At 36.7% G+C, this 72,089-nt stretch overlaps 3 protein-coding genes and 1 pseudogene across 4 annotated transcripts; 3 read left to right on the top strand and 1 right to left on the bottom strand.

Moving 5' to 3' along the window:
* The first annotated feature begins 28,807 nt into the window (after positions 1-28,807).
* Positions 28,808-29,895, top strand: LOC145131018 (uncharacterized). Its single transcript, XM_079065757.1, has 5 exons — positions 28,808-28,957; positions 29,043-29,113; positions 29,260-29,341; positions 29,608-29,715; positions 29,797-29,895. Exons 1-5 carry the CDS (start codon positions 28,808-28,810, stop codon positions 29,893-29,895), a joined length of 510 nt encoding a protein of 169 aa, XP_078921883.1.
* An 11,882-nt stretch (positions 29,896-41,777) lies between these two features.
* Positions 41,778-47,404, top strand: LOC145167824 (RNA pseudouridine synthase 6, chloroplastic-like). 2 transcript variants are annotated; one of them, XM_079087087.1, is made up of 10 exons: positions 41,778-42,092; positions 42,624-42,752; positions 42,878-43,132; positions 43,533-43,614; positions 44,020-44,135; positions 44,224-44,278; positions 44,446-44,557; positions 44,819-44,988; positions 45,125-45,430; positions 46,015-47,404. In XM_079087087.1, exons 1-9 carry the CDS (start codon positions 41,839-41,841, stop codon positions 45,380-45,382), a joined length of 1,431 nt encoding a protein of 476 aa, XP_078943213.1. In that variant the 5' UTR covers positions 41,778-41,838; the 3' UTR covers positions 45,383-45,430; positions 46,015-47,404. The 2 variants fall into 2 exon arrangements, with proteins under 2 accessions (XP_078943213.1, XP_078943206.1); XM_079087080.1 differs by lacking the exon at positions 46,015-47,404 and adding an exon at positions 45,578-45,957.
* Positions 47,405-54,229: 6,825 nt separating this feature from the next.
* Positions 54,230-61,417, top strand: LOC145131011 (UDP-sugar pyrophosphorylase-like; annotated as a pseudogene).
* A 1,062-nt stretch (positions 61,418-62,479) lies between these two features.
* Positions 62,480-66,139, bottom strand: LOC145131006 (uncharacterized). Its single transcript, XM_079065748.1, has 7 exons — positions 66,036-66,139; positions 63,320-63,418; positions 63,125-63,233; positions 62,956-63,027; positions 62,820-62,825; positions 62,624-62,689; positions 62,480-62,512 (listed from the first exon to the last, which is right to left on the bottom strand). The coding sequence occupies exons 1-7, from the start codon at positions 66,137-66,139 to the stop codon at positions 62,480-62,482; spliced, it is 489 nt and encodes a 162-aa protein (XP_078921874.1).
* Positions 66,140-72,089: the final 5,950 nt, after the last annotated feature.

Genomic DNA, 72,089 nt, shown 5'->3' with positions numbered 1-72,089 from the left:
TTATTTGATTTTGTGATATGTTAGAACAGCATGCTAGTACTAGGCTAAGGATCTTCAGGAATTACATGATAGAATTTCCTGATTACATGATGCCTAATAGCTTAGAGTTTTCCTTATATGAAATCGACCTCATTACTGTAGTTGCTTAGTGTGTGCATCACAGCTGTACGTAATTAAGATCTTATAGCCTGAGAATGTTTGGTTTGGCCTTATTTCCTGTTCTTGTATGATGAAGGGCTTAGGTTAGAATCAGGTATTTGAAAGTCTATAGGGTCCAACATTATGTATGGCTAGCATACACTAGTGTTGCAGGGTTGGTGGAAGTTTCATGAATGGGTGGGTAGTGAGAGGTCGGGAGGTCAATTACGAGATATTTAGCATTCCTCTAGGAGTGACGCTTGAGCGCTCGCTATGATTATGTATATTGTTAGGGCGTTGTGATGATACTTGAGACAAATATGGGTAAGTGTGGAAGGTAGTATGGGCCCGTGCTACTGAAAGCACGAGACCCATACGCGTAGCAAGGAAGTCACAACCTAAGGGTGGGTTGGGAGTTGGTCCTCTGTCAATATATGGATTATCAGAGATCTTTCTGGTGTCTTACCAGAGTGGTGGTTACAAGACGTCTTGAGACCAGATCTAGGTTAGGATTGGGAGCTGGCAGCCAGGATAGGCCAGCATTTTCAGAGGATCGTGTTAGTGAGATCATCCGGGAGGAGGTGATCAAGATTGTTCGGGGACAGTTGCCAAAGATGTTCGGGTCTATTAAGAACTCCATGGTTGAGTATTTCTATGAACGGTATGCATCCCTTGCTGAGACGGCTGCCGCAACAGCTGTATCGACGACAGGGGGAGGAGCTAGTTGAGCTTTCCAGTGTTGGGACATATTCTGATGAGCAGAGGACTGCAGTTACTTGAGATCAGGGAGATATTCTATACTCATTACATTCTGCAGGCTGCAAGGGAGTGGCTATCACAGGAGTGTCTGGATTTGAAGCTTCGGGGGTTTTGCTCGAGGCCAGAATGCGAGTCGCGGGGAGTCCGGAAAGGAATGATGATTATGTTCAGCTGGAGTTTGCAACTGGAAGTAGAATGGTTAATTGAAGGATTGGACTGTCGTTATATCGGAAAAGGATTGTGCCCTTTCAGTTTTCGAGCTCAAAGGAGTGAGCAGGCTTGTGACCCAAGGATCAGGTTGTATTCCAGCTCGGGGTCAATTGGTTGCAGGGATTGGCGACACTATTTCAGCGTCGGTGAGCGTAGGTGGGTCGAGGTGGCATAAGTATTTTGTGAGGTCCGGTTTGCCTTGGATCTCTTGTATCAGGTAGTAAGGATTGATTATGCGACCTATTACATTGTTGGGATTGTAGACTATGTCTTGGGAATATTTTGTAGCCCGGTTTAGGGAAAAGGTTGCTTCAGCTACTGCAGTTCAGCTGTGGACGTCTGAGCGGGTGAGTGATTCAGGGTGCGAACCCTGAATGAAATGATTTCTAGAACCCCGAGAGCGGGACACTTGTTTGGAGTACATTTGGAAAAAGGGGTATCATGTGGGAAGTCTGCGGACAGGGTTCCACAGGATGGTTATTCAGCATTTTCAGGAATCAGTGGGTTAGCAACCGTTATTGATTGACAGATGAAGGCGCCAAAGGAAGTAGCTCGTTGCTGAGGTATTAGTTGGAGTATATGTCTTTTAGTCTTCAAGATTTGAGTGTGGGATCATTCAAGCATTAGGGACTGTCGACTTCACTGGGATTCAGGAAGTGTTCATCTGGTTCTTAGAAGTGTGTGGTCAATTGGGATTGGCTAGTAATGGAGCGCTAATTAGGAGAGTTGGTTGTTATCGGATCGATCATTGGAAAGTGAGAAAGATTCGGAATTCTCCAATTTGCATGTATTGTGAAGACTTAGTCAAATCAAAGTGGGGGAGAATCGTCCCGGGATACAGAAGCAAGAGTAGTGTTGAAAATGGTTAAGTTTCGCATCGTGGTCAGGAAGGAAGACAACCCAAGTGATTGTTTGGTTTGAGGGTTGTGTGAGTTGGGAGTTCGGTAAAACTCCCTAGCATGTGTATCACGTCTTCTTGGTGCTTGATAGCAGAATTTGGGGAACCAGGTTGGAGTTCTAGTCATGAATTGAGTTCGGTTCGAGTATTCGGTCGAGGGATTGCTCGACTCTGAGGGTTTTTGGATTGATAGATTGAGGGTTTTGTTAGCTGCCAGGGCTCGGCAGTACTTTTAGCACGGGTGTGCGGGTATTTCGCGTATGTTGTAGACACGCGGGTCAGGGATCAGACCACGGATTTCCGAGAGGGTGGACGATCGACATGTGGCTTAGGGTTAGGCTGGGGTTAGAGTCAACGAAATGGATCAGGAGTTCGGAACCCCAAGTGGGTGAGAACAGTCTGCATGGGAAAGATCATCAGGAGGGGTGGTCCAAGGAGATACTCAACAGTTTAGAGCGATCCGGATAGACTGAAGGCCTGGTGAGGCGGTCCAGTCATGCTGAAGACTCTGTATGTGTTTGTGGATCTATGTGCGGTAATTGAGTATGCTGCTATGCTATAGCAATCAATAGGTCCGTCCCCAAGTATTGAACATGCTGATGGAGTATGTTGAAGACTTTGTATGGGTTTTGATAGTTATATGATCAGGTTCTGAGTATATATGTGATATGGGGTAGCAACTTGTTCTGCAAGTGGATAGTATAAGGTGGGGTTTCAGCACTGTGACACTTGTTAGTGTTGTGAAGGACATTGATTAGGCCTTCTTGGGCAATGGAGGAGGTGAGTACCTCCAGGATGGAGTGTTAGACATCTGAAGTGACGACAGCGGTGTCGATAGGTTATCGGGAGAATTCCAGTCATGATTTGAGGGCCGGGAGGGCATACCAGACTCATGTTGTGGGCTCAGAGGCAATCCACACCTATACTAAGGACCATGTGAGGGTATTCCAGTCATAGGCTGTGGGCATAGAGATTGTGTTGGTTATGTCTCTGGTAGGAGCGCGTTCGGATTGGATGTATTGTTGAGATTCGGGGGAATTATACTCGGTTGTGTCGAATCAGAGGATTGTGGATGAGCCGCAAGGATAGATCCTTGGATCTCATGTTATGAGTCGATCCGCGTTATGTATCCAGTGGTATTCCAATCTAGGGTATTCCATCCTGAGGATGATTGGGCCCTATGATTGATTGGACCTTATATGTTTGGTATTCCAACCCGAGGGTTGATTGGGCCAAACATGTGTGGGGATACGAGGGTCTTCCATCCTAAGGATGATTGGAACCGTCGTAGGCATGCCTGGTATTCCATCCCGAGGCTGATTGGGCCAGGCATGAGTGTTCGTGTTTATTAGTGGATTGGTTTTGTATGATATTTTGGGAGCTGAAGGACGCATTATCCTGTCAGCACAAAGGGGTTCGCTTCAGGAAGAGGGAAATTTGGGTTTCCGATACTTTGAATCATCAGGATTTTGTCAGGTTGGCAAAGTGGCATGTAGGATAGACCTTTCGAAAGGTTCGGTTGGAGTCACATCGCTTTTCACGTTTGGCAGCTGCAAAGGCGCATATTAGATGAGTAGGCGGTTGTATCGTTGGGTGATGTTCAAGTCGGAGAGCACTTGAATTATGTAGGGAAACCAGTGGCAGCATCGGAAAGGATCCGAGTAGACTTGGGAGCCAGAGTCCAAGATGCGGGAGCATTATCATGAATGGTTCGCCGCAGCAGGCTTCGAGGACGAATCCTAGTTTAAGTGGGGGAGAGTTGTAACATCCCATTTTTTCCAGTAGCTTCAAACTCATCCCTCGGATTTTAATTAGGGCATTTTGGCCCTTGGTTTATAAGGAAGTGGCAAAAGGAGACCCTAGTGGCAAAATGGTAAGTTTGGAAGTTTAAGTAGTACGTTGAGCGTACATGTGGTACGCTAAGCGTACTAGCGCGCGCCCTAGTATGCTGGGCGTACGCATGTGTACGTTGGGCGTACGTATGCCAGAATGGAACCCTAACTTTTAGGGTTTGTGGAGTATTTAAGCACCTTATGGACCATTCCCTCTCATCTCTTTCAGCCTCCACATCTCCCTTAGCCGTCTTAAGAGAACCCTAGCCTCTAAGTGATCATTCTTGAGCTTATAAGTGTGTTTTTGGTACCTTCAAGAATAAGCTAGTGCATCAAGGAGCCAAGGAGGGAAGGTTGGCTTGTAGATCTTGGTTCATCATCTGTTTTGGGAGCTCCAGAAGGTATAAAGTTGTTACCTTTATACCTATTTCTTCTAGATCTATCATTGGTAGTTTATTTACACTTTTTGTCTCATAAAGTCCCATTATGATGCATGCTTCGTTTTGGACGATTTGAGCTGTCCTTTCAGACCCTAGACTGGGTCCTAAGGCATAAAAAGGAGGTCCCTTGAACTAGATGGGTCCCTAGTTCTTGGTAGGAGGTCTTAATGGATTAAGACCATGTATTGAGCCCTATTCAGTCGACCAAAGTCCTAAATTTTGAGACTTTATGGTCCAAGAACACATTTGAGTAGTAGATCTGAAGTTTGAGATTAAGTGCTTAATCTATTAAGCACTTATGGAAGTTTTAAGATCTGCGAGGTTACGCCCCGCGTAAATCTAGTACGCCCAGCGTACTGGGTCAACCACCCCGATGGTGGTCAACATCAGGGCGAGGACGCTCTGCGTACCAGAGGAGTACGCCCCGTCTACATCCTCTGTTGGGACTTTGGCAATTGGGCCTCGGGTTTTGGGTTGTTTATGGACTAAATGGATTTGGACCTTTGCTGTACTTAATGAACATTATGTTTTGGGCCAATTTTTTATAATGGTTCTTGGAATTAGGCCCAATTAGGGAGTTGGGACCAATTTGGTAAATTGGGACAATAGTGGGCTTTGCATAAGGACTTTCAAGGTTATTGGCTTGGCATTGGACCTTGGCCCAATAAAGAGAATGGACATGATGGATTGTGTGGATCCTTAGTCAAGATTGTTATGTTGTGTAATGACTTGGTATTTATTATTTGGATAGTTCCGGATTTTTGGTGACGCGACGATTCGGGAGTTCGATTCTTCAGTTTAGATCGGCATTTGCGAGGTGAGTTATCCTCATTGTACTCAAGGGTCTAAGGCACCAAGGTCGGCCCTTTGATTTGTTATTCGGGGATTGTTACTATTATGATCTGTTAGATCGGTACCCTGGTAGATAGGATGGTTGTATGCTGGTATGATATGTTAGCTTGGTATCTTGGTAGATAGGATGGTTATATGCTGGTATGATCTGTTAGATCGGTATCTTGGTAGATAGGATGGGTATATGCTGGTATGATATGTTAGCTCGGTATCCTGGTAGATAGGATGGTTATATGTTGGTATGATCTGTTAGATCGGTATCCTGGTAGATAGGATAGTTATATGCTTATATGATATGTTAGATCAGTATCCTGGTAGATAGGATGGTTATATGTTAGTATGATATGTTAGATCGGTATCCTGGTAGATCGGATGTGGTTATGCTTAGTGACATATAGTTTGGTCTGAATGTTTGTATGCTGGTAGGAGATTACCTGTTATATGTACACATGATTGATTGGTAGTTCAGGGTATTCCATCCCGAGGATGATAGGACCCTAGTATGTTGTCTTTATAGACTGTTATATGATTATCTGATATATGTGCACATGTTTGATTGGTTATGTTTGCATTCCAACCCGATGGTTGATTGGACCCATAGTACGTTGGCATTCCAACCCGATGGTTGAGGGTCTGGGGTATTCCATCCCGATGGATGATTGGACCCATAGTATATGTTATATATGTATTGTGTATGGGCATTCCAGCCCGATGGTTGTGGGCCGAGAGTATCCCATCCCGAGGATGATTGGACTCGTAGTATGTGGGCATTCCAACCTGATGGTTAAGGGCCTGGGGTATTCCATCCCGATGGATGATTGGACCCATAGTATGCTGTTTGTTATTGTATGTGTATCGTTGTGTGTATGGGTATTTTGGGGATAACTCACTATGCCTTCGAGTTTACAATTTCAGTTTATTGTTTCAGGTGCAGCGGATGACCGTGGGAAGGTGAAGGCGTGACCGTACACTTCCTCGATTGATGATTATGATTTCTGGAAACTCGGATGTTTAAACTATTTTGAAAATAAATTGCAATAACTGAATGGTTTTAAATAATTTAAAAAGTTTTAAATTGGCTCGAATTTTATGGGTGTTACAAGTTGGTATCAGAGCCTTGGTTTGAGTGAATTGGAGGAACACTCGTGTGAATCCAGTCTCAAATCAAGGAAAGATTTTCAAAATGATTTTTTAATGGTTTTCAAAATAAGTAAAAGAGGATGCGAAGTCTATGATCAGCCGTAGCCAGTAAGTAGACCCCAAAATACCATGCAGTTATTGTATTATGTGATATGTTAGAACATCATGCTAGTACTAGGCTAGGGATCTTCAGGAATTGCATGATAGAATTGTCTGATTACATGATACCTAATAGCCTAGAGTTTTCCTTATATGAAATTGACCTCATTACTGTAGTTGCTTAGTGTATGCATCACGGTTGTACATAATTAAGATCTCATAGCCTGAGAATGTTTGGTTTGGCCTTATTTCCTGTTCTTGTATGATGAAGGGCTTAGGGTAGGATCAGGTATTTGAAAGTCTATAGGGTCCAGCGTTATGTTTGGCTAGGATACACTAGTGCTGCAGGGTTGGTGGAAGTTTCATTGATGGGTGGGTAGTGAGAGGTCGAGAGGTCAGTTACGAGATATTTAACATTCCTCTAGGAGTGAGGATTGAGCGCTCGCTATGATTATGTATATTGTTAGGGCGTTGTGATGATACTTGTGACAAATATGGGTAGGTGTGGAAGGTAGTATGGGCCCGTACTACTGAAAGCACAGGACCCATACGCGTAGCAAGGAAGTCACAACCCCTAGGGATGGGTTGGGAGTTGGTCCCCTGTCATTATATGGATTATCAGAGATCTTTATGGTGTCTTACCAGAGTGGTGGTTACGAGACTTCTTGAGACTAGATCCAGGTTAGGATCGGGAGTTGTCAGCCAGGATAGGCCAGCATTTTCAGAGGTTCGTATTAGTGAGATCATCTGGGAGGAGGTGATCAAGATTGTCCGGGGACAGTTGCCAAAGATGCTCGGGTCTATTAAGACCTCCATGGTTGAGTATTTTTACGAGCGCTATGCATCCCTTGCTCAGATGGCTGCCGCATCAGCTGTATCGACGACAGGAGGAGGAGCTGGTCAAGCTTTCCAGTGCTGGGACATATTCTGATGAGCAGAGGACTGCAGTTACTTGAGATCAGGGAGATATTCTATACTTGTTACATTTAGCGGGCTGAGCGGGAGTGGCTATCACAGGAGTGTCAGGATTTGAGGCTTTGGGTGTTTTGCTCGAGGCCAGAATACGAGTCGCGGGGACTTCGGAAAGGAGTGATGATTATGTTCAGCTGGAGTTTTGCAACTGGAAGTAGAATGGTTAATTGAAGGATTGGACTGTCGTTGTATCGAGCAAGGATTGTGCCCTTTCAGTTTTCAAGCATGAAGGATTGAGCAGGCTTGTGACCCCAGGATCAGGTTGTATTCCAGCTTGGGGTCAATTGGTTGCAGAGATTGGCGACACTATTTCAGCGTCGGTGAGCGCAGGTGGGTCGAGGTGGCATAAGTATTTTGTGAGGTCTAGTTTGCCTTGGATCTCTTGTATCAGGCGGTAAGGATTGATTATGCGACATATTACACTGTTGGGATTATAGACTATGTCTTGGAAATATTTTGTAGCCCGGTTTAAGGCAAAGGTTGCTTCAACAACTGCAGTTCAGTGGTAGACGTTTGAGCGGGTGAGTGATTTAGGGTGCGAACCCTGAATGAAATGATTTCTAGAACCCCGAGAGCGGGAGACTTGTTTGGAGTGCCTTTGGAAAAAGGGGTATCATGTGGGAGGTCTGCGGACAAGGTTCCACGGGATGGTTATTCATCATTGTCAGGAATCAGTGGGTTAGCAACCGTTATTGATTGACGGATGAAGGCGCCAAAGGAAGTAGCTCGTTCTTGAGGTATTAGTTGGAGTATCTGTCTTTTGGTTTTCAAGATTTGAGTGTGGGATCATTCAAGCATTAGGGACTGTCGACTTCACTGAGATTCAGGAAGTGTTCATCTAGTTCTTAGAAATGTGTGGTCAATTGGGATTGGCTAGTAATGGAGCGCTAATTAGGAGAGTTGGTTGTTATCGGATCGATCGTTGGAAAGTGAGAAAGATTGGGAATTCTCCAATTTTCATGTATTGTGAAGACTTAGTCGAATCTAAGTGGGGGAGAATCGTCACGGGATACAGAAGCAAGAGCGGTGTTGAAAATGGGTTAAGTTTCGCATCGTGGTCAGGAAGGAAGACAACCCAAGTGGCTGTTTGGTTTGAGGGTTGTGTGAGTTGGGAGTTCGGTAAAACTCCCTAGCATGTGTATCACGTCTTCTTGGTGCTTGATAGCAGAAGTTGTGGAACCAGGTTGGAGTTCTAGTCATGAATTGAGTTTGGTTCGAGTATTCGGTCGAGGGTGTGCTCGACTCTGAGGGTTTTTGGATTGATAGATTGAGGGTTTTGTTAGCTGCCAGGACTCGACAGTACTTTTAGAAAGGGTGTGCGGGTATTTCGTGTATGTGGTAGACACGCTGGTCAGGGATCAGACCACTGATTTCTGAGAGGGTGACATGAGGCCTAGGGTTAGTCTGGGGTTAGAGTCAACGGAATGGATCAGGTGTTCGGAACCCCAAGTGGGTGAGAACAGTCTACATGGGAAAGATCACCAGGAGGGGTGGTCCAAGGAGATACTCAACAATTTAGAGCGGTCCTGATAGACTGAAGGCCTGGTGAGGCGGTCCAGTCATGATGAAGACTCTGTATGTGTTTGTGGATCTATGTGCGGGTATTGAGTATGTTTCTATGCTATAGCAATCAGTAGGTCCGTCCCCAAGTATTGAACATGCTGATGGAGTATGCTGAAGACTTTGTATGGGTTTTGTTAGTTATATGATCAGGTTTTGAGTATATATGTGATATGGGGTAGCAACTTGTTCTGCAAGTGGATAGTGTAGGGTGGGTTTCAGCACTGTGACACTTGTTAGTGTTGTGAAGGACATTGATTAGGCCTTCTTGGGCAATAGAGGAGGTGAGTACCTCCAGGATGGAGTGCTAGACATCTGAACTGGCGACAACGGTGTCGATAGGTTATCGGGAGCATTCCAGTCATGAGCTGAGGGCCGGGAGGGCATACCAGACTCATGCTGTGGGCTAAGAGGCAATTCGTACCTATACTAAGGACCATGTGAGGGAATTCCAGTCATAGGCTGTGGGCATAGAGATTGTGTTGGTTATGTCTCTGGTAGGAGCGCGTTCGGATTGGATGTATTGTTGAGATTCGGGGGAATTGTACTCGGTTGTTTCGAATCAGAGGACTGTGGATGAGCCGCAAGGATAGAACCTTGGATCTCAAGTTATGAGTCGATTCGGGTTATGTATCCAGTGGTATTCCAATCTAGGGTATTCCATCCTGAGGATGACTGGGCTTATAAGTGTGTTTTTAGTACCTTCAAGAAGAAGCTTGTGCATCAAGGAGCCAAGGAGGGAAGGTTGGCTTGTAGATCTTGGTTCTGTTGGATAAGATGTCTAAGTCCATAACTTATTTGGTATATACTTGACCCGACCCGGCATGGTCCATTTGGGTTGCACTTCACCCAAACTAGTTATGGATAATTTTATGAGAGTTGTATACTTACGATTTATTAATATATTATAAGTTATAATATATTAATATAAAGTCATGTTACTTAATTAGTTTTAATCTTGAATTAATTATGAATTAATTTAGTGATTAAAAGGAAGACTAATTAAATCATGGGCTATTATATTTATATGGTGTGGGCTAACACTCATTTGGGAATGGGCTAAGCTTATATGGAAGTCCATGGATGATCCATGGAGCTTTTACCCATGGATCCTTGGAAGAGGAAAAGACATGGGTTATTAGGGTCTCACCCTAACCATGTACACTATATAAACAAGCTTATGTTGCATGAAAAACACCCTTATGTGTGTGTAAGTGTGGTGGCCAAAATCAAGAGTTAGTATACTCTCTCATACATTTTCCAAGTTTGTGGTGATTTGTGATTTCCATTTGAGGCATTCACATTATTGGTGCTTGGCTCTCAAACTCCAAGGAATCAACAATCAACAAAAGGTATGTAATTCATCTAGTTCTTTTATGGTTAAAAGTACCCCATGCCATGCTAGATAGGTTATAAACCTTGGAAAATAATATTTTGCATGTATCTTAGACAAACATAGATCCAAGGTTTAATAGGGTTGCATGTACACTTAGGAAGTGTTAGAATGCTCAAAAACCAACAGTGGTATCAGAGCCTAGGCTTGTTTGTTTGATACTTGATGCAAAATAGTGAAAAAAGTCGAATTTTTTGCTGTCTGCCTGATGAACTCGCCGAGTCCATGGGGGGACTCGCCGAGTTCATGAGTAAACTCATCCTACTCGGCGAGTAGGTTCGTGCACTCGGCGAGTAGGAGCCTCAGAATGCAGATTTTCAACTTTTGCTGCTGGAAATGGACTAGAAACATTACCCTAAACTGTTTTGGTGTTTTAAAACTTGTTTTTGGTTGGTGTAATGGTTGTTCTAATCCATTTACAATAGCATATATCAAAATTTCATGCTTTGTATGTGTTCATATAATTTTTGAAACTTTGATAATCATGTTCATGTTCTTATGAATTAAGAAGATGATAGGAATTATTTGCTGAATTGTTTAGGATTAATTCTTGATCATTTATGTGTTTTAATGGAGTCCATAATTTGTCCTCAAGTTATGGATATCCAAAGGACACTTCTTTTAAACACACACTTAAAACACATAAGTTACATGGAAATGAAGAGTCTTCATTTTTTTGAACCTTTAATTCATAAGTTATGAAATGAAAGGTTTTGAATAGTTTCAAAACTTGTCCTCAAGTTTTGGAATTTGTAAAGTTACACACACTTTAATATACTTTAATTCCAAACCCTTAGAGTTTTAAAAGTTAAAATTCAACCCTTATACTATTTATAACATTAATGGTTAATTATTATCTATATGTATAAGATCAAAGTCGTCTTACCGCTAGTACGCCTCATTCACGAAGCCAGTCTATAAGGTGGGTATAAGGTTGTTGCCTATAAAATGGCGACTTAATGGGTGTCCACTCTCACCCACCGCTTGCTTGACTGGTGGAGGGTCGTTAGCCGAACGGGTAGGACAAGGACTTATAAATTCTCATTAAAAGTATGATGAATATTATAAAGTAACTAAACCTTATATAAATTCCCAATCTTAGTTACTTTAGGAAAATGTGAATATGGTGCTAACCCATGAAATTCACACTTTGTACCTTACCAAGTCGTTGGTGGAGCGTGTGTGGTTAACCGGCACACTAACTTGGACTAGTAAGGATCACGAAGGGTGACTTAATGTTTATCATAGATCGTTGGAGCGTGTGTGGTTAACCGGCACATTGATTAGGTGATAATATTAAGGGTACCAAGTGAATTTGCATGGTTATTCACACCTTGTTTTGTGATCCTCGGCATCCCAGTCACAAAACTAGAAGGGCACAATCGAGATTGAAACATGCCATTGAAAAGTTCAATGAATCTCAAAAGAATCTAGGAATTTCAAAAAAAACCAATTAAACCTAATAATTCATTTCGTTTTCATGGTGGAAATTGGTGAATCGTCATTCACCTACCTTCAAATATATTATAGCTTAGATTACGGTATCCCTCTTCTAAGTTATAATATATTGTGTTGGATCCTAGCCTTAATATTACATTTGGGTGTATTATTAAGGATTTGATATATCTAATCTAAACTTGTTTTCTTCTTTTCAGATGTCTTCCAACAACAAAGCTTCGGGCTCTAACCCTACTGGCTCCTTTTCCCTCATGAACCTTTGTGGGAGGGTCATCTTTGATGGTTCCAACTTCATGGATTGGATCCTGAACATCAGGATGGTTACTCGTTACGAGGACAAGGAATATGTCCTCGATAAGGAGCTAAAGGAGCTTGATGAGTCCACTGCTACTCCTGAGGAGGCCGCTGAGTATCAGGCACATGAAAGAGATGCCACCAAGGTGGCATGCATCATGATGGCCACCATGACAGCTGAACTCCAAAAGTCCTATGAGGACTATTACCCTTTTGAGATGCATCAGGATCTGATGGAAAGGTACCATCAGAGTGCTCGTCAAGAGCGGTATGTAATAATCTCCTCCATGATCACTACCCGTATGAAGGATAGCGAACCAATCACGAGCCACATGCAGAAAATGCAAAGGTATGTGGACCGTCTAATGAAACTGAATGTGAACTTCCCTGAGGAGTTGGCAATTGATATCATTTTGCACTCCTTGCCATCGTGTTATGATCAATTTCGTATGACATACCACATGAACAAGGAGAAAGTCACACTCAGTAAGCTTCAAGGACTTCTGAAGACTGCCGAAAGTGGTCTTAAGAGTAAGTCGGTTGCTACTCCTACTCCTACTACTACCCCTGTTTTGGCTATCGGGCAAGGCAAAGGGAAGAAGAGGAAGCACCCTTCGAAGGGTACCAAGGGAAAGTCCCTTGAAGGCTCCTCATCTGGAACCAAAGGTGGTTCTATCACTCCTTCTGCCATCCCTAAGGATGTTGAATGCTTCTACTGTCAAAATAAGGGGCACTGGAAGCGAAACTGCCCAAAGTACTTGCAGGATGTCAAGGATGGGAAAGTGAAACCATCCCATGCAGGTATTTACACTATATTGTCTAATAACTCACCATATTCTAATTCTTGGGTTCTTGATACAGGTTGTGGTATTCATATCTGTTGTGACTTGCAAGGCCTAAGAAGAAGTGAGGATGTGGAGCACGGAAAGATAAATTTAATCATGGGGAACAAGAAGGTTGCACCTGTTACCAAGATTGGAGTTTATACTTTGTTGCTAGATAGTGGGTTAAAGTTAGATTTGAATAAATGTGTGTACTCGTCTGAAATGGCGAGGAATATTATTTCCTTTCATGCTTTGTACAAACAAGGTTTTACCTTTTCTTTTGATAATGAAGTTGGTAGTATTAATGCTTTCTTTAATAATGTTCTTTATTTTAAAGCATTACCTTGTGATGGTGTGTATGAAGCTGTATCGGTTGTAGATGATTTAGGAAATAATGTATTATGTATTGATTCTTCTACTAGCTTGGATAAAGCATCTTTGTGGCATTGTCGTCTTGGACATGTAAGCAAGAAACGCATAGGCCAGCTCCAAAAGGATGGAGTCTTGGAGTCGTTCGACCTCAAGTCGGATGATAGTTGTGAGTCTTGTCTACTTGGAAAAATGACAAAATCACCCTTCACTGGTACTTGTGCAAGGGGTGAGGGTTTGTTGGACCTTATACATACTGATGTATGTGGACCATTCAAAACCGCCACAAGGGATGCTAATCCCTATTATGTGACTTTTATTGATGATTTTAGTAGATATGGTTATGTCTACTTAATCAAACATAAGTCAGAAACTTTTGAAAGGTTTAAAGAGTTTAAACAGGAAGTAGAAAATCAATTAGGCAGGAACATTAAGATGCTTTGATCCGATCGAGGTGGTGAGTATCTTAGTACTGAGTTCCTCGACTATCTTAAGGAATGTGGGATTGTCTCACAATTGACACCTCCCAGGACACCACAGCTGAATGGTGTAGCTGAGAGGCGCAATCGAACTTTGTTGGACATGGTTCGCTCTATGATGAGTCGAGCTTCGCTACCAATCTCTTTTTGGGGGTATGCCTTAGAGACTGCCGCCCACATCCTTAATCTAGTCCCTACAAAGAAGGTTGCCAAAACACCTCATGAAATGTGGACTGGGAAAGTTCCCAATCTAGACCATATCAAGATTTGGGGTTGCGAGGCTTTCGTGAGGCGCGAAACTCATGACAAGCTCGAACCTCGAAGTGAAAGGTGTATTTTCATCGGCTACCCACAAAAATCATTTGGTTACCTCTTCTACAGACCCAGTGAGAATGTGGTCTTTGTGGCTAGGAGAGGGGTCTTTCGAGAGAGAGAATTTATAAACCAAGGAGACAGTGGGAGGCAAATTGACCTTGAAGAAATTCAAGACTCAATTGGTGAAGGAACCTCAGACGCTAGCAATCAACTTGAGGAGGAAATTCCTGTTGATCCAGCTCACGAGTCTATACTTCCGAGGCGTTCCACAAGGGTTAGGAACACACCCGAGTTTTATTATGGATTTCATATTACTACGGAAGGTGATACATTTATCAGTGACAGAACACTGGTAAATCTGGATGAACCTAACAGTGTTAAGGAAGCCATGGCAGGCCCAGAGTCTGCTAAATGGAAGGAGGCTATGGACAGCGAGATACAGTCCATGTATGACAATCAAGTTTGGAACTTGGTTGACAATGTACCAGGCCGTAAGACAGTAGGGTGCAAATGGATCTTCAAGAAGAAGACCGACATGGATGGGAAGGTGCACACTTATAAGGCTCGACTGGTTGCGAAGGGGTTTACTCAGACTCAGGGTATTGATTATGATGAAACCTTTTCACCAGTAGCAAAGATAAAGTCTATTAGGGTTATGCTAGCCATTGCTGCATTTCATGATTATGAAATATGGCAAATGGATGTCAAAACCGCTTTCCTTAACGGAAAGTTGGCTGAGGATGTTTACATGAATCAGCCAGAAGGTTTTGTCAGTGCAGAGTACCCCAATAGAGTGTGCAAGCTTGAGAAATCCATTTATGGATTGAAACAAGCATCTCGAAGTTGGAATCTTTGTTTCGATGAGAAGGTCAAAGAGTTTGGTTTCTCAAGAAGTGAAGATGAGTCCTGCGTGTATGTCAGAGCTAGTGGGAGTATAGTTAGCTTTTTGGTACTGTATGTGGATGACATACTACTCATAGGAAATGACATCCCAACCTTGCAAGAGGTTAAGTCCTGGCTTGGGAAGTGCTTTGCTATGAAGGACCTTGGAGAAGCTACCTATATCCTAGGGATAAGGATATTAAGAGAAAGGAGTAAAAGACTAATTGGACTTAGTCAGAGTATCTACTTGGATAAGGTGTTGAAAAGGTTCAACATGCAGAATTCCAAGAAAGGAGAATTACCGATCCAAAGCAATGCCAAACTGAGCAAGGCTCAAAGCCCGAGTACAGAAGATGAGATAGCTGAGATGAGTCGATTACCTTATGCTTCCGCTGTTGGTTCGATCATGTATGCTATGACTTGTACCCGTCCTGATGTGGCCTTCGCTTTGAGCATGGTCAGCAGATATCAGGGGAACCCTGGCAAGGCTCATTGGACTGCGGTAAAGAATATTCTCAAGTACCTGCGGAGGACTAAGGATTGGATCCTTACCCTTGGTGGGAGTGATGACTTGAGAGTAGTAGGGTATAGTGATGCTAGCTTTCAGACTGATAGGGATAACTTCCGCTCTCAGTCGGGCTGGGTCTTTACCTTAAATGGAGGGGCAATCACTTGGAAGAGTTCCAAACAGGAGACTGTAGCTGATTCGACTTGTGAATCAGAGTACATAGCAGCGAGTGAAGCGGAAAAGGAGGCGATATGGCTGAGGAACTTCATCGGAGACCTTGGAGTTGTACCAGCTATTAAGGAGCCTATGGAGATTTTCTGTGACAGCAATAGTACGGTTGCCTTAGCCAAGGAACCAAGAGATCATGGCAGATCCCGACACATTGACAGAAAATATCACTTCATAAGACACAAGATAGAAGAGGGACTCCTCGTGGCAAAGAGGGTATCGTCAGATGAGAACCCTGCGGATCTCCTTACGAAGGGACTGACGAGGGTGAAGCATTTGCAGCATGCGAGGCGCATCGGGCTGAGGGACGATATTAGTTTTACAGATTAGATAGCTTTTTCTGAAACTTGTAAAATGTAATCGACGTTTGATGATGAATAAAATTTGTGATTTATTTATGAGTAAAGTGTTGCTATCATTGTCAATTATTTACTATTGTTTCAGTTTTGCATGTTTTGACTTCCAGAATAATTAATTTATTCAAACTCTCCACAGTCGGTCATATGTCGGAAGTAGGTATGAATCAAGACTGTCATGAATTGGGATTGTAGATGACTAAAGGTGTTTAGCCATAGCAATGGTTGCTACAACATTCATGAGTACTCATAAGTTATGAGTATTGGAATAAACCCACGTTCACTTGTATCACTTCATGGAATTTATCTCGGGTGATCGTGAGACGGTAATATCATATAAGTCTTCAAACCTAGAGATATGAGTTGTTACCTATGAGTTGGTTGTGCATTGATTGCACGTAAACGCATCAGTAACTTGATGTTATAAAACGTGCCTTTGTGTGCAATTCAATAAGTAGTAGAACAAGCATATGAGTCGAAGTTTATCTGTTCCTTCTAGAAATAGAAGCGATATCTGGGCCCCTCGATGATTTTGTGTTGACCCATGTACCGGGCCCGGTCAGAACTAAATTGATGTGTTCAGTTAAGTTCTTTGTCAAACAAATCGAAAATCGAGAAACAACTGCTAGACAATAAGTAAGACATTGTTCCATGTATTTGTCCGGCTGATATCATGAGAGCAGAGGATTATATGATCACTTATCTAAAATGGCGCTTCATAGTTCACAAGAGTTTTCGAGAGCTACGATTGCCGGTTGGTTCCTGAAGTAATATAGGCAAATATAGTTATTAGACTTATCCAAGTGGGAGTCTGTTGGATAAGATGTCTAAGTCCATAACTTGTTTGGTATATACTTGACCCGACCCGGCATGGTCCATTTGGGTTGCACTTCACCCAAACTAGTTATGGATAATTTTATGAGATTTGTATACTTACGATTTATTAATATATTATAAGTTATAATATATTAATATAAAGTCATGTTACTTAATTAGTTTTAATCTTGAATTAATTATGAATTAATTTAGTGATTAAAAGGAAGACTAATTAAATCATGGGCTATTATATTTATATGGTGTGGGCTAACACTCATTTGGGAATGGGCTAAGCTTATATGGAAGTCCATGGATGATCCATGGAGCTTTTACCCATGGATCCTTGGAAGAGGAAAAGACATGGGTTATTAGGGTCTCACCCTAACCATGTATACTATATAAACAAGCTTATGTTGCATGAAAAACACCCTTATGTGTATGTAGTTGTGGTGGCCAAAATCAAGAGTTAGTATACTCTCTCATACATTTTCCAAGTTTGTGGTGATTTGTGATTTCCATTTGAGGCATTCACATTATTGGTGCTTGGCTCTCAAACTCCAAGGAATCAACAATCAACAAAAGGTATGTAATTCATCTAGTTCTTTTGTGGTTAAAAGTACACCATGCCATGCTAGATAGGTTATAAACCTTGGAAAATAATATTTTGCATGTATCTTAGACAAACATAGATCCAAGGTTTAATAGGGTTGCATGTACACTTAGGAAGTGTTAGAATGCTCAAAACCCAACAGGTTCATCATCTGTTTTGGGAGCTCCTTAAGGTATAATGTTGTTAGCTTTATACGTATTTCTTCTAGATCTATCATTGGTAGTTTATTTACACTTTTTGTCCCATAAAGTCCCATTTTGATGCATGGTTCGTTTTGGACGATTTGAGTTGTCCTTTCAGACCCTAGACTGGGTCCTAAGGCATAAAAGGAGGTCCCTTGAACTAGATGGGTCCCTAGTTCTTGGTAGGAGGTCTTAATGGGTTAAGGCCATGTATTGAGCCCTATTCAGTCGACCAAAGTCCTAAAGTTTGAGACTTTATGGTCCTATAACACATTTGAGCAGTAGATCTGAAGTTTGAGATTAAGAGCTTAATCTATTAAGCACTTATGGAAGTTTTAAGATCTGCGAGGTTACGCCCCGCGTAAATCTAGTACGCCCATAGTACTGGGTCAACCACCCCGATGGTGGTCAATATCAGGGCGAGTACGCCCCGCGTACGTCCTCTGTTGGGCCTTTGGCAATTGGGCCTCGGGTTTTGGGTTGTTTGTGGACTAGATGGATTTGGACCTTTGCTGGACTTAATGAACATTATGTTTTGGACCAATTTTTTATAATGGTTCTTGGAATTAGGCCCAATTAGGGAGTTGGGCCCAATTTGGTAAATTCGGCCAATAGTGGGCTTTGCATAAGGACTTTCAAGGTTATTGGCTTGGAATTGGACGTTGGCCCAATAAAGAGAATGGACATGATGGATTGTGTACATCCTTAGTCAAGATTTTTATGTTGTGTAATGACTTGGTATTTATTATTTGGATAGTTCGGGATTTTTGGTGAGGCGGCGATTCGGGAGTTCGATTCTTCAGTTCAGATCGACATTTGCAAGGTGAGTTGTCCTCACTGTACTCAAGGGTCTAAGGCACCAAGGCCGGCCCTTTGATTTGTTATTCGGGGATTGTTACTGTTATTATCTGTTAGATCGGTATCCTGGTAGATAGGATGGTTGTATGTTGGTATGATATGTTAGCTCGGTGTCCTGGTAGATAGGATGGTTATATGTCGGTATGATCTGTTAGATCGATATCCTGGTAGATAGGATGGTTATATGCTGGTATGATATGTTTGCTTGGTATCCTGGTAGATAGGATGGTTATATGTTGGTATGATTTGTTAGATCGGTATCCTGGTAGATAGGATGGTTATATGCTAGTATGATCTGTTAGATCGGTATCCTGGTAGATAGGATGGTTATATGTTAGTATGATATGTTAGATCGGTATCCTGGTAGATCAGATGTGGTTATGCTTAGTGACCTATAGTTTGGTCTGACTGTCTGTATGCTGGTAGGAGATTACCTGTTATATGTGCACATGATTGATTGGTAGTTGAGGGTATTCCATCACGAGGATGATATGACCCTAGTATTTGTCTTTATAGACTGTTATATGATTATCTGATATAGGTGCACATGTTTGATTGGTTATGTTGGCATTCCAACCCGATGGTTGAGGGCCTGGGGTATTCCAACTCGATGGTTGATTGGACCCATAGTATGTTGGCATTCCAACCCGATGGTTGAGAGTCTGGGGTATTCCATCCCGATGGATGATTGGACCCATAGTATATGTTATATATGTATTGTGTATGGGCATTCCAGCCCGATGGTTGTGGGCCGAGAGTATCCCATCCCGAGGATGATTGGACTCATAGTATGTGGGCATTCCAACCCGATGGTTGAGGGTTTGGGGTATTCCATCCCGATGGATGATTGGACCCATAGTATGCTGTTTGTTATTGTATGTGTATCGTTGTGTGTATGGGTATTTTGGGGATAACTCACTATGCCTTCGAGTTTACAGTTTCAGTTTATTGTTTCAGGTGCAACGGATGACCCCGGGAAGGCGAAGGCGTGACCGCACACTTCGTCGATTGATGATTGTGATTTATGGGAACTATGATGTTTAAACTATTTTGAAAACAAATTGTAATAACTGAATGGTTTTAAATAATTTAAAAAGTTTTAAATTGGCTCGAATTTTATGGGTGTTACACTAGCCCAAGGTATGTTGTTAGGCTAGTCATTGTTGTCTAGCCGAGTTGTTGAAGTGTGTGGCACTGAAGGGGGTCGTATCTTTCTAGAGATACAATTGGTTGGGGGCTAGTGTCGCTTCCCTGATGAGCCCATGGCAAGACGAAACCAATTGGCATGCATATCTAGGAGGACTGGTATCAGGGTTTTATGGGGGACCTCGGTATGACGCACGGGCAAGAAGTAATGTCGAACTTGAGTTCGTGACACAAGACTTTCATTTTGAGGCTAGTTGTATCATTCGGTTCGTGGGTATAATTTTAATGCATTGCAACATTTTAATTTTGGCGATTTCCCATCACCACGACGTGGTGAGGCTTGGGCTACGACGTGGTCATCTATTTGTTACGACGTGATGGAGGTTAGGGTTCAAAACCATAGATCTCGAGCCTTGGGCCTATTTAAGGTAGGTGATGGCTAGGGTTTATCCCATCCTCATCCTTCATCGCCTCCAAAACCTGAGAGAAAAACCCTAGCCTCTACTTGAGACTTTTCAGATCTTATTCTCTTGTTGATTGTGTGTTAGAAAAAGAAGAAGTAATTTTTGTGGTGCAAGAGCTATTAAGCAATTCAATTCCAACATCTTGAGCTCCTTATGGACTTTTGTAAGTCTTCGAGTTCTCATATTGTTGTTTCATCCATGTTAGATCTATGAAATAAGTTAGTTTCTTCATGATTGTGCAAATATGGATGCATTGTTGTGTTAAATTTTACAACTTTATCATTCTTGTTGGATCTATATGCTCAAGAATCATTATTGAATTATATTGCTAATAACATATGATCATATAGTGTTACACCTTTATCAAGTTGGCACATTTTGAATATTTATTATTAATATAATTATTAATAAATAAAATCAACTCTTGTATTTAATTAGGGAATAATTATTGTTTTTGTGAAAATAATAATTAAAGAGGTCACAACTAGTTATTATATCATATGGTATGATTTAATAAGTCATATACAAAGTTTTGGACACTTTGGTTAACCATAGACTTACTAGTTAGTAAGTTTTTGGTTAAAGAAACTAGCCTACCTTTTTGTCTTCTTCTTTTGATCACATTTTCAAAAGATAAGGGCTTACATTTTATAAAGACTTGAAGTTTTTTAATAAAGATCTTGTCTTTTTCTTTATAGAAATGTAAGCATGGATAGCGAATGGAGACATGGTCTTTGTCTTATTTTACTCTAGGTGACATGCTTTAGAAGCATGTCATTAAAATAATATTAAGAGGCATGACTTGTATTAAAGTGTTAAAATCTAATGAGTAATGTTTTGGATTTATGAAGGTTTTCATTCTTCTCATTTTCACTAGCCAAAATCATGAAATTTTAGATACTTGCATCTCTTTTTTAAGTCATTACTTGGGTTTTGACTTAAAGCTTCAAAGTGTTCTTATTATTACAAGAAAGACTAGTATCCATTTCAAGTTGATAAATTGTTGGTGGATATCTAATATGGAGTTCTACTCTACATTCTTCGTTAATTTCCAACCTCCCAAGAGGAACCAAAGTCTTCAAAGGTTGTAATATTTTCTTCTTATGGTTGTTTTAATCTTTCCATTTTTGCAAGATGATCCTTGGTGGGTTAAAATGGTTTTAAGTATATTCACAATTTTAAAGCTTTCGGTGTCGTTTCTAGTGTTTTTAAAAACATATATTTGATTAAAACCAAACATATGATGGGAGTTGGAAGTTCAACAGGTCTTTGGGGTGATGGCCTTGTGCCTATAGGCCCACTTAGGTGTTGACTATGAGATGATGACAACTGGAAGTGTAATAGGTATTTAGGATAATGGTTGCATGCCTATACGCCTACTGAGGTGTTGACTATGAGCCTTGTATGTTTGCATTGTATATATAATGCGATATATGGTATTTTAGGAATTTCGTTAAGTTTTGTGCTTACATTTGTGGATTGAATGTTTTTCAAGTAGTTATGTTGTCAGAAGGAATGGCCCATCTTGACTATATCGCACGTGCATCACTATTGATTTTGTTACAAACTTCCGCTGATTTCACCTTATTACTCTGTTTTGGAAAACTATGTATTTACAATGTTGAACAAATGAGTTTTATATTATTTTTGGAACGAAGTTTGACTTATTACTTTATTCTGAGAATAAAAAAATTGGTTTGAAATTTGGGACGTTACAAGTTGGTATTAGAAGCTTGATTTGAGGGATTTGGATGAATATTTATGTGATTCCAAACTCAAACTAGGATATGAGAATTTTTACAATCTTTTTGAAAATGAAGATAACAAGAAGTTTGTGAGCTTGACAGAGACAAAAAGATGTAGGGAAAGTGTAACGTCCCAAAAATGGTAGTAAAAAATTTCATTTCACTACTAGAAAAAGCATGAATAACTACAGAAATTTCTTACGGAAGTAGAATCCGTAGCTATTTTACTATGGAATATGCTACAGAATGGGTAGGCGTAGCAATTTACTATAGAATTTGCTTCAAAATTGCATTCCATAGCTAATTGTCACACCCCAAAATTCAAGGCCAAAAATTTCGTTTTGATTAAGTTATAATATAAAACCATCAGTAATAAAACATTCATATTCATATCTCATGTCAAAACCAAAGTGTCAATAATCAAAGCATTTTATCATAAAACCATATCAGAGTGTAATCCCAAAGATCTCATGTGCGGAAAACATAGTGTGATGCGCTGCGATCAAGCCGACTCCTTTCCTTTGAAAACGAGTACCTGAAACCAAAACTGTAAACCGTAAGCACGAAGCTTAGTGAGTTCCCCCATCATACCACATACCACATAACTGCCATCGGTATCTTTCAACCGGTAACTGCCATCGGTATCTTTCAACCGGTAATCGGGGACTATTTCACCCCTACCACTATCACATAATAATATATCATAAACATACTGTTCACGTACTAACATCATAAACATGTTGATCACATACTAACATAACAAACAGACAGATAAGCATTGCATGGTTTTTGTATACCCCTTCGGTATCTTTCAACCGGTATCTGCCTTCGGTATCTTTCAACCGGTATCTGCCATCGGTATCTTTCAACCGGTATCCGACATCAGTATCTTTCAACCGGTATCTGCCATCGATATCTTTCAACCGATAACCGGGGACTATTTCACCCCCTACCACTATCATATAATAACAGGATGTAATCATACAGTCAGGCATATCTAGGGTACTGACCTACCCTTCGATCCTAACGACCGAGTCAGGGAAGAACTATTCCCTGCTACTACCACTGACACACATAGTATATCACATAAGCATATCTCATAAGCATATCTCATAAGCATATCACATAAGCATATCTCATAAGCATATCTCATAAGCATATCACATAAGCATACCAAGATAATTATCACAAAGACAATTATCTACCAACTACCCCTGTTGGTGGGCCGGCATTGTAGCCTTAGACCCACCCCTACTGGAAGGTAGCTTACCTCGCACTGCTGAAGTCCCGAAGACTCAACCCCACACTGCTGAAGTCCCGCAGACTCAACCCTAGCTGCTGGATGACAGATTCCCGATCTGTCAATATGAAAACATTACCCAATTAATAATTGGGTTCCACTACATAACCATAAGTACATGCTTTGGGTAATTACTACATTACCCCTAGCTTGGCTTATTCAAGCCCAAGTCCCAATTCATAGGCCCAAAGTCGACTAGGACTCAAAGCCCAACATATGGCCCAATTTTCCAAATTAAGCCCAAGCCTATACATGACCTTATTCTAAGGCCCAACATCATATATAATCATTAAGGCCCAGACTATGGCCCATCTATGGCCCAATTTTCCAAATTAGGCCCCACAACTCATATGGGCCTTACCTCAAAGCCCATTAATTATTCTAGTCCAATTGCTTGACTTTGGATGGCCCAATAATAATTTAATCATCAAGTCCCAATAGAAAGGCGCAACAATAAACCCAAGTGAAATTAGGGTTTCACATAAAATGATGATTAGGGTTAAGTTTCCTACTTAACCCATTAAGGACTTAATCCATTAAGTCCAATGTTGCTTAGATTAATTTTTTGCCATTGGTTATTATTTAATATTTCAAGTTATTAAATAATTCACGCGTGTTCCGATTAATTCCCCAAAAATTAGGGTTTTATTGGAATTAGGGTTTTCCAAACCCTATTTAGGGTTTCCAACCCAACTACTAGCCCATCCGATAATCACACTCACACCCTAATCTAATTACAAACACACATACACACGAAAATACACCCACCCATGGTGGTACACGGCGGAAACAGCAGCTGTTCATGATGGCAGCGATGCCGGAAAGTGGAAGGAATGGCGGCAAGCGGTGGAATTTGCGATGACAGCCACCACCTCACGGTGGTGGCAGCGGTTCTCTTGATTCCTGTGAGCAAATTAACGCAAATACAACCCGATTAGCTCCCCATACGCCCCTTTAAGGCAACACACATGCATTTAGCCACCTACAAGGTGGCGGGACATCGTCGGAACGCCACTGAAATGGCGACCAACGGCGGTTACGGCCCAAACAGCTAGAAAAATGGAAGAAGGGGATGAGATATAGTCTCACAAAGAGCGTTCCTATTGCACACGACTCGTGTCCGCCGGTCACAGCTCCGCCTTCATTCTTGGTGGGGCTTCTCCAGCCGTTCACGACTTCACCGGAGGCGGCAGAGAAGATTATGGTGGCGTTCGATGACAGGGTGGCGGAGGTTGGAACGGTAGCATCTAGCGGTCTTGATCGATCGGAACGAGAAGGAGTGTGCGGCTGGAGATGGCGAACGGCAGAAGGGAGATCCGGAGATGGTGACGGCTGAAAATGAGGCTAGGGTTAGGGTTCCGTAAGGGCTATATACCCGGTGCCTCTAAACTCCTTTCCATAATAACGGAATCGGCCCTTCTTTCCTTATTTTCTTTCAAAATGAGTCCATAAGTTACCCATTTAACCCCTAAAATCAAAACCCCTTACAAATTGGATCTGAATTTTACCAAAAGCCCCTCCTTCTTGAAATTCTTTCCAAATTGGTCCAGAATTTACTCTTTAGCCCCTTACTCCATAAAATATTTTCAACCTTAATCCAATATTTACCTTTCAGCCCCTGACTTCAAAATCCTTTAAAAACAAATCCCAAAATTATATTTTAACCCCTTAACTTTCAATTATAACTTTTAATCCCCGAAACTAACTCCTTGCTATACTATTCCGCTTTCAGGGCTATTATTCATTTATTTATTTATTTATTTATTTATTAAATAAACAGGGTGCTACACTAATAGTTTAATAACTACAAAATTTTGCTACAAAATGTAAAACCGTAGGTAGATTGTAACGAAATTTGCTACAAAATCATAATCCGTAGGTATTTCACTACAAAACTTACTACGATTAAAAGTTTGTAGTGATTTTGCTACAGAAGTTGCTACGGAATCATAATACATAGCTATTTTGCTACAAAATTTGCTACATAATTGAAGTTTGTAGTTATCTTGTTATGGATTTGCTACACAATTAGAACTCATAGCTATTTTGCTATGAACACATTTTACATATCAAATTTTGTTGCTATTTTGCTATAGAATTTGCTACGGAATTAAAATATGTAGTTATTTTTCTACCGTCTTTGCTATGGAATCGAAGTTTGTAGCTAACTTGCTACAATATTTTCTACATAACCAAACTATAGGTATTTTCTATTGGATAAAAGCTAACAATTATTATTTTACAAAATTGGCCAGTAAAATTTTTAAGTATTTGGAGGCATCCTAAGCAAAGCTTAGACCCATTAAAGGATCACGGATGGTCGATGACCCACGATTGGTTGGATGACATGAACCCGACTAACCCGAATGAAATATTCGAAACCGACTATCGTTTGTAGGTAAAAAACAAAAAAAAATGAATTTAAAAGAATTTGACTCTTCAAACTTGGGAAGAGAAGAATGGTAGAGAGAGAGGATGTGAAAGAATCTAGCCATATGCGGTCAAACCGCATTGATGACCGCAGGGTGGGGACGGTGTTCGCCACTGCCGCCATGGAAAACCGTAGGGCAAACCGTGCCCACACCCCTTAGGAACAAAAAAAACCATATCTTCGTCGCTCATATATTGAAAAGAAAGATTTCTTGAAGCTTGTTTTTTTTGTGCGTATCCAATGGCTACTAGGTCTACTCAACGGACCAAATGAAAAACTCTATAAATTTCAGGTCTTTCTTAGCTTAAACCCGATATTTTACCCGGTTTATCCGGACCCAATAGACCTATAACCAAAATAGCCAAAACCCGAAAAAGGTTATTATTAAAACCCAAAACTAGAACATGGAGAAACATCAATACATAATACCTAATTTTGAAAATATGAATTTTAATAAATAATTAGAGCCCAATAAGAATAATTCAAATAAGTACTATTCCCAAGAAAAAAAACATGTGCCCAAATATGACTTGAATTTAGGTTCAATTAAATAAACAATTGTTATACAAATATGATTTTTTTTTCAATTTATATAATATATAATAATAATAATAAATAAATAAACAAATTCAATGTACTATAGAAGGCCCAAAAGGGTAAATTTGGAAACTGGATAGTTAGTTGGTATGGAGCAAAGGAGAATAAAATGATGGAAGATTACTCTAATTGTTGATTTGTTTTACATCAACATTTGTTTTCTATCGTGGTGATTTTCCCTACAATATGTTGCATGTCTCATGGTAGGGGTATTATAGTCCTTTTAAGTGTTTTACTTTTTTAGACTTCTAGTTTATTAGGCCCTGTTTAACAACCTATCTGATGACTCCATGAAAGAAATAGTCCCATTTACAGTAATGGTCGCTGCATATATTTTTTTTGAAAGAAATTGTAACATGCTTATTGTTATTGAAAGATATAACAACCTATCTGATGACTCCATGAAAGAAATAGTCCCATTTACATGTAATTAACAATAATTTATATTTTGTAATGTCTAATATATCTTTTACTCATAATTTTAGATGGAAAGAGAGGCAATAGGGAAAAGATTCATTGCATCGATGAATTCAGGGAGATAAGGGGGTCCACTCTTTGTTAGCTTTAAGACAAGATCCAAACAATCAAGAACACTAATTGTATCTTTTCAAATTGACCCCATAAGATACTTATCATCATAATTCATGAATCATGCTTTTACCATGGAGGATAAACTGTTAATTTTTTATAAAATGCATCAAGATGTCAAATCTTAAAGAAGCTTGATATCTTCAAGCACCTAACATCATTCATTTAAAAAACAAGAGTCAAACCAGAAAATGACAATTTTACCCTTATTTTTCAAAAACAAATTTCACAATACTCATCAGTTTTAACACATGGCCTGAGTTGGAAAGGTAAAAAAGTGAGGCAGATAGATAAAAGCGTTAGTTGGTTATGTTTTTTCTTAAGAAAATAGTAAAATACTTATATAATTGACAAAAATTCATTAATATGTGACTTTTGACTCATTCCTTTATATTTTAAATCCTATCCATATATAACCCCGTATTACATTTTCCTTATTCTTGATTTATCTCCTAATTTACTGTATAAGTAAGTACATAAGTTTTTTTTTAAATAATACAATATACAATATAGTAATATACCATATACAGAATAGTTATAAACAAAATATTAATTCAAATATTCTAAATTCATCCCCCAACACCCGGCAAAACAAATTTCCCTATATCCACTCCCTTCAAAACCGTATCCCCATTAATTGCCCACATCAAGGAGAATTTAGAGTACGTTTGTGCTCTTCGTGCTTTCCTCTCGTCTTCTAGGTTTTTTCAGTGTTTCTGATCAAAGTGTTTCCCCTGTCTTCCAGGTATGTTTTCTTTTATTTCTTCTCTCTTCTTCTTAGTCTTCTGTCTTTTATAACTATCAACAATATAAAATTAATAACCGAGTTTTACTTACGTTGGCGTTGCTTCTGTTTAGTATATTCCAATTGAATTTATCTTCTCTCATTCTCTATTTTTTGCGCCATTTACGTTATGATAAAGAAATATTTGATCAAATTCTATGGTTTATACAATTATATTTAGATGTTGTGATTTGATAACAACATTATACGAAACATGTGTTAGATCATGACATGATATTAATTAGTACAGTAGTTTTTTTATTTGAATCTATTGAAAAGTAGTAACAATTGATGTCTAGTTGAATTTTGATACTCAATATTTTAAATTGTTATATGATGTATAGCACATTTAATCATGTTTACTAGTTTATGCCAATTGTTGCTTTCTAATCCTCCTGATATGTTTCACTTTTTCATATATCTTTTTGTAACATATCATCACTGGAACATATATACTAACAGATTAGTCTAATTATAAGACAAAATGGTCACTGTTTAACATAAAATTACAGTAGTGGTTCATGTGTCAACCTTGCCTCCTATGTCATCCTCTATGAACATTTATTCCAACAACATCATACCTACTCATAAAATCAACATAATGAAATGGTCCCATTTGATGGTTAGTTCTATTACTATATGTATATGGTGCAACTATCTAGCAGGAAAGATGTCTCCATTCCCATTGAAAGGAGTTCCAACAAGGCCACACAAACATATGCATCGGTTGTTACAAAGGTCTACTAATGAAGCATCTACACCTGCATTGTCATCGTCTTCAGTCCCATTTGGTACTGTACCCGTGCCTTCGTCCAACACTACATCCACACAGACATTCACGCGACCAACTTCTACTCCTCCACTAGTTGGTACCATATCAGCCCCATGATCCACCCCTTCATCCACAACAGCCCCACCATCTACCTCTGCATCCAAAACGACATTCACATCGGCAACATCTACCCCACCAGTGTTTGGTAATCTATCAATGCTTTCATCCACACCAACTCCATCATCAACACCTACTCCATCATCTACCCCTTTATCTAAACCAGCTCCATCATTAATCCCTTCGTCAACACCACTTCCATCATCCACCCCTTCATCCAAAACAACTCCGACGACACCACTTGATGAACAAAACGAAACACGAATAGACGGCCGCTTACGTATTACAATTCAGGCAAAGGAGTAAGTTAAAATAGTAGTTATTTTTCATATATTTTGTTCAAGTTTGCTTAATTTCATAATTTTTATCAAAAATATACGTTACAACCATTATGATGCTTATTTTGTTATGTAGGTTATCACCTTCAGGTAAATGTTCCTACATAATTAAAAAATTATTCCTAGATAAAGTGGACCCAAAAGGATATAAGTGGGCAACTTTAAGTGAAGAGACAAAACAACTTTATTGGGAAGAGTTTCAGGTAAATGGTTTATTATTTATGGTTTTATTCACTTATTAGGCACGTTGTTCATTTACGATAACTCAAATGTGATTCTGTATTGTAGAAAAAATGTTATTGGGATGTTGCAATTGGTAACTCAGTTAAGGCTGCTTGGGAACATAAGGACAAAGAAAGGTATTGACGGCATATCTATGACATGAGCACAAGAAATCCAACCCACGAAAAGCCGTCTCACATAGAACAACAAGTGTGGAATGCTTGGAATGCAATATGGAGTTCAGAGGAGTTCAAGAAAAAATCAGAACAAAATAAAAAAATAGGCGTAAAGGTGTAGTGGGTGGAAAAGCCCAACCTACTCATAATAGAGGATCTGCTTCTCATAAACAAATTGTTGTTGATATCGTAAGCGTTTTTTTACGGATTCATATAATTATGATAGCATCTTGTTTTCATTTGATCTAATGGAGATTTATTTTAAGTGTTATAGCATCACGTTTATTTTTAATTTATGATTACTAACTGAAATGTATTATAACATCCCACTTTATTTTTATACAACAACTTTATTGGTTTATTATTGGTTAGTAAAGTATTATGGTTTCATATGCTAATATATATTTCGATACATTTTGTAGTGAGATTTTATATATTTCTAATATTATTGTTAGGAGGAATATACCGGAAAAGCTCCATCAGTCTATGATGTATTCATGTTTACTCATACTAAGGATCACGATGGAAAGACATTCCTAGATGAAAAGGCGAAAAAAGTTCATGTAAGTTTATTTAAGTAATTCGGTGATATTAAATTAAAGATCTTGTATAACTTGTATATTAATACCTTGATAACATTGTAGGATTTTATTAAGTCTCGACGTGCGGATTTGGAACTATTAGGAGAGGAAGTTGATGAAAATGAGTTGTTTTATACAGCTGTTGGAGGACATGACCTGTAACATCCAAAATTTTGGTATGTCCTGAAACCCTAAGAAATGTAAGTTTCATAATTGGTCCCTTAAGTACGTTGGGCGTACTTAAGTGTACGCTTAGCGTACCGCATAAAAATGGTCGCGGGGAATTCAGGGTACGCCGGGCGTACCTTGAGTTACGCGGGGCGTACGCGCCAGGGACGCAAAGCCTAATTTTTCCGGACTTGAGGCCTATTTAAACAACTTTAAGTCCCTTGGACTAAACCCTAGAGAGCCTCCACAGCCCTAGAACGTCCATATACTCCTGGAAACCTTGTGAGATCATTCTTAGGCCTTAAAGAGTGCATTTGTGGCCTTTTTGTGTGTATTTCAAGAAGAAGGGGTGGTCAAGCAAGCTTGGATCAAGAGGGTGCTTCAAGATCCTGCACCAAAAGCATCTTGCAAAGCTTATGGAGGTAAAAAGCTTGCATCTTTCCTTTCTAATCTTTAGATCTAGCTAGGGTTTTGGTGGTTTGTCACTTTTATGAACGTTGGGCCTCTTTTGTTGAGTTAAGCCTTCCCTTTTGATATGAAAGTCAGATCTGAGGTCCCCTGGTCATTTAGAAGTATAAAAATGGAAGCTTGATGAGAGTTGTGACCTCATGCTTGGGTAAAAGACCTTGAAAAGGTCTTAATGGGGTGGTTGGGAGTGTATGAGACATGCAAGGGCATAAAGTTGCCAACTTTATGCCTTGGGACATCTTTTCAATCTTAGATCTAGCTTTTGGACGTGAGAGATTCGAGCATTAAGCACTTAATGGGAAAAGTGCTTAATACGATTGTACGCTGGGCGTAACTGTCTATACGCAGCGCGTAGTCACTAGACCCTTAGTACGCTGCGCGTACCAGGGAGGTACGCTGGGCGTACGCAGCTCAGATGGGCCCTAATCTGTTTTGGGCCTTTGGGCCTCATTTGGCTGATGAGCTTGTTTGGACTCTGTAAGATTGAGGCCTTTTCATCTGTTTGGGCCAAGGACTTATTGGTTGGGCCTTATTGGGCCAAGGGACCCATTAAGGATATTGGACTTGGATTTTGGGGTCCAATTTGCAAGAAAGGGGTAATTGGGCCTTGGGGGTAGAGTTTGAAGGTTGGGCCTTTCCTTGGGTAATTTAAGGTCTTATCATTGATTATATATTATTGTTAGTATTCAGCTTGGTAGGTTGCAGATTATTGGGAGGGCAGTAATTGTATTCATTGGACGGAGGTGAGTCTTCTCACCATACCTATGGGTCTACGGCACCAAGGCCGACCCATTATGTGATCATGTTATGTGTGTGTTATTCATTTATGAATTGATATGTTGTGTGATATTATGTTGGTATGGAAGACCCCGGGGGGAGCCCGTGGCATTGGATATAAGACCATGTGGGGTAGCCCATGGCAGTCCTAGGTAAAGACCATGTGGGGTAGCCCATGGTAGTCCTAGGTAAAGACCATGTGGGGTAGCCCATGACATTGGATGTAAGACCATGTGGGGTAGCCCATGGTGGTCCTAGGTAAAGACCATGTGGGGTAGCCCATGGCACTCTTGTTGAATTGTATTGCATAGTTTCTGTGGCATGTTTATAGCTTATTTTTAGCTATCAGGATATATGTATGCGAATGTGTGTGGTATGCTCTGGGAAACTCACTAAGCATTTCGCTTACAGGTTGTTGATTTGTTTCAGGTACTTCTGAGCCTAAGGGCAAGGGCAAGGCGTGATGACGTGGCGTGCACTCTATCTCTCTTTTGATGTGTTTGGGACCCTCTGATGTTTTAAAAAGGAAAACAATGAAGTAATGAATGTTGATTTGAAAATAAATGTTTTGGGATTTTATGGTTTAGGGGATTGGCTTTGGTTTTAAAAGGAAAAAAAATATAATGAAAATTTTCTTTGTAAAATTGGGTCGTTACATGACCGTAAAAGAAGAGTTTATGGGCTTGGATCATATGGCAGATCCATTTTTCCTGGAAATTCTTCTAAAGCATGCACTTCACCGGATACGAATTCGGAAAAACATCATCTTGAGGCCAAGATCCAAAAACTAGAGGAAACTATTGAGCAACAAAGAGTAGACTTGGATGAAGTGAGAAACATGATCAATGATATGAGAAACATGATTAACTAGTGATTTTTTCTTTATTTTTCCGTTTATCATTTGTAGCTACCTTTTACTTTTTAATTAATTTGTCTTACGTTTTGAACAAAGTATAAAAACATTGGATGCTAAATATTTTTATTAAGAATTTATGCAATTTTGTTTTATTTTATCTTGCATTTTCCTAATGTTTGTTGTTAGAAAGTTGGGTTGGAGATAATTTTGTAGTAAATTTTGTATGTATTTTGCTATGGAATTGATATTGTCCTCATTTTTCACTATGGAACTAGTTTGTAGTTATTTTTGTATGCATTTATCTACGAATTTATTTTGTAGTTAAATTACTATGGATTTTCTATGAAAGTTATTCCGTCATGTTTTGTTTGCTATGGAACTAGACAGTAGTGAATTTGCTCGGAATTTCCCCGTCATGGAATTTGCTACGAAATATTAGTTACAAAATTTGTCTGTAGTGAGCTTACTACGAAATTAGTTCATAGTGATTTTGCTATAGAATATTTTCTACGAAGTTAGTTTATAGTGAGTTTGCTATGGATTTGCTATGGCATAGTCCGTAATTAATTTGCTATAGAATTCCTACGAAAAAATTTGTAGGCACTTCGCTACAGATTTACTACGGATATCGTATGTAGCTATTTTCCTACGGAAGACGGTTGTAGCAAATTCCGTAGCAAAGGACCTACGGATTCCGTAAGGACCCTTTAGCTACAAAGAATTTTACTACAAAATGGTGTCGTAGAAAATTCCGTAGTTGATCACGTTTGCCTACTGAATTACATGCTTTAGCTACATAATTTTTCCTTAGCTAAATCAACTTTTTCTTATAGTGTTTTAAAACATTGAGCCATACAACCAACGGATCCAAAACCAAGCAAAGAAAAATAGTGTTTTCAAACATCAGAGTATATCAAAAGTGTTCAATGCGGAAAAGCCATCAGGGGTTGCGGTGCAGTCAAGTTGGGCATTTCCTTTTGGAACTGGAAGTACAAGAAAATGTTTAAACCACAAACTGTAAGCTCAAAGCTCAGTGAGTTCCCCAAAATACCACATACCATATAATTTAGTGGGCCCAACTATGGGGTGTATTTCAACCCATTAAATATTATTGGGTCCAACCCTAGGGTATCTTTCAACCCAACGCACATTAGTGGGCCGAACGCTAGGTATATTTCAACCCAAACATACATGCACATGAAAGATTCACACAGATAGTCTAGCATCCTACAGTGCAGTGAGAAGACTCACTTGACACACAAAATCAGCTAACCACATCTAAATGCCCAACAACAGATGCTACAACACTCCTATCAAAACATACAAGGTCCAAACTTAGACTACACATTGAATCCAATAATCCTGACCAGAAGTCAACCATACCCAGAAAGTCAACAGTCAAGTCAAAGTCAACAGCCAGCAACATCAATCATTGAGCCTCACGTCGTGAGAATTCACTCAATCCGATCTCAACTCGTTTCGTTCCAACTCGGTCACGAACAACGTATTCAGAACGTATCATGACGTGAACCCTCCTTGGTCACGTCGTGAGCATAAAAAAACAACTCAGACGCGAGACCCTTCCTTGGTCACATCGTGACACCCTCAATGTCTTTGTTGGATCTATATGCCCAATAATCATTATTGAGTGATATTTCTAATAATATATGATCCTATAGGGTCACACCTTTATCAAGTTGGCACATTTTGTATATTTATTATCAATATGAATATTAATAAATAATATCAATTTTTGTATTTAATTAGGGAATACTTATTGTTTTGTGAAAATAATAATTAAAAAGTGAGTATAAATAGTTATTATATCATATGGTATGATAAAATAAGTCATGTATAAAGTTTTGGACACTTTGGTTAACCATGATCAAGTTAATGAGTTAACATACCATGGTTAATAAACTAGCAAACACATTTTGTCTTTTTTAACCATGCTTGACCAAATTATATGTATAAAGAAGAGAGGTTGATTGTCAACTTTCTTCTTATATCTCTCATGCTCTTAAAGGTTACCAATATTTTAGAGTATTTTAATGAAAAGCCCTTACCTTTCATGGGACTATAAAGAATGTGTCTTGCATGAGTTTTTGCTAGTTTTTAGTCTTGAACTCTCTTATAATAAAGAAAGTCGTAGCTCCCTTTCTCTTCTTCACTTCTCTCTCTTTCAAAACTAGTTTAGTGATTAAAGCTCCCTTGAGTTGTTTCCTTTAGTGCTTATTAGAGTTAAGTACTTAAAGGCTTAGGACACTCAAGAATACAAGAAGGAACTAGTATTTCAAGTGCCTTAATCTTGATGGAGGATACTTGTAGAGAAAATCATACTCTTTGATTTTTTTTATCTTCATCAACACTCCAAAACCAAGTGGATTCAAAGGCTCCAAAGGTTGTCATTCTAAAACACTCTATGATATTTTTTTGTATCATTCTAACCACTTTAAATGGATCATAGTTGGTTTGGTTTTGTTATAAACTCAAAAATAGAATTGTTATTTTCAACGCTTCCATTGACCGGTTTTTATAAAAAAAACACATGTATATTTTGTATCAAAACCCATCAGTGGTATCTGAGTCATCTTTTATATGTTAGAATGATTTTTTTATGTTTGATAATCTTTGGTTTTTGGAAAACAAGCATGAATTTCTTTTGGTTAAGAAAAATCCATATTGTCTTTTTTTGGCAACTTCTTCGTTAAAATTGTTTATTTTTATATATAATAACTTTTCATTAGGGCTGTCAAAATTGTAGTACGAAAAACCAACCAACATATGGGGAATTTTTCCCTGGAAATCCCTATGGGGGCTGGGTTTACCCTGTAAATGAGCTCAAACCCAGGGTGCTCGTTGAAATATTGCGAGTAGGCTTCCACTTAATTCTTTTGCCGTTTCCAAAAAAAATGTTACCAACCGAACCAAAAAATTTGGTACTCCATATATTTGGTATCCAACATGTTTAGTTGGTAGTACCATACCAATTAAGCAATCTCGGTACGGTAATGGTACAAAAATTTGAATACCATGGTAATATCGTACCAACCAATTCACACATACATACACACACACACACACACACATATATATATATATATATATATATATATATATATATATATATATATATCAAAAAATTACCTGATGTCTTTGCTTATATTTAAATCTTAAAATAGAAAATTAAAGAAGTTGGTATATACCACTACCAATTTGTACCAACCAAACTTGTTGGTAGTCAAATATATTAATTGGTACCAATTATACTTGGTACGATTGTTTTGGTAAAAAATTTATCAAGTAACATTCGACCAAATTGTATGAGAGGTTGTGGTGTTTAAGATAGTGTAACTATCGAATATTGATCAAAGTGAGACAAGTGAGTTACAAGGAAAGCCCTTGACCCTTTATAGGATCTCTGACATAAAACCTTGGGAGGTGATAATGATAATTTTCCTTGTTGGTTTTATTGATTTTAATGTGAGGTTACATAAATAATGAAGATAATATGAGTACAAATGCAGTAATAGAGGTAATCGTGTCCGTAGTGTGTGTATTATATGTGTATTTATAGTCTAGACTAAACAACAATAACTATGATATTTCCGGGATTCTCTTGAATGAGCATATGTACGTTGTTTGTGTAACATCCCAAAAGTTCAACAAATTTAAACTTTTCAAAACAACCCTTTTACTAATAGAAGTGTTTACAAAACCATTGTTTTCAAAACATTATTTAAAATCATAGTCTCCCAAGATCCAGTCAATCATAAAACCAAGGATGTGTACGGTCACGCCTTCGCCTTGCCACGATCCTTTGAGGTACCTGAAACCATAAACTAAAAACCGTAAACACGAAACTTAGTGAGTTCCCCCAAAGTACCACCACATAAACATAATAACAAATAGCATGCATACAGAGCCTTCAGCCTGACTGGAACGACGCGCCAACCTACAGACTATCTGGACTGCTCACAGAACCTTCAACAGGACTGGAACGCCTCGTCGGGCCTTCAGTCTATCTGGACCGTTCTCTAGGCCTTCAACATGTCTGGTACGCCTCTCAGGCCTTCAGTCTATTTGGGCCTCTTGGCCTTCAGTCTACACTGGTCCGCCTCAACCCAACCATACATAACATGTCGACATATACATAACAGATAAACATATATAATCATTCAACAGACAATCAGGCAGACCTACATATCACTAAGCATGGCATCATCCTACATACCAGGATACCGATCTAACAGATCACTACAACATGATAACATACTATCACATAACAATATATCTACTCCAATGGGTCGTCCTTGGTGCCTTTGACCCGTAAGTATAGTGAGGAAAACTCACCTCTCGATCTGATCAATAGTTGATGAGGTCCTGACTCCGAATATCAGCTCAAACAGATACTTATTCATCCAAATGACTAATTCTCAAACACCATTCAAAATACCCAAAATACCCCTTGGTCAAACTTGGTCAAAATCAGCAAATCAACTGAGTCAACCCAACCGAGTCGACGCAGTGCACGTACCCGGGGCATACTCCAGATGTACGTGGGGCATACTCCTTCGTTGACTAGATCGAGATGGCTGACCGAGTACGTTGGGCGTACACATAGCTACGCATGGCGTACTCCCAGTTTTTCCTCTTTTCCCATTAAGTGCTTAATACTTCGACTTAATGTGTCCAATTGCATATCCATGGTCAAAATATCACTAGGAGTCATAAAGTTTCCTACTTTATGACATTGCATGTTCAACAAGTGCTTAAAACACCAAAAATCCACATCTTAATGCATTAAGTCCTTCAACAACATGCATGGGACAAAACTAACCTTTAAGATTCCATTTTTATGGCTTAAGACCTCTCCTAAGGTTTGAAAGGATGGCTTAATGGGTCAAGAACATTCCATGCTCAAGATTCACCATTTTGGGGACCAAAAGGGACCAAAAATCAACCCAACACAAGATCTAAATGAAACTTCACCAAGTTTAGGACTTTATACCTCCAAAAGATGCCAAAAGGTGGTGTAATTCTAGATCTAAAGGCCTTCACTCCTCCAAGATGGTCTCTATTTCCTTCCTTCTTCTTCAAAAGCACAAAACACACACACACACACACTTAATCTTAGAAATGCTTCACAATGAGGATTAAGGTTGCAAAAACGTTGTAAGAGGATGGAGGTTGATGAAGTGAGGGGAAATGAGGCTATAATGGGGTTTAAATATGAGTCAAACCCTAAAAATTAGGGTTTTCATGCCTGGTACATATGCCTTGCGTATAAATGTACGCCCAACGTACTAGGGCGCGCCCTATTACGCTCAGCGTACACACATACACATGACGTACTCCCCCAAAACCCAATTTTACAAAAATGCCACAATGGTCCTTACACTATTCCATTTTGTGAACAAAGTTGGGATTCTTAGACTGCCAGAACTGCTTTCTTTCTTTGAGATTTTTGTTATATCTAGCATTCATTTGGCGTTTTGAGCTACAAACTGCTTAAATGATTTGTGAATACTAGCCCTAGGTTTTGGCTTTCTGGTAGGGGTTTCGGTCTGAACAGACGATGTGTCACTTGGAACGTTCTTAGTTCCACTGGGACTACCCTTTTCGTAGCTTGAATTGACTTTGTTTAGGGGTTCTGCTACGTACTTGCTCTTCGTTTTCCAAGAGGTTATTTCAAATAGACCTTTAGTTTCGTCTGCATTGTCGATTGGAGCAGACCAGAAGAACTCATCACAACCATCGTTATTGTCGTCTTCAACCATGGACGTTAATTCAACTGTTTGATTTTTGTTCAATCCTTTAGTTGTAAAAACTTGGTTAGGAACAGTTTGAACTTTTGGAAAAACAGTTGCTTTAGCTTTTAAAACTTTAGATTTATTCTCAGAAACACGTGCATATTCAGCTGAATTCTCAGAAATTAGGACTTTCGCAGGTACAAGTTCATTTTTAACAAACTCAGAGCAGTCAACCTCATCCTCCACAGAGATTTCACTCATATCACTTTCATCGTCGAATTCAGAAACATTTTCAACATCAAGTTTATTTTCCGAACTCAACTTGGTGCTTAATGAGTCAAATTTCTGTACAGTTTCAGATTTAATTTGCTCTTTGTCTTTTCGATCCAAAAGTTGTTTAAGCATGTTTTTGTGATCTTTGGACTTTATGAAAGATTCGATTTTGTCCAGTCCTACTCTGTATGCATCAAAGGTTTCGTTTGATGAGACGATGGATTCAAACCTATAACACTTTGTGTCGATTTCGTCATCTTTCAATTCGAGAAAAGGGCAAAATCATCTTGTGAATCTTCTTTCCAATCTCACAATTAAGAGGAAACTGAGTAATGTTAAAATAAAGTCTTTTGGCAATCAAACAAAAGATGTTATGCTGTTTTAAAAGACCTAAATTATCTCTCTGCAAATAAATTGACTCATCCCTAGACCTAGACAAACCAGACTCCAACTTTTCAATCCATATGCGTCTCTCTTCACTTTTTGGCGAAACCCTGCCGAGTTGACCGGTTAAGTTAGAATTTGTTAAACGAGTTTGTTTTAGACTATCAATGAAACTTGAAAATGTGTATTTTAAGTCGTTCAATTAAGTTTCATATCTAGACACAAGTATATTCATAGATTCAAGAATAGAGTTTACCTTGTTGATCACCTGCTGGCACTCGCTTATCTACTCAAGAATTGGTTTCATAGCGAAACAACTATCAGTGCTACGACCATCATCAGTTGTATAACCCCTCATCTCTGACATTTCATTGGTAACCATCAAACACCTTCCATTAAACATCGAAACTTCATCCTTCGCCACGAAGCTCCTTCCATGAGTAGGTTTGCGAACCTCTTCATCTTCAGATTCAGTTGACCAGACCTCGACTCTGCCAAACTCATCTTTAACTTCGTTTTCCTGGACAATCAAAGCAGGCATGGTGTTATCAGCATTCTTCTTCTTTTTGATCTCCTCCAGCTTTCAGAGATAGTATGTCTCGTTATCCTCTCCCTCATTCTTCTCGTTCATTCTTCTCAGCATGCATTCCTTGGCTAGATGCTTTTTTCCATGACAGTAATTACAATCATAGCCGAAGTCCCCCATAAGCTTTTTATCCTTCTTCGCTTCTTCTTTCTCAGAGTTATTCACACTATCTTCCTATATCTTTTCAGAGCTATAACTGCCCTGCCAGTTTCGATTCTTGTTGCGACTGAAGTTCTTCTTTGCGAATCTTTTTGGATTAGACACCATCATAACAAATTTATCCTTAGAAAGTTCACAATCGGAGATATCAGACTCCAAACCATCATCATCTACTGCCATTTACCCTTCACATCAAGGGCCAGTGATCCCATATGAGAAACTAACTTCCCTTCTTTCGTCACTTCATCTTCATGTGACCTCAGTATTCCAACTAGCTTCGCCAACGTGTAGTTCTTGAACTGCTTATGCGCTTTTACGGTAGAAACAACAGCCTTCAATTCAGATCTTAGCTCGTTCATGAACGTGACTTTTTCACGTCTAATCTAGAGTTTGAGTAGAATGCTCAAGATCAACATCAGTTGAGTATAGTTCCTTAAGCATATCCCAAGTGACTTTTACTGTGTCGCATGAACTACCCAAACGAAAAGTGTCTGGTGGCAAAGCAAACCTGATGATCCTCATTGCTTTAACGTTGCTTATCAACCTATCCTTCTCATCTTGTGATACATCTTTTTACATCAATAAGAAGCTTGTTGTAGTCGGCTTGAGTTTTAAATTTCTCTTCTTGTTCCTGTATGAGTAAACGTCTGAACAATAATGACTTCCCATATGAGATAGCCATTGTCTTCAAGCATAAGGACGTAGTCTTCAAAATGCAACGCCCACACTTCATAATCATTGGGGAAAAGAATAGGGATTCTGGTTGTGGATCCAATGCTGCTTAAAAGATTTATTGAGTTAACGTGAGAATCGTCTGACATGTTTAAAGATCGATTAAAACCTGTATGAATCATATGTGTAAACTAAAATTATTTTTGGGTAATATGAAGATCAAAGATCAACATCAGTAACAATGATGACGGCCGAACCAGATCCAATAATATCGAAAACCCTAAAAACTCTTTCAACAGAAGAGATGCGTATAAATTACACAGTCTCCTGCTCTGATACCAATTGTTGAGTTGAAAACTCTGAAAATCAAATAGATTCAAATAGGTAAAAACAATCAAACACTGAATATGAATCAAGAATGTGTCGAATGATTAAAAGTCACAGTCTCAGTAGAGATCGATAAGGAACTGCTACTGTAGAGGCTATGTAAGGTTTACAATGACACGATTACTGAATACACGATACATGCATGCATCTTAAATAGTAAAACCCTAATTAATAACTCACGAGTGGACAGGCCCAACTCGGATACACAAAATAGACTAAGCAAAGAGCCCAAAAGACGCAACACTAAATACCCAACAATATTTTAACACGACATGACAAGTTTGCCATGTCTACACAAAATAGAAAAAAAAACAAAGGTTTTCAAGATCGAGATCTTATATAGGATTATTTTCTGTTTTGCAAGATCGTGATCGTAAGATCGACTTAAATCCTATAAAAAAATTTTAAAACATAAAAAATACATTTTCATCCAATAAGTAGTTTAAGACATAAAAAAACATATCCAAATACATCATTTAACTATAACGGGGCTTTTGGTTCGCAAAAGGCTTTTGGAAGGAATGAAATCTATCAAAAGAATTGGAATCTGAAGGAATTGAAATATGAATGTACTAGAAGCTGCAATGGAATTGTTTTGCGGTTGGTTGACATGAAATGAAATCTGTTTTCTGTTTGGTTTTTTGATTTCAGAAATGAAATGAAAAATAAATTTTGTAATATGACAGAAATACCCATAATAGTTTTTTGCAACTAATTATATTTTTTAATAAATATGACGATGTTTTATTTAATTACAACATTATTTATTGAACTCTTCTACAAAATTTAAATTAAAAAACAACTTTATCAAATATAAATGTAGATGAAAGTAAAAACTAAACAATTTGCGAACTTGATTTTTGTGAAATTAGTGGTTACTAGTAATGGATTTTAAATAATTTAGGGACTTTTCTTATTTTCTCCAAGAAAACAAACATAAGTGGTAAAAAAAGGGATAAAAAAAACTCCGTAGGAAAAAAAAAAGTAAAACAGAGTCAAAAATCACGTAGATTTTTTATTTTAAAATTTATCTCATAGATAATAGGAGGATAATGTGTAATTTAAAATAAGGATAATGAATTGAATTTACATTTTTGATGCACGGTGGAGGAATTAGAATTCTTTCAAACGGGAAATTAAATGATAATTTTGGAAATCTAATTCCATTTTTGTAACCCAAACAATGTTCTCTAAGGATTTTAGTTTCCAATTCATTTTAACCCCTTAACAGTTATGTGAAACAAAATAACCCTAAGAAATTCAAAATGAGTATTCTACATAGTTAGAATAATAAAAAATTTAAATTAAAATTAAAAATAGCAATGATCTTAAGATTGATTCAACGATTTTACAATCTAATCCTACTACAATCTTACCAAAAAACGATATAATTAAGATAGAGATCGATTTGCTTAGATATATCACACTTGCAATTTTAACAATTTAAAAAAAAACTATTAGATTTTTGTTCTCGTTAAAATCCCATTACCGGGTTTCCATCTACTCCACCATGGGCCATATGTAAACATAGTCATAAACCCGATCTGCTAGGCCCATACGTCTTAAATCATCTTCAACCCCTCGTTTCCTCTCTACACCCCTGCAAAGTGCACACTACAGAAATGGCGATGGTTTCATCACTGCTGTGGATTCCCAACTACAGGAGCTTTGTTGTTGTCCCTGTCACCATACTACGAACACTATCTGCGGCCACCAGACACCGCCACTACAACCACCAAAAAAACAAGAGGTTTGGCTGTTCAAACTGGGATTCCGACTTGAATTTTTACCAGAAAAACTGTAGCAGAACCTTTGCATCTCATTCTGTTGCTTCTATAGCTGTCACGTCGAATCTATCTACCCCCAATTTCAAATGGTACTCCATCTCCTCCACTTACCCCCGCATATTTTTCCGAACACAGAGCATATATATATGTACTATTCGCTAGGTCATTTGCAATAATTACTTGTATACTCTATCTACTAAAATCCTCAAAATACATAACATGATTGAGATGCAGATATTGATATACCAATAATCTCAATAATTATTGGATTCTGTCTCCCTTCAGTTTATTGCAGAAAAAAATTACTCACTTTCACATCTGGTAAGTTTACATAATCCAGTTTTCAGTTTGGAATATAGAGGTCGGTTTAATGGACCTCTAGAACTTAATATAGTAGTCTGATTTTGATTTTCAAAAGATGTAAATAGGTTCATATAAATCTAACTTCTTTATTGTCTATTCTTGATTTATAAAATCCATACTTTTGATTTACCTTGCCCCATATACTTGTCCTAGTAATAAGGACTTGAGGTCTCAGGTTCAAGCCAATTGTTTGTTTGTTAAAATGTCTATATATAGAAAGTGTGGTTTTTTGATTGCAAAATTCATTAATTTTTCAGCCATGTTGAATATAATCGTTTGCTTCCATGTCCAACTGAGAATTTTCTACCAAGAATTGAGCATTTAGTTGTTAAAGAAGGAGGACCTGTTCTTGACTTCATTACCAAAGCTCTGGATCTTCCACCTTTGTGAGTTCTTATCATATGTTATTTTACTTTTCTAAATTGTAGACACACTACACATTTTCTTGGAATAAATATAAAAAAATTTCAAAACTCACTTTATAGTTGCTTAATATGCTTGAACATTGAAGGTATGTTGCAGATCTGATACATTTTGGAGCAGTGTTCTACGCGCTTGTATGCCCAAAGCCTCCTTCAACTGCTACACCTGAGGAAATCAAGTTGTTCAAACAAGTTACAGATCCTTTGGTCCTCAAAAAGAGACATTCAATCAAAGGAAAAACCCTAAGAGAGGCACAAAAAACTTTTAGAATTACTCATATTGATGAATTTGTTGAAGCAGGGACATACTTGAGGGTGCATGTTCGTCCAAAACGATTCCCGAGGTACTTGAAAAAGAAAATTTTAGGTCATTAAACATCCACTCAGTTTTTATAATATGGAAGATGAATTGGTTTTTAAAAATTTATATGGCAATGAAAATGAGTTAAAAGGGATAAAGTGGTATATGTACAAGTTGAAAATGTAGAGTATACATATATGTAAAGGTTAAATGCAAGATATTGCAATGTTCTTTCATTGATTTGTTCATCATAGCATCCTGTTTTCATTTCTTCCTAAGCATTGTACTTTGAAAACAAAACAATTCATGATTTTTTTTAGGGTAAAATGCAAGAAATAGCAACATACTTTTATTTGAAAGTACAATGTCTTAATAAGAAAAAAACATATACAATGTTACTTGTTGAAACTTGTGATAATATTGAGATGTTAATTCTTGGGCAGATGCTATGAAATGGACTGGAAGTCAAGAATAATTGCTGTGACAGAGTCGTATGTGGTTCTTAACAAGCCAGCTGGCACATCAGTATGTCAATCATTTATCCTTCTTCATCTTATATCTCATCTCATCAAATATATCATCATATTTTTTGCTTCTTGCTGATCAAAACAGATTTGCTAATGTTTTACTAAAGTACTCAAAATTACAGCAACCTTATGCTAATTTTCCTGTAAATCCATAACATATCTGTGTTTTGTGCTATATTACTTCTGATTTTAGTTAATTTTTCCTGTAAAGCCAAAATATATGCATTTATCTTATTCAGTTTTTAGGTCCCATTTACCAATGCAAGGATAAACAAGAGCAGACTCATAAAATACAAATTGGAGATAACTGGTTTAAAATATAGGGTTAAGAGTCTATTTAGTAAATAAGAAACAACACATTACTCTTTTATGTGCCACATCCACTGACTTCTTCTTTTGTTAGGTAGGTGGAACTACAGACAACATTGAAGAAACATGTGCAAATTTTGCTACTCGTGCCTTGGAATTAACTACTCCATTAAAGACAACTCATCAGATTGATAATTGCACAGAAGGCTGGTATTTTATCTCAAATTTAAACCCTAGTTTTATTGTGTCAACAAGAAAAGGGAAAAAGGGTCAAATCTCATTCTCATCATATTTGCAGTGTTGTGTTAGCTAGAACCAAGGACTACTGCTCAGTTTTTCATAGAAAGATCAGGGTAAGTTGATAAGGGCGAGTTTAGTTTCTGGATTCCAGTGACAAATTGGAATTCACGATTCCATTCCATGGTTGCCAAATGGATGGAGTTCAAATTTCATCATATTCCATCAAATTCCATGACACTGTCACTAACTTTATATTTGAATATGCTTTTATATTTACCAGGAGAAACAAGTGAAGAAGCTTTATCTTGCACTTGCTGCTGCTTATGTGCCACTTGGACTCATGACTCATTACATGCGACCATTTCGTATGGCTCCAAAAATTGTTTCCCAAGGTAAATGTTTTATTTTCTTCTTTTTAATAGGAATACTTAAATAATCTGTCTTATACAAAAGTTTAGTCATTAGAGAGGTTATGGTGATTGTAAATTGTAATATCAGTGTTTAACAAACAAGCTTCATCACCTTAAAAGCATGCAGTTGTAAGATTACTCATGTTTTATAAAAAAATGGGTGGATTTTTTAAAATACAAGAAAAAAAGCTACAGCAGAAAGAAATCATATTTATGGATTGTTGTAATATAATTAATATGCAGACTTCATTCCCGGATGGAATCTGTGCCAATTGGAGGTCCTGGAATGCAGGAAAGTTCCATGGCCAAATGCTTCCATTGAAGAAGAGAATGGAATTCAGGATTTGAATTGGCCAAATAAAGAGTTTGCATATGAGTGCAAGATCAACCTTTTAACTGGTCGTACTCACCAGGTGCATCCATACATACATAATCTATTATAATTTCTCAGGGACCTGTTTTGCCTTTTTCTGATACTTACTTATTATCTGTTTAATTGAATTACATTTAGTGAAATCCATCAAAACATTCACATGTATTATGTTACAGATTCGAGCTCAACTAGCAGCATGTGGTGCACCAATAGTGGGGGACTCGTTGTACATGCCAGCTGTAGTCTCAGAGCTAGTGGGTCCCGGGAAGTCAAAAAAACAATTTGAAAGTGAATCCGCCATTGAAGAGTGGGCTGCAAAACACGGGAAGGAACCTGGTGTGAGTATTGGCCTTCAAGCTTCTCAAATTTCATGGGATGAAGATGAAGGACAACAACACTTGTATCAGGCGGGACCTCCATGGTGGACTCAATAGCAAATTCTAACTACTGCCCGAACATTGGTCATATACTTTTGGAGTGAGGTTCGTTTTCATCTAACTTTCCTTGTAATTATGGAAATGGATCATATTCGTATTTATAGTTCATGCTAATAAACACATCTTTGGGTGTGATTCAAAGATGAACCAACCATATACCTATATGCTAAATCTGATTTTGTGATCAACTAGCAACAAGTGAAGGGCAAAATCGTACATGCACCACCATGGAGGTATCACCTAATACAATGATTCATGGTTCTCTTGATCGAAATCTTACCTATGATCATTTGTACTCCACAAGATCAAGACCTTAATGATTGGACCCGACACACAACGAAAGCAAGAATAACAAAAGTATTCAAAGAGATTTTTTTTAATTGAATTTCAAGATGCCTCCAAAGACTTGGGGGTTTGCACAACTCGAACTCTGGAAATGTACATTCTAGGGAGTCGTATTTAGCTGCTGAGCTAAAAGCTTATCTGTTTAATAAATCCCTAAAACCTATTTGTGTATGGAACTTTATTAAACCATATATATAAAAAAAAATCGCATAAGGGTTCTATGCTTACACTATATGTCTATATCCATTGAGCTAATACTCATATTATTGTTTTCAATCCTTTAGGCTACTCGGTATAGGCTCCTCTATGCTGTTGGGAGGCTAAGGTGGCCAACCTCAACGACGTGTCCATGCCTAGAACACTGCTAACACCTAAATGTGCTAGGCTCAACGCAAGGAAACATAGGTGGAAGAAGAAGAAAATGGTCTGATTTATTTTTTTTACCTATAAAAACATTTCACACCACTCATCTTCTTACATCATTTTTCTTTCTGTCTATTTTACTTAACTTCACAACTCCAAAATAAAAAATGGATCAAAACCCAAACACCCCTCCACCAAACCCACACCCACACCCACACCCACACCCACACCTACACCTACACCTACACCTACACCTACACCTACACCTACACCTGGACATGACCTCTCCCATGTGATTCGCTCAAGGGATTTTTAATCTACTAAACACCCAAGGTTCGCCGCAAATACCATAGTAACAAACTTATTTCAACCCTACCTAACATCCGATTCAATTTCCTTCACCACCATACTTCCAACAAAACGTTTATGGGCAACAACCAAATTTGCTACAAAACCGTTGCATCATCTTCCATACCAAATTTCCAAACACAAACAACTCGTTAACCAATTTATACCTAACAACAGCTACCCACACAACTATAGATTGAATTTGTTATCTAAACTCAAGCGGAAGGTGGTAGGAAAAGGAAAGGGAAAGCGAAAGGGAAAACCAAAGACGCTCAAGACGCTCTATAATCGTGGGCAACATAGGAGGAAATTGCGTTAGTGGAAGCGTGGTGTGAGACATCATAAAATAACACTAGAGAAAATGGTATAAAGAAAAAAGCTTTGGGAAAAGGTGCTCCAAATTCAACTCGATCTACAATAAGCTTTATTTGGAAAAGGAAAGCAATTGCAATGACTTCGATGTGTTTAAAGCTGTGAAAACGCAATATCGAGTGAAGATGGGTCATACTTTCGATTTTGAGAGACCATGAGAGATGTTGAGAAGAGATCCAAAATGGACTCGATGTCCAACGTCGTCGGAGGTACAATCTAAGAGGTCACAAATTTTGAGTTTAGTCAACATTTTCGATGCACACATTGACCTTAACACCGATACAAATAAAATTTCAAATGACATTGAAGAGATCTCCTCGGCGAAACACATGACGACAATAGAAGAGAACTTTAAGGAGAATATTGTAGTGCAACAAGAGAAAAATATGTTGAGACGTGAGTACTTAGAAATTCTTCGAAGACTGATCGAATACGACGAGAGTGCTATGCAGTTATCGCGGTCAAAAATATAATAGCGGTCGTTGGCCGCTATTTGAAATCGTGGTTCTCGCGGTGGTATAACGGTTTTTTTTTTTTTTTATTTTTTTTTTATTTTTTTTATTTTTTTTATTTTAAATATTATGTAGAATTATTATTTTGTAGAATTTGTTGTATATATTAGAGTATTAATTAGCTAATTATACTTTAAAGGTTAACCCAATCCAATTAATTAGTTAATTAGTTAATCAGTAAATCATATTTCACATATCATACTTAGTTATTCATGCTTCACAAACATGTTACCAATGTCATAGTTAATCATATTTTTACACAATCAACAAGAAACATAAACAATATTTAACATTTTTTTCATACTTCAACACAATCACAACTAGCACATAAAATGATTAAGCAAGCTAGCACATAAAATGATTAAGCAATGACAAAACTGCACAAATGGTCCCTATGGTTAGCTGAAAATTGCTACTTTGCTCCAAAAAGGTTTGGACTAGCACCAGAGGTCCAAACTTTTCATTTTGTTGCGAATTTGGTCCAGTTTTCTATTAACTTTTTCATAATGACTATTTTACCCTTATTTTTTTTCTTTTTCAGTTTTATTGTTATTTAAATACTTTTTTTGATTAAAAGAAAAAATAAAAAAGAAAATTTGCATTTTCTATTTTATTTTTATAATTTTTTATAACAAAATAAAAAAATAAAAATGAAATCTCTCTCTCTCTCTCTCTCTCTGTGTGTATGTGTGTGTGTGTGTGTGTTAAACACACAAACCCACCTTCTCTCTCAATCCTAATCCATGAAATCCTCCCGATTCCAATAACTATTGCACTAGAACCGGTACCTAAATCCACCCACAAACCTTCGTTCAATTCTTGACTCTGCTTGATCACATCTTCCACCAGATCGATTATCAACTCGGTTTCAGGCCTTGGAATCAGAACACCTTCTTCGACACTTAGAACCAAATCCTCCGATGATCACATCCTGTAATATACTGAAACAATTTTCTCTTTTCAATCCTTTGCTTCCATAAAGAGTAAAGATCACCCAAATAAGCTTTTAATTACCACCGAGCCACAATAGTACACACAAATCCAGATACACATACAAATATAGGGTTCATAAATCAAACAATGGTGCAGACTTAGGGTTCAAATAAATAAAACAATAGTTCAACATATTCACGGTGAGGGGCATAATGGTAACCTGATGAAGCTTCTTGAAGATTTGAGTATCGATATCTCCAATTTGAACTTCAAACTGATCCTCGTGACTCACTTCGAACAGAGAAAGAAGCTTTCTAGTCTGCAATCCAAGGTTTGTGGGTAGAGGTGGAAGTCGATCTGAGTTGATCTGCCGGTAAGAGGAAAATGGGCGAAGCCGATCGGTGGGCAGATGGTAGATCGGATAGAGATACGATAAGGATAACCGATTTGGCTGGATCGATGTCGAACACTTGCTCTGTCCATTGACTACGTTTTCGACTCTTCAAATTCAAGCAAACGTAACCCTAAAATCGATTACATTTGAGGGAAGAAGAACGAAGATTGGGAATCTATGGGTTAGGTGGATTGATCGTAATATCGTTCTAGGGCACATCGGCTTTCATATCTGAGAAATACCTTTTCGATTTGGAATGGATTATAGATCTGGAGAGAGAGAGAGAGAGAGAGAGAGAGAGAGAGAGAGAGAGAGAGAGAGATTTAATTTATTTTTTATTTTTTTTTAAATCTGAAAATCAGAAATACAATTAAGAAAAAAGAGAAAATCAAATTAACAGGGGCAAATCCGTCATTTTGAAAAAATTCAGAACAGATTGGACCAAACAAGCAACAAAATGAAAATTTTGGACCTCTGGTGCTAGTCCAAACTTTTTTGGACCAAAGTGGCAATTTTGAGCAAACCACAGGGACCATTTGTGCAGTTTAGTCTTAAGCAATTTGACAGTTAATCATATTGTAGTACTTCAAGTCTTAAACACAGTTAGCAAGACAACACATACATGGTTTTAGTGGAAGTCATCAAAGTCACAAAATCACAATTTTATTCAATGGAATGACACAATAGTTTTGGTTTGAGTTAAGAAAGAACAATTTTATTCAGTGGAATGACTCAAAAAATGTTTTGTTTTATGTAAAATAGCCCAAAAATGGAATTTATTCAAATAGCGGTTATAGTGCCGCTATAGCGGTGACCATAATCGCGGTAAATCGCGGCGTTAATAGCGCCACCGTTATTCCAAAACTGCTATTTTGAAATAACGTTTCTTTACTTCCGCTAACCGCTATAGCACCGCGATTGACTGCATAGCGAGAGTAAGAAAAAGCAATCTATTAACAACAAGAAATCCTCAATGCCAATTCTTAGGACGAGCATCGAAGGTTTGGCGTGCGAAGATCTTGAAGTGTTGCAAGCGTTGAAAAGACAAATAAAATTAAGGACAAATTTAAAATAGTTAGCATTGTATGTATTTTTTTATTTTTATTTTTTATCGTAGTATTTATTATTATTTTTTTTTTTGTGGTTTTGTAATGTCTTTATTTTCATTTTAAATGTTATGTTTTTATTTAAATTAGGAAAAGGACTCATGCTCCGCATGGGTTGGAAATGCTTTTTCAAAATCATTACATTGGATCGGACTGAATATTTTTTTGCCATGTACTCATGAGATTCAATTTGCAGGGTTATAAACTTTACATAATTTTTTTTAATAACTAAAAGACTAAGAAATAAACGAACACTACCTTTTCCATTTAAAATCCTAAATTAGGCATGATAAGTATCTTATTTTTATTAAAATAATACGTAAACATATTTCCATATATCCTCTGATACGTATCTCGTCTTCAAATTGTTTATGTTTCTCCAAGAACTCAAAGCAAAAATCTTTATAGATGAAGTTGATTGCATCCAGGTGAAACTTTCGTTCCATTGTGTACCTGACAAAAAGACAAAGTTAGTAACAATTTGAATCATTTGGACTCTCTTAGTTGCATCCATGTTGAAATTAATTTTTTTTTTCATTTTTAACATATAATTCCATCCAATGTTCGACTTTGTTAACTTGTAATAGAGATGCTTATTTACTTGAGGGTTAGATGTAATGAAAAGTAGGAAAGTATCATCTATTTGTTTTATTTTAGCATCCTATTTATACTTCTTTCTATTACAACATTGTAGTTTGCAATGTAATTCAAATAGAATACAATGTTGATTTTTTTTTCAAAAGCTTAGTAAAAGGAACTATTCGTGTAGATTATAGCAATATCTACGGTTATTGGTGTAGAAACAATTGAATTTTTAAGGGCTAAATGCATGAAACAGTAACATACTTTCCATGCCAACTCCTTATGTTAAAATTGATGAATGTTATGAAATTTGGTTTTTTGAATGCAAGGGTAAAATGGTTATTTTGTCTGACTATAACAGTTTATTCAGTCTAAAAAACAACATAAACCTTTGGTAACTTTTTATTTTTTTATGTCGGCTTTATTTCTTTACCACCTATAAAGTCACCTTACTCATACCGGACTTAATTGGGAAAAAAAGAATTATTGTTGAGTGTAAAAAAGAAGACCTCTTACCTGTTGCAGAGTATGTTGAGAAAGAAAGACCAAAAAATATTAGCATGCTGCCAGAGGTTTGATGATTCCCGCAGACTCCTGAAGTGAGTGGATGGTTAATATTTTAACATTAAAAATGTAACATAAAATCAAATGAAGCACTTAACTAAAGATATTTTGGAGTAGACATATAGTTACCTAATTGTTTAGATACAAAAGTGAGAGTAAAGTGGCAGCATTACAAGCCTCGTCCTCCCATCCGTTTTAATTTGTCATTGTTTAAGTCACTGGAGTTTTCGTCATATAATTCTAAAAAAAAAAAAATCGTTCACAGTCGTGTACACAACCTTCACTGGCTCTAATTTCTCCCATGTTGCTATGTCATTATCTCTCAAGAGCTGGTGCACTTTGGTTTAAGGATTTCATCGAGCAGTTAGCATACATAGTCAAACTCTCTTTAATAGTTCTTGTTTTAAAGTTTCTTCTTTCCAAATACATGATCTTCTGTAAAACTTTGCTAGTTTGAATGTAAATGGTTGCCAATTTCAGATTTTGCGTCTTTGTTTTGCCTCAAAATATTATTCCTGCAACAAAACCAACTTCATATGTAAGTAGCTTAATTTATAGAATGATTTTGATTAAATCAGATACACCAAAAAAGATAAGTCTTGCATGTTTAATTTTAGACAACTCTGTGAACAAAGGTCATGAAAGTTGATGATCAAATGAACATGAGAACATCCAGATAATAGAAAACCCTCCAACACGGAAGCATATTTATTAGTGGTGTTACCAAAACAATAGAAGATGATACCCTTTATGATTTGTTAACTACATCAATCATGTATTTACATTACAGATAATTAGAAGTTTTTACCTTTTCAATTTCATCGACTTTGAATGAGCATGATGACTGTAGCAGTTTCCGTTTTACAAACTGAAATCAGTAAACAAAAGGCAAATTAGAATTCCTTGGGTGATAAAAGTTTATCCACATGTAGTACAAACAATAACAAATCGAACTTAAAGAGAGTAACCAAGTAACCCTACCTGTGTCGATTACCGCAAATATCTTAAAAAAAAAAGTGTAAATTAATCCAAAAAGACGGAACTAAGGAATAGAGAAAAATAAATAGAACCTGAGAAGAGGGGTTTGAAGCTATAATAGTCTTCAATTAAGGAAGGGTCATTCCGTGTTTCTCCCTCGTCACTCTCCTTACAACAGCTAATTTTTTTCTCTCTCTTTTCTCATCTTTCTTTAGGGTTACGTAATTGGGTTTTATAATTCTCCTGCTGCTTCCTGCTATCATCGACGACTTCCGTTTGGCGATTATTATTTTGTCTCATGTCTTTCATGGCTTGTCGACCGGAGAGACCTGCTTCGTCTCACCTGTTGCTTTCTTCCTCTGTGTCGTCTTCGTCTCCTGTTCGGAAACGTCGACGACTGTCGGCCTTCATCTCTCTAACCTACGATGATTGTGGTGACTGCTCGCTCGCTCGTATGTCAGTTCTGTTGTGCTTTCTTCTGGTATGCTGAAAGGGTTCTCGCTACTTCTACTGTGAACCAACCATGGGGTCGGTTGTGATAATAACCAACGAAGGCGGCGATGTGAGGAAGGGCAAGTCGGTCTTTAGACGTCGACAACTGTCGGCCTTCCTCTCTCTAACCTACGATGATTGTGGTGACTGCTCGCTCATATGTCAGTTTTGTGGTGCTTTCTTCTGGTATGCTGAAAGGGTTCTCGCTACTTCTTCTGTGAACCAACCATGGGGTCGGTTGTGATAATAACCAACGAAGGCGGCAATGTAAGGAAGGGCAAGTCAGTCTTTAGATAGTGACAAAAGACGGTAGAAGATTGTAAGGGAGGAAAGTGAACAGAACATGAAAGCAGGGCCACCAAAGTGTAAAATGATAAAAACAAAGGACCTATCTTACCAAATTCCGAAAACCCTGTGGCGAAAATCTAAAGTAGTGAAAGTATACTGCTCAAACATCCCATGAGCTTTAATATATATATATATATATATATATATATATATATATATATATATATATATGATATATTTTTTTAATGTTATATAATTTATTTTTATATTATTGAAAAAAAATGAAAAAGAAAAAGAAAAAAATGATATGAAAATTAAAGTGGTATGTTGGGTATTTCCTAATAACTTTGGTGTGATGTGGAAAGTGACATGACATATGAAGTGACAACAAAATGATGTAGATGAGTGACTCATATCCATCGAATTGATGTTAACATTTTATTTGGATAAACTTAAAACTCTATTTTTTCTGTTTTAAACTTATAAAAAGTATTATATATATATATATATATATATATATATATATATATATATATATATATATATATATATATATATATATATATATATATATATATATATATATATATAGAGGAAGGATCATTTGAGAACTCAAAGTTTCCTGAGAATCCGAGAACTAAATAATAACCGTTAGATTAAAATAATAGAGGGTTAGGATGCTTCGTGGCACTTTCGTAAATATCTGAAAATAAAATGGGGCGGGGGCATCTTATTAAAATAAATCATGGACATTTTAGGGACATTTAATCACGCCAACTCTTTATGCTATCTCTCTCTCGATCCTCTCTCTACCCTTCATCACACATCCGGTCTCAAATCGTCGGATCTCAAATCCTGAAATCATCGTCGAAGTGTGACAGGATGCGAGTATAGTTCATCGGAAAATCTACAATGAAGCATTAGGTCGGTCGTTTTCTTCTGAATCTGATCTTGACTTGTCGATTTGGAGAAGATAGTCCTATCGAATGTCCAGTTGGAAATCTGAAGAAATATCGATAGATAGATATCAGATAAGAAATATGTACAGTTTGGCTGATCAATAGCTCTATAAAGCAGCAGATAAAGATGATCCCGAAGCTTTGCTTGAAGGTGTTGCCATGGCCGGTCTCGTTGGCGTTCTCCGTCAGCTCGGTGACCTAGCAGAGTCAGTACTTTCTTCCCTCCTCTACGTTTATTATTACATTTGTTAGCATTACATTTTATAGGTATTGAATTTTGGATTATAGTGCAATTATCTCGAAATTAGAATTTAGAACTCATTTTGCCTCCAATTCCGAGGGGTTGATATGTTCTCCAAAACCAGGGGTGGTAATTTGAGTTTGAATATGAACTTAATTTGAGTTTGAGTAGTCGATTTTTTTGTTTAGGTGTGTAATTAGGGTTAGAATATGATAAACTGATTTGAATATATACTCCAAAAATATTCCGTCTGCTATTTCTCTACTTCATTGTTGTAATCATCTTCTTCACATTCACCATTTTTTGTTTGCAATTACCGAGCTCTGTTTCTAGATCAAAGTTGATCGTCCTCACAATTTCCTAATTCATGGCTTCAACGGTCGATTCCGCCATTCAGAAACTCGCCACCGTTCAACTCAATGAACTCTCCACATCTTCATCTCCTAATCTCCAAAAAAAACCTCTCCATTCTATCTCTCGAACAGGTATGTGTGTGTCTGTTATAACAATGAGTCATACGGGATTGATTTTATCTTTTTGGGGTATGTGCAGATAGAGCTCGGAAAGATGTTGTTGGAGACAGGGCAGGTTAATTTGTTTGAGAATTGGCCTGATCCTGGTGTTGATGATGATGATAAAAAAGCTCTGCTTGCTCAGGTAATTTTACTTGCTGCTAGGGTTTTTGAATTAGGCAATTAAATTTGGTCGTTTCTATATGTTATTCCTTTGATGGCCGATCTCCATTGACCTTGGTATCGTGTAATCGCATCTTCATTACCCTAAATTGGAAATATTATATTAAAAGTATATCAAATCCTAGCTTTTTGATGCTTATGCAAAGGATTGCCACAATTTTTGTTGCTGTTTGTATCCTAGAATGACATTTGCTTAGTTCTTTTAGGTAGATTTGCTTAATTCAAGTTACCCTGGAGGTTTGGCATCATATATCAAGACCGCCAGAGAACTCTTGGCAGATTCAAAGGCAGCAAGGAACCCATTTGATGGCTTCACACCTTCTGTAAGTTACTACTATACCCCATATTGGTATCAATCACTGCAACTTGGCCTTTTGTTTTCTTGATTATCTGCATTGTTAAGTTTATCTCATTATGATCATTCAATATAAAAAAAGGTGTCTATTTTTGAAGGTTCCATCAGGCGAAGTCCTCACTTGTGGTGATGATAACTTTATCCAATATGAGGAGAGTGGTGTGAAGCAGATACAGAACGCTGCCTTTGTTCTTGTTGCAGGAGGGCTTGGGGAACGTCTTGGATACAAAGGAATAAAGGTTTTCACATCATTTTATCAATACTAATATCAAAACATTTGTTTATTTGACTTAATGCTATATAGTAAAATTAGCATCATCTTACAGGTAGCGCTTCCCATGGAAACAACTATTGGAACTTGTTTCTTACAACATTACATTGAGTCCATATTGTCCTTATCACAAGCTAGCTACAAGCATGCTCAAGGTTCTTCTTTTTTTTACTTTCTGTAGCATCCAAAAATTAGTCCATTAATTTTCTGATTACATCATACCATCATTACTTCTGAATTTTAGGTGAATGCCAAAGAGATGTACCTCTTGTGATAATGACATCAGATGATACACATGGGCATACGTTACAACTCTTAGAATCAAATTCTTATTTTGGAATGAAACCTACACAAGTAAAGCTTTTAAAACATGTAAACTTTTTTCACCATTGATACTCGTTACAATTTACAGCAGTTAAAATGGTGTTGACAGTTCACCTTAACCATATTCCAAGAAAAAGTTGCTTGCTTGGCTGATAATGATGCTAGGCTTGCTTTAGACCCAAACAATAAATACAAAATACAGGTGAGATTTTAAAAGTTATACAAGTTGATCCCTTTGGCTTTTCATAACATCATAATCTATTGTTTTCTTATTAGACAAAACCTCATGGCCATGGTGATGTTCATGCTCTTCTTTATTCCAGTGGTCTTCTTAAAGAATGGTGTGTAGGTCTTTTACTTTATTTGTGTCCTATATAATCTTTACATTTTGTAATTATAGCTTAAATTTAAGTGCCAATATTAACCCTCTTGATCCAAGTTATGAAGCCACTGTTACAATTTTTGCAGGAAAGATGCTGGTTTGAGATGGGTCTTATTTTTCAAGATACAAATGGACTTCTTTTTAAGGTTCATCTAAATCGTAGCATAATTACTTCATGTGGGAAAAAGTTTAAATAAAATTTAATTTGTTCCCATTTTTTAGGCGATTCATGCAACATTAGGAGTTAGTGCCACTAAAGAATACCATGTTAATTCCCTTCCTGTTCCTTGAAAGGCCAAAGAAGCCATTGGAGGCATTACAAAGCTTACTCATACATATGGTAAATTGTGTTGACTAGTGACTGTAATTTTTATTATGTTTTTAATATTTATTATTCATTGCTATACATGATTATTCTTGTGTCTAAATAATATGATATTAGGTAGGGAAATGGTGATTAATGTGGAATACAATCAACTTGATCCTCTCCTTAGAGCAACAGGTCATCTTGATGGTGATGTCAATTGTGAAACTGGCTTTTCTCCATACCCTGGAAACATAAACCAAGTATGATCTCAGATTCTCATCTGATTTAAAGCTGTTTTAGCACACTTGAAGCCTGTATAACTTCCGTTTTTATTTCATATTCCAGAAGTTCAAAATTTTATCTTTTCAGAATGTACTTTTGAAGGTCCAAACGATTCCTAGTGATTTTTCTATAATTTTTCCAATACAGGGACAGATTTGTAATTTTTGCTGAATTTTCCAGCTTTGGATTTCAAAGGCTTTTTGACCACTTAACACATTAAGCCATCACTAAGAACACCCACAAGGGTAAAAATTAGCCTCTTAACAGACGTGGCATGTCAAACAATAAAAATGTCATCCCACTCACAACCCACTCATCAAGGTACAAAATATTTGGTGGAAAACAAAGTAGGTTGCACAAATAGGAACTTGGATTTCTTTCACCATCAATTCTCATAGAAGGACTTTGAAAGATTGTTTTGAGGCTTATTGGGTGACTCAAAACATGATTTAATCTAAACAAACAAACAACAAAATCATGAGCACTCTTGTATTTATTTCTTTTCTTTCTCTGTCTTTATTGTTGGTTTGTGAGTATGCAGAAAGCAATTTTTCTGACTCCTTGGACATGCTTGAGGATAAAAGTTTAAAAATAGAAGATGATTCTGACTTGCCATCATGGTCAGGTGATGAACGTGGTGTCAGGGTGCTTATGAATGTTGATAGCTTTGGTGCTGTTGGAGATGGAGTTTTTGATGACACAAAGGTGAATATACATATATAGTCTTTCTTGAGTGTATTGATGGAGTCATTAAGGGGATTCTTTTTATTTACATGTATGTTACATAACAGGCCTTTGGAGATGCATGGAAGGAAGCATGTTTTACAGATTGCATTCACGGGAAGCAGTGCAATATATAATGATATGTGCATGAGAACTCAACTGTAAAAACGGAAGAACAAGACTCGGAAGAAGAACAAGGATCTCCATGTGGATATGATTCAAAGTGTCATCCAAAAACTCTTTTATCAGGTCAATCATAATTGATAATGGTTCATGTTCGAATTTTCTTGAATTTTTGTATTTGTCTGAATCATGGTGTGACGGTTATAAGTAAATCACATGTAATTCATATGTGAATTACATGTGATTCACAAGTAAATCACATATGAATTACATGTGATTCACATGTAATTATGAATTACATGTGATTCACATGTAATTATGAATTACATGTGATTCACATGTAAATCACATAAGAATTACATGTGATTCACATGTAAATCACATGTAACTCACACATGATTCATATGTAAATCACATGTAATTCACATATGAATTACGTGTGATTCACATGTAAATCACAAGTGATTCACATATGAATTACATGTAATTCACATATGAATTACATGTAATTCACATATGATTCACATGTAAATCACAAGTGAATCACATATGAATTATATGTGATTCACATGTAAATCACTAGTGAATCACATATGAATTACATGTGATTTACATGTATATAATATCTAATTCACATATGAATTACATGTGATTCACATGTAAATCAGATGTAATTCATATATGATTCACATATAAATTACATGTAATTCACATATTAATCACATGTAAATCACAAGTGAATCACATATCAATTACATGTGATTCACATGTAAATCACAAGTGAATAACATATGAATTTCATGTGATTCACATGTAAATCACTAGTGAATCACATATGAATTACGTCGCACACATGCATTTTGTGTGAGTGGTCTTTGTTAATTATTTTTTTTTTTAATTTTCTTGTGAATTTCACATTTGAATCTTAAAAGATACAATCACATGTGAATATCACATTATATAATCACATTTGAATCTTACATGATATAATCACATGTGAATCTTACATGATATATAATTGTGCATTTTTCTGAGTGTTCTTGCATTAATCAATTTTTTTTAAAATTTTTTTGTAGGTTGTGAAGAGTTTGTTGAAAATATTGAAGAGGTGAAAGTGATAAATTGAAGAAAATATGCAAATCTTGATATGAAGAAATGATAACACTGCTAATCTTTGTAGTTTTTTTATATTTTATTTTGTATCGAATACTTGTATTATGTTTATAGATTGATTAATAAAAATGAGATTTTTTATAATTTACTTACGAATATTATAGTATAAGAAATATGCATATATGCACCTAAAACGTTGATTTTTTTGTTAAAAAAATACAGTTTTGAAAAAAAGTGCACTTTTTTATAAAAATCGCAGTTTTTTTTTTTCGGAAAAAAATGCAGTTTTTATGAAAAAAAAAATGCAGTTTTTTGAAAACAAATGCAGGTTTTTTTGAAAAAAAAAATACAGTTTTTTTTTTCTAGAAAATATGCAGTTTTTTTAAAAAAAAATGCAGTTTTTTTTTTAAAAAAAATTGTAGTTTTTTTTTGGAAAAAAGATGCAGATTTTTAAAAAATTCTTTTTTTCATTTTTTTTGAAAAATTCATGTTTTTTGAAAAAAATTAAAAAATCTCCATTTAAAAAAAAACGAAAAAATTATTTTTTTTTAAAAAAATAAATCTGAAATTTTGAGTTATTTTGTTATTTTTTAGACATTTATATTAATATATTAAATAACACAAAAAATTAAACATTAAATGAGATTGGTAAGATGACGATCATGTCCTTAACGAATTACTTTTGATCCAACGCTCCACTTTTAGTTCTCGGGTTCTCGGAAAAGTTTGAGTTCTCAACCGATCTCAACCCTATATATATATATATATATATATATATATATATATATATATATATATATATATATATATATATATATATATATATATATATATATATATATATATATATATATATATATATATATATATAGGGTTGAGATCGGTTGAGAACTCAAAGTTTTCCGAGAACCCGAGAACTAAAAGTGGAGCGTTGGATCAAAAGTAATTCGTTAAGGTTTAATTTTTTTGTTTTATTTAATATATTAATATAAATGTCTAAAAATTAACAAAATAATTAAAAATTTCGGATTTATTTTTTTTTTTTAAAAATAATTTTCGATTTTTTTAAAAAATTGAGATTTTTGATTTTTTTTTTCAAAAAACATGAATTTAAAAAAAAAATGAAAAAAATATATTTTTAAAAACTGCATCTTTTTTTCAAAAAAAAAAAAAACAACATTTTATCTAGAAAAAAACTGCATTTTTTTTAAAAACTGCGTTTTTTTCCAGAAACAACTGCATTTTTTTCAGGAAAAAAACTGCGATTTTTATAAAAAAGTGCAATTTTTTTTCAAAACTGCATTTTTTTAACAAAAAAATCAACATTTTAGGTGCATATATGCATATTTTTTTCAAATGGATATATGCATATTTCTTATACTATAATATTCGTAAGTAAATTATAAAACATCTCATTTTTATTAATCAATCTATAAATATAATACAAGTATTTTATTCGATACAAAATAAAATATAAAAAAAATACAAAGATTCACAGTGTTATCATTTCTTCATATCAAGATTTCTATATTTTCTTCAATTTATCACTTTTCACATCTTCAATATTTTCCAAAAATTCTTCAAATCTACAAGAAAATAAAAAAAAAAATTGATTAATGCAAGAACACGCACATGTATATATCATGTAAGATTCACATGTTATTATATAATGTGATATTCACATGTGATTGTATCTTTTAAGATTTAAATGTGAAAGTCACAAGAAAATTTTAAAAAATAATTAACAAAGAACACTTACACAAAATGCATGTGTGCATATAGACGTAATTCATATGTGATTCACTTGTGATTTACATGTAATTGATATGTGATTCACTTGTGATTTACATGTGAATCACATGTAATTCATATGTGATTTACACGTGAATCATATGTAATTCATATGTGAATTACATGTGAATCAAATCTAATTCATATATGATTTACATGTGATTCATATGTGAATAATATGTGATTAATAATACACAGTACCATAACTATTCACATTACTAATAACATGTGATTAGTAATGTGAATAACTGTAGATTCATAACGATTTTTTTTAAATAAAAGGGGAAATGATTTTTTATTACCTGTTTTGTTTTGTAGCATGATGTTACCGCTCCAAGGTTAAATATCCCTGCAGCATGGTCACGTGCAATTGGAAAAATGAAATTTAACAATTGCTTCATCAACTCTTTGGCAAGAATGCTTCATTAACAAAGAGCACTTACACGAAATGCATGTGTGCATATAGACGTAATTCATATGTGATTCACTTGTGATTTACATGTGAATCAGATGTAATTAACTTGTGATTTACATGTGAATCACATGTAATTGATATGTGATTCACTTGTGATTTACATGTGAATTACATGTGATTACTATGTGAATTACATATGATTTACATGTGAATCACATATAACACATGTGATTTAAATGTAATTCATATGTGATTTACATGTGAATCACATGTAATTCATATATGAATTACATGTGAATGAAATCTAATTCATATATGAATTACATGTGATTCATATGTGAATAACATGTGATTAATAATACACAGTATCATAACGATTCACATTACTAATAACATGTGATTAGTAATGTGAATAACTATAGATTCATAATGATTTTTTTTAAATAAAAGGGGAAATGATTTTTTATTACCTGTATTGTTTTGTAGCCTGATGTTACAGCTCCAGGGTTAAATATCCTTGCAGCATGGTCACCTGCAATTGGAAAAATGAAATTTAATATTTTATCTGGAACATCCATGGCATGTCCACATGCCACTGGAATTGTAGCTTTGGTCAAAGCCGTTCATCCTTCATGGTCTCCATCCGCCATCAAATCTGCAATCATGACTATATGTAAAATTAAAAACTTTTATTGTGAAATTGTAATCAAAGAATCTGACATACAGAACAAAAAACGCAGCTGCAGTATTCGACAAGAAAGGAAACCCGATTAGAGTTGACCCGGATTCAAGAAGAGGGAACGCCTTTGACAATGGATCGGGTTTTCTTGACCCGACAACTGTCCTTTATCCTGGAATTCCAATAATGCCCCTGAATAGACTACTACACCTAAGGGTAGTTCAATGAAGAACAACTTTTCAAGATCTGATTCTTCAGTTAGCCATGAAGAGCCAAAAGAACGTGTTGGTGAGTTATCGCTTGTCTATTGTTTTTGTGAAAAGACGAGAATGCCCTTTTCATATTTGTGTCATTTGTTGATTTGGCAGTTCCTCCATCTTCAAAGCCTGCAACTACTTCTCTCAGAGTTGACCGTTTTCTGCGTCCGTTTACTTTAAAGGCTGTTCAAGAACTTCTTGGTAAAACTGGGACAGTTGTCAGCTTCTGGATGGATCATATTAAAACTCACGGTTATGTTACTATAAGTTCACTTTCACTTCTCTTTTTATACTTAAATAAGAAAATATTTATTTATTTATTTTTCTTCTGTAGTATTCATCTGTTGAAGAAGCTGTAGAGACTCGAAATGCAGTATATAACCTCCAATGGCCAGCAAATGATGCAGAGGATTTGAAGAAACCTTGTTGATCAGGAAAGGCAACAACACACCTAATTTGGTATTTATTGTCAAAAGTTTGATGTATATTTTTGTATAGGATCTGGAAATAAACCATTTTATTTTTTCTTCATAAACTATGTCTACATGAGGTCGCCTTGGTCATTATACTTTAAAAATTATACCCAATTATACTTTAAAGAAAACAATCAACTGTATAAAGCAAACAATCAACTGTATCTTATCGAAAAAATCACAGGTATCCTCACAAATTATATGTTTAAAAATGGTCTCTTTTGGAACATAGAAGCATGCATCTGTTCAGGTAAAGAGTATGTGAAACTCACCTACATGTTTAAAGGATATCAGAGGAGAGAAAACAAGGAGGGTTGTTAGAAGCAACAAGACCGAACGTGTAGTCCACCATTGTTGACCAAACCATTCTAGCATCACTCCTAAATGGTGTTCGTTTTCCCCTTCAGACCATGTTCCAGATAGTACATCACCTGTCATCACCACTCACCACCTTTAATAACTAACATCACACCATTTAAAACTCCAAATCTTAATTAAAAAGCACCCCCTCAGTAATATGTTATAGTGTCTCTTCAGTTTTCATATTTATGGAAAATTGCATATATATAACAAGGTACACAAATAGCACCACTATGGAAATCACTGACACTAATGACCCGTATTTTGCCAACAACCTCTGCGCATTTACATAATGTAAGATATTAATTCAGGGTTAAAAACGACATTTCACATTTGTCCAAATTTCTAAAACCAGATCACCAATATAAAGAAAAACATTGGTAATTGATAAAAAGGGCATTCCATACCTTAGCCTGAAAGAGTAGCATCCATCAAAGCACACATTCATGCATAACAACCAGCAATGCATTATTAGTTAAGAAGACATTTATTTCAATTCTAAATCAATTTATATAAATTTGTTTTAAAAAGTAAAAGACTTACAAGATCAAATGTGTTCTCACGTGGCTTATCTGATAGAATTTCAAGAGGCAGAAATGGGGTTGAATATGCTTCCTGCAACAGTAAAAAAGATTGTAAGACTAAACACATAATATAATATATATTTATAAATTATAATAATAAAATAACTTCATATTTGCATGAATCAAACCTGTAGTGCAGCCTTTGTGGGGACACGGAATGTAATAACAGCAGGTGTGCTGTAAAAGACAGTTTTTACTGTTGACTCTAGCTCAAAAGAGTGTGATAGAACAACACCACTGAAAATATGACAAGTAATTATTGTGAGAATGAACTAAAGAAAAGAAAACATCAATTCAAGAATAGTTTTTTATGTGATACATACACATCAAGTCTTTCCCATGAAGTTGAAGTGTTCCCTGAGATGATGCTGAATATCTCAGAAGACCAACCATCATCGCTGAGGCTAACATCATATGCAACCCTGAATGAAAAAGATGTCAAAAGTATGAGATTTTTCAAGAATAATTTGATATATTTGTAAAAACTTATATAAACAAACAACAAATGCGTAGCTTTTCATGGAAATATACCTACAATCGTAGTTATTAATATATACTTTTACTAATTAGTAACATTATTGAGTTCATAATTATAATTTGAACTATTTGATTACAATGAGCTTCAGGTCAAATATCTTCTCGCTGATCATATTGCAACTGCAAGACAATGTTACCTCTATCAAGCTTTCAGCATAGATTCTAAGAGGAAATATAATTGCTCTGATTTTCTTTTCCGATGACAGACTGAGCGAAGAGGAACACAAAGGTTTGTAACTTGAAGTTGAATTTGGTTTTCCAATTGATTAACGATGGGAAAAACTTACCTGTGATCAACGAGATAAAGCCGCTCATATTATCGATGTCGGACAGACTCTGGATTAAACGGACGGTGTTGCTGCTTCAGAACATCGAGTCGTCCTCTGGCTCAGAGACCGGAAGCTCAGAGGCGAAGGAGAATCGGGAGGTTCGGATCGATCGGACCTCTGGTTGATTTATTAGGGCACGAAACTTCGAGAGGGAAGAATGACGCAACCACCGCGATGTTAAATCTATCAATCATCGGAGAATCTTCAATGAAGGCGATAAGCTGTGAGTGATTTCAAGCTTCGACAATGTGAGAGAGGTGACCTTGAGCTCTCATAGATCTTGTCCAATTTCTCATCTGTTATTCGTTTATGAGGGATTTGAGAGAGGCATCGATTGATTTGGGGGGAGTAATATCTTCAGTACCGTAAATGCCCTTCGATTGATTTTTGAACAATACCCCCGTGTTTAATTTTCTCATTTATTTACATAAATGCCATAAAATATCTTAGCCCTTCATTTTTTTAATCTGACGGTCCACTTTTAGTTCTCGGGTTCTCGGGAAACTATAGGTTCTCAAATGATCATTCATCTCTTTCTCTCTCTCTCTCTCTCTCTCTCTATATATATATATATATATATATATATATATATATATATATATATATATATATATATATATATATATATATATATATATATATATATATATATATATATATATATCATTTTAAGAAAACATATTTTACTATAGAATATAAGTGACAAAATTGATATATAGGGGTGACTCATATCCATCCGGGTTAACGTTTTATTTGGATAAAACTTAAAACTTTATTTTTTCCGTTTTAAGCTTATAAAAAGTATTTTTATTTATATATAGTTATATACATATCATTTTAAGAAAACATATTTTACTAACGAATATGATTTTATACATCTAAAATATTTTGAAGTGTAAATATGTTTTTGATGTACTTATATTTATAAAATGCATTTTTGTACATATAAAATACGTTTTGAAAATTCTTTGGTGTTATTATCTCTTATAGTTTGCTATATCTTTTAATTAAAATAACTTTCGTGTGATTTAAACATTATATGGCAGTGGACTAAAACTTGGTTAAAAATACGTGACTACGATTAAGAAAAATACTTTTCAAAATCTTTTTTATGTAAAATATATTTTTAATGTATTTATATGTATAAAAACATATTATACAAAAAAATAAAAAAAATGTATTTACCATTTATTAGGTAACATATAATTGTTATATATAGACTAAACTGCACAAATGGTCCATGTGGTTTGCTCAAAATTGTCACTTTGGTCCAAAAATGTTTGGACTAGCACCAAAGGTCTAAAGTTTTCATTTTGTTGCTTGTTTGGTCCAATCTGTTATTAATCTTTTTAAAACGACGGATTTGCCCTTGATAATATGATTTTCCTTTTTTTCTTAATTGCTTTTCTAGTTTTTAGATTTAAAAAAAAAATAAAAATAAATTCTCTCTCTCTCTCTCTCTCTCTCTCTCTCTCTCTCTCTCTCTCTCTCTCTCTCTCTCTCTCTCTCTCTCTCTCTCTCTCTCTCTCTCTCTCCAAACACAATCCAAAATACACCATAATTCTAAAGTTCTTCAAAAAAAAAAAAAATACATACATACAAAACAAACAAACTCATAAATCTGAAACATTTCTGAAACTAAATAAACCAAAATTCCTAAAATCGAATGTGAAGCACCAAAAAAACCCAGAAAATGAATATGAAATCATATGTTCTTCAAAATTATTTCTAGAACTAAAAAACAGAAAACAAATCTGTAATCGATTTGTGTGTGTGGGATCGATCAAGAAACATCACCGATCAAGAAACATCACCCATTTAACAGGATCCACTGGATAACAGTTGGTTTCTCCCTTGAAATCTGATTGTAAGAAAGATCAGTAACCTGAACAGAAAACCCAATCGGCTTCAACCCGTCATTAAAATCGATTTTACAACCAATTCGAGCTCATCGTAAAGGTGGAAGCACTGGAAAAAACAACAACGAGATCTCAGCTACACGAAGAACTCGAACTCTAAACCAAATCAACCCTAATCCCACCATTTTCAGCCAAATCAATGGCAGCGACTCTGCAAACCCTAATATACTACCGTCGGACACAACCAAACACCATTCATCATCTTCTTCACCCTTATCCCTCCATCACAGCCTACAACCCATCATCTTCTCCACCAGTGGATCTGTTCGTCACCAGATCTAGGTTTTCCAGAGTTTGTAGAGGCGGCGGTGGCTTCGTCTATCTCCGACGATGACATCCATGAAACCCTAGCCGCCATGAACATCCCAGATCTGTGTCCGAGGGAGTAGTAGATGAAGAAGAAGGTAGATGAAGAAGCACAGTTCGTCGGTGGATTTGAGTCAGATACACGAGTGATTTGAATCAAATGTCGCTATGAACATCTCCAACTTAATGAACGAAGGTGATGGTGACAGAGTGGGGAGACGCTGAAGTTCAGATGCAAGAGCGATGAGAAGAAGATATTCATGGTTTGAGGCCAAATTTCTTTTGATTTTCATACACACACACACTAAAACCAAAGAAGATTAATGGTGTTAAGGTTTTAGAAGTGGGAGGCAGACGACGACTTGAGAGAGAGAAAGGGAGGGAGAGAGAGAGAGAGAGAGAGATTTATTTTTATTTTTATTTTCTTGTTTTTTTAATCTAAAAATCAGGAGAGAGAGAGAGACAGAGAGAGAGAGAGAGTGTGAGAGAGAGAGAGATTTTTTTAATCTGAAAATCAGGAGAGAGAGAGAGATTTATTTTTATTTTTATTTTGTTGACTTTTTTTTTTAAATCTAAAAGTTAGAAAAACAAATAAGAAAAAAGATAAAATCATATTAACAGGGGTAAATCCGTCATTTAAAAAAAATTAGAATAGATTGGACCAAAGCCGCAACAAAATGAAAGTTTTGGACCACTGGTGCTAGTCGAAACATTTTTGGACCAAAGTGACATTATTCGACAAACCACATGGACCATTTGTGCAGTTTAGTCTTATATATAATAAAAACCAACTCCTTGTCCTTGTGAATAGTATATTTTAGGGTTTTACAACCATAATATTTTAACATTTTGACATGTTTGGTCCATATGTAAAGAATAAATTACAAATATTGTCCCTAAAACTTATAGAAGTTTATTATTATTATTTTTATTATTTTATTTTTAATGAAATGATCAATGTATATTTAAGTAGTATATTCTTTGGCTTTTACATTTTCGTATGTTGGCAGGTTTGGTTTTTTTGTAGAAAAATAATTATAAAATTGTCCCTGTAATTTATAGAAAAGATCTCTATGCCGAATTTTTTCATAGAAAATGGTCCATTCATTTAAAAAACTTAGAAAAATGGTCCTTGCATAATAGGAAATTTACATATTACACACTCAATAAGGAGTGCATTAAAACTTATGACTATGACAAAGACAATTGGAAATTTCCGATGTATCCCCCATGAAGTAGGGATGGGGTAATTTTTTGTTTTTTTATATAAGTTAATGATGGATGATAAAAACAAGTTAAGCAAACTAACCCTTATAAATGAGCAATTTATTAATAATAACAAACTTTTATAAATTTGGAAAAATGTTCATTTTCTCTAGAATATATGGGGTATTATGGAGAAGCACTATTCATTTCAGAGTATTTGGTGGTAGGTGTTGTTTTGATTCTGGAACCTGACACCATACATTCTGGACTGAAAAAGTCAATTCTAGAGTATGTTAGTCAAAACCGTACATGTAGAACTAACATTCTGAACTAATGGATACATATCTCAGACATAAAAAAACTAGGTTTGTCTTCCCTGTTGGTGATTTTAGCATCACCATGTCATTTTATGTAATTGAAACTAACATGTGAGCTAAGGGGCTTCATAATATGTACTCTAATATATGTACAGGTATGTATGGAGTGCACACATGTATAAGATCGAATTAGAAGCCGGTTCGATGACAAGTCAGGGGTTCGGGGGCAGCCCCCCTGGGTCCGGGGTTTCCAAAGGGGCGCTGTCCCTTTGGTGGAGTCTAGAGGCAGCGCCCCTAACGGGGTCCCACTGCCAGGTTAACGAGCGGGGTCTTGAGGGTGATTATGGTAAAACTGACAAAATTCGTCAGTTTTGGAAACCCTTGATTTCCTCATTAAATTCCGGATTTCCCTGACTTGCTTCCAAAGCAACCTATGACGACCAACCCTAAGAGGCAAACCCTAATCTCGTTTATTATATATAAACGACTCTTGTCTTTGAGAAGACAAACACAAATTTAGGGGTGAGTGCAGTGCGTTTCGGTGCGTTTATTGGCCAAAACCTTACCACTAACCGCAAATGCGGTTAATCCATTTCCAAAACCGCTTGGTGCGGTTATTTTTGCGGTGCGGTTTTGTTTTTTTGTGTTTCGGTTATTAACCGCATGGATTTGGTGCGCTTATTTTGTGTGGTTTTTAACCGCACTTTAGAGTTCAAACAACTTTAAGATTTTAAACATATTACTTGTAATAATAAAAAATCATAAAGTATAAGACAATTAACTTAAATTACAAACAATTAATATCTTAAAAATGTTAAATCAATAGTAATTAACAATAAATATATTAAAATTGTCAAATTTCATCATTTTTCAAAGTTAAACATAAGAAAAAACCAACACTTTTGTCTTCTAGAATTTTATCCTTCTTTCATCCATGAAACTTGTCTTATTTTTAATATTTAATATATTAATAATTAATAAAAAATTTGTATATAATATATGCGGCGCGGTGCGGTTTTTGAAAACTAATAACCGCACCGCACCGCTAATTTGCAGTTTTTGAAAAACAGAAAACCTCACCATCGGTTTTTTATTGCGGTTGCGGTTTATGCGGTTAATTTTAGTTGCGGTGCAGTTTTTGCTCACCCCTACACACAATCATTAGCTCTCTTTTCTTCAATCGAACATAGAATCCTTCTAGCAATTTGGCTTATGATTTCTGTGCCTAGATTCGTAAGTGTCCTCTTGGATTATCTTAGGCTGAATTTCTTGCAACCCAGACATATGGTAGAAATATCAGTTCGGAAAATGTTCACATGATCCAAGGGGTATCCAGATCTCCAACATAAACCCTAATTCCTCCAACAACTGAACTGATATTTGCTGTTTCTGGAGATGGGAGAATCAATCCGCGAGATGGCCACAAAGTTTGTAAAGCTGGAGAAGTTTGTAGGAGTCGATTTTAGGTGCTGGACGAAGAAGATGCACTTCATGTTGACTACTATGAAAGCAGCATACATGGTGACTACTCCAAGACCACCAGAGGTTGAGGAAGGTGCTACTGAGACAATTGAAGAGATAAGGAGGAAATAGAAGTGGGACAACGATGATTACATCTGCAAAGGTCACATTCTGAATGATATGTCTGATGCTCTATTTGATATCCATAGTGAAGCCTTGTGTGCCAAGGAGTTATGGGACACCCTTGAATTGAAATACATCATTGAGGATGCTTCTAGCAAGAAGTTTATGGTCAGTGATTTTAATAATTTTAAGATGGACGATTCAAGGGTTGTCACTGAAAAATACAATGAACTTCTTGGCATATATGGTCAGTTTAAACTGCACCATATGAATATGGATGAATCCATTGTTGTGTCAAGCATCATTGACAAACTTACTCTATCTTGGAAGGATTTCAAACATAACTTAAAACATTAAAATGAGGAACTGTCTCTGGTTCAACTTGCTAGTCATATTCGTATTGAAGAATCTCTTCGCGCAAAGGAAAGTGACAAATCTGATAAACCCAAAGGGAAAGTTGAATGTGGACGGCCCTCGGTTCATATGGTTGAAAATAAACCAAGAAATCAGAACCAAAAAGGACATGGCAAACGTAAGCAAGAACATGTCCTAAACAGCTCCAATAAAAAGAAAAAAGGATCTGGTTTGTTGGAGGTGCAATCAGGTTGGGCATTGTAAGCGTGATTGTCGTGTGAACTTAGGAAACAATAATGGTGCTGTAAACAGTAGAGCCAATGGGAAGGTGAACGGTTCTTCGGGCCATGATAAAGGAAGTAAGCTTTTGACTAACTTTGATATTTCTAATCAGAATTATGTTTATTATGTTTAATTCATTCCCAAATCATTCTATGTACAAGATGATGATGTTGCTTGGTGGATCGACTCTGGGGCAACGAACCATGTATGCAAGGATAAACGAATGTTTGAAACATTAAATCCGCTTGAAGATGGATCAGTGCTGAAAATTGGAGACAATTCTTTTATTCCTATTTGTGGTGTCGGTGTTGTGTTTCTTGAATTTACTTCTGGAAGATAATTAGGCTTTTTCATGTTTGTTTGTTCCCAAGATTCCCAAGAATCTTGTTAGTTCTAGTTGATTGAATTCTGATGGTTTTAAACAAGTTATTGAGTCGAATAAGTTCATCTTATCCAATGGTGGAATGTTTGTTGGCTTTGGATATTTAAATAATAAAATGTTTCGTTTGAATATTGTTGACAAATTATTACCTGTTCAAAATTCTGCATTTGTATATTTTGCTTCTAATGTTGATAAATCTATGTTTTGGCATGTAAGATTAGGTCATGTCAACTTTAGAAGGATGCATGATATGTCAAAATATGGATTAATTCCAACATTTGATATGACTTCTGATAAATGTAAACCATGCATGCTTACAAAAGTGACAAAACAGCCCTTTCCTAATGTCACTAGAAATTCAACTGTTTTGGAACTTTTACACAATGACCTGTGTGATTTTCACTCCGCTCCGTCTTTGGGAAATAAAAAGTATGTAGTCACCTTCATTGATGACTACACTCGGTTTTGCTGTGTATTTTGTTACATTCTAAGGATGAAGCCTTAGACAAATTCAAAATTTACAAAACCGATGTGGAATTGCAATTGGGCAATCTGGTTAAATGTCTTAGGACTAATAGGGGAGGTGAATATATGTATCCCATATACTTCCAATCAACGGGTATCATTCATGTGACCACAACACCGTACACACCCCAACATAATGGTATTGTTGAATGCAAAAATCGAGTTTTAAAGGAAACGGTAAACTCGATGTTGTCATACTCGGGAAAAGTGGATTCTGGGGAGAAGCCATGTTAACAGCCTGCTATTTATTATATAGGGTTCCAAATAGAAGGAACAAAACAGTCCCATATGAAATTTCGTTCAAGAAAAAGTCGAATCTAAGTTATTTTTGGGTTTGGGGATGTCGGGCTGTAACATCCCAAAATTCATGACCAAAAATTTCATTTTTAATTATATAATTCTTAAAACAGATTACTGAAAACATCGTCAATTTTATCTCATATCATAATAACCCATAAGTCATATATATTAAAAACATGTCATAGGATAATAATGTGTGTGTGATGCGCTGCCATCATGCCGACTCCTTTCCCTTCGAAGAGGAAGTACCTGAAACCAAAACTAAAAACCGTAAGCATAAAGCTTAGTGATTTCCCCCATCATACCACATATCATAAAAATCACATACTGTCAGGCATACCGGGGTGCCCGACCTACCCCTTTCAGGCATATCTGGGTGCCCGAGCTACCCTGCTGAGCATACCTAGGTGCTCAACCTACCCATTGTCAGGCTTACCGGGGTGCCCGACCTACCCCTTGTCAGACATATCTGGGTGTCCGACCTACCCTTCGGTTTATCTCAACCGGTTACGGGGTCTATTTCATCTCTACCACTACCACATAGTAACATATCATAATCGTATTGTCAGACATATCTGGGTGCCCGACCTACCCTCCGGTTTATCTCAACCGGTTACGAGGTCTATTCCACCCCTCCTACCACCATCATATATAACATAGCATATAACATATAAATCACATCAGATAGTGGCAAACCAGAAAATCATCACAAAGACAATCATCTCTACTCTATACTCGTACTAGTGAGCCGACCTTGGTGCCTTAGACCCACTCCTATAGGAAGGTAACTCACCTCGATAACTGGAAGTAGTTGCAAAACTCCGGCTCCGGATATCATCCGACTCAAGCCCCTATACATAGAAAATTTCCTTAAACAGTCCTTTCATACTCATGACCCCTTAAGGGTCAACTCTGGTCAGAGTCAAAGTCAAGTCAACACCCTGGTCAAAGTCAAAGTCAACATTCCGAGTTGACTCAACTGGCCGAGTTGGTCCTCCAACTCGTTGAGTTCCATAAATCACAAAATCCCGAATTGCGACCCAACTCGTCGA

This window comes from Lactuca virosa, chromosome 1 (genome assembly GCF_052849685.1).
Source record: "Lactuca virosa cultivar CGN04683 chromosome 1, Lactuca_virosa_CGN04683_v6, whole genome shotgun sequence".
NCBI classification, from domain to species: Eukaryota; Viridiplantae; Streptophyta; class Magnoliopsida; order Asterales; family Asteraceae; genus Lactuca; species Lactuca virosa.
This window is presented reverse-complemented; position numbering and strand designations above follow the sequence as displayed.

Bases quoted from the DNA above. Each gene is read 5' to 3' on its own strand.
- LOC145131006 (XM_079065748.1), bottom strand. From the start codon at position 66,139: ATGGCGGCTAGGGTTTCATGGATGTCATCGTCGGAGATAGACGAAGCC. The intron at 63,419-66,035 runs GTGGAGAAGATG...TTTTTCATTCAG, and splicing joins GGTGACGAACAGATCCACTG to GGTTGCATATGATGTTAGCC. The intron at 62,513-62,623 runs GTTATATATATG...GTGTGATGTTAG, and splicing joins TGGTGCTATTTGTGTACCTT to TTATTAAAGGTGGTGAGTGG.
- LOC145131018 (XM_079065757.1), top strand. From the start codon at position 28,808: ATGATGCTTATTTTGTTATGTAGGTTATCACCTTCAGGTAAATGTTCC. The intron at 29,114-29,259 runs GTATTGACGGCA...ATAAAAAAATAG, and splicing joins GAACATAAGGACAAAGAAAG to GCGTAAAGGTGTAGTGGGTG. The intron at 29,716-29,796 runs GTAAGTTTATTT...ATAACATTGTAG, and splicing joins AAAAGGCGAAAAAAGTTCAT to GATTTTATTAAGTCTCGACG.
- LOC145167824 (XM_079087087.1), top strand. From the start codon at position 41,839: ATGGCGATGGTTTCATCACTGCTGTGGATTCCCAACTACAGGAGCTTT. The intron at 42,753-42,877 runs GTGAGTTCTTAT...TGAACATTGAAG, and splicing joins GCTCTGGATCTTCCACCTTT to GTATGTTGCAGATCTGATAC. The intron at 44,279-44,445 runs GTAAGTTGATAA...TATATTTACCAG, and splicing joins TTTTTCATAGAAAGATCAGG to GAGAAACAAGTGAAGAAGCT.